The sequence below is a fragment of the Dendrobates tinctorius genome, unplaced genomic scaffold (genome assembly GCF_039654945.1).
Source record: "Dendrobates tinctorius isolate UK_male_01 unplaced genomic scaffold, ASM3965494v1 ptg000022l, whole genome shotgun sequence".
NCBI classification, from domain to species: Eukaryota; Metazoa; Chordata; class Amphibia; order Anura; family Dendrobatidae; genus Dendrobates; species Dendrobates tinctorius.
Genome location: NW_027361690.1, coordinates 75503514 through 75575602, shown reverse-complemented (window position 1 = coordinate 75575602; position 72089 = coordinate 75503514).

Here is a 72089-nt window from a genome sequence, read left to right as displayed (position 1 = left end):
GGTGGCTTTCTGATGATATCTTTGCAAATATAGGTGTTAGCTGTAAGAATGTACCTTTGAGAACACACACACAAAACACATCACACACACACACCACCCACACACACACACCACCCACACACACACACCACCCACACACACACACCACCCACACACACAAAACACATCACACACACACACCACCCACACACACACACCACCCACACACACACACCACCCACATACACACAAACACATACACCACACACACCACCCACACACACCACCCACATACACACAAACACATACACCACACACACACACCACCCACACACACCACCCACATACACACACACCACCCACACACACACCACCCACATACACACAAACACATACACCACACACACACACCACCCACACACCACCCACACACACACACCACCCACACACACACACCACCCACACACACACACCACCCACACACACAAAACACATCACACACACACACCACCCACACACACACACCACCCACACACACACACCACCCACATACACACAAACACATACACCACACACACACCACCCACACACACACACCACCCACATACACACAAACACATACACCACACACACCACCCACACACACCACCCACATACACACAAACACATACACCACACACACACACCACCCACACACACCACCCACATACACACACACCACCCACACACACACCACCCACATACACACAAACACATACACCACACACACACACCACCCACACACCACCCACATACACACACACCACCCACACACACACACACCACCCACACACACACAAACACATACACCACACACACACCACCCACACACATACACACACACCACCCACACACACACACACCACCCACATACACACAAACACATACACCACACACACACACCACACACACACACCACCCACATACACACATACACACACACACACCACCCACACACACACACCACCCACACACACACACACCACCCACATACACACAAACACATACACCACACACACACACCACACACACACACCACCCGCACACACATCACATACACCACCCACACACAAAATACTGACACCCCACCCACACACAACCCCTCCACACACAACACACACCACACACACACACACACAACACACACACACCACCCACACACAAAATACTGACTCCCCACACACAACCCCTCCACACACAACACACACACACCACACTCACACAGAACACAATAAACACACACACAACCCCTCCACACACAACACAACAAACACACACACCACTCACACACAAACCAGCCACACATACACACACACATCACACACACACAGGCACACATACACCACCCACACGCAAAATACTGACACCCCACCCACACACAACCCCTCCACACACACACACACACATGCAGACACCACACACCACCCACCCACACACACACACACCACACATCACCCAGACACACAGACACACAAATACCACACACAATACACACACATACATACACAATGTAGCTTTTGGATTATATGTTTGGAAATAGTGGTGTTAAATGTAAGAATGTACATTTGAAAGCACACACACACACCAAATGACATACACAAACAGACATACACACACAACACACACACATAGACCCACACACCCATATGGATACACACACACATAGATACACACCCAAGTAGATACACACATACATAGATACACACAAAAAAACACACACACACATACACACACTGATACATACATACAAACACACACTTACTTTTAAAAATCTTCCAGCTTTTAAACAGTTAACCCATTGTGCTCATCCTGCAGATAGACTTAGACTTTACTGTACCTGGAAGCAATACTCCAGAAAGACATTATTAACCCATCACCAGTAGAATACTTATAGTGCCCCCCCCCCAAGGAAGCGGCATTTCAGCCGCGAAACGTGCGTTGGGGCTCCAGGCCGGCACTTTCTTTACACCTTGCCATGATGGGTATGTTACTTTAGATTATCTGAGCTTCTTCTCATGGATTTCTAGCACTAGCTTATATTTATTCTCTAGGCATTGTTACCGCTCAAGTTTATCATGAACATTGTCCTCTATTTGATTGTGCTTTGCATGTATTGATTCACTGTGGCTGCAAACTTTTTTGTGTGGCCGTTTTTTGACATGATGGGGTCGCATAGGTCACCAGACGTGTGCACAGTACTTTGGACTTTATCATGCAATTACTAGCCACACTCATTTTTATATAAAGACACACTTCTATTGGACAATGTTTAACAAAGTATATCAATACTGAGGGTTAACTTTGCCACTCTGTTGCATGAAAAGCCTGTTTATGTGGATATATAGAGCTCGTTTTCTATGTCCCTGAATCGGCCATCCTTTTAGACATTTATATTTATGGCAATGCTTCTTTGTAGCTGTTCCTAATTTGATGGAACTTAATATATGCACTTTATTGGGGACTCTATCCCCCGCTTACTAAGTTATAGTGCTTCAATGATAGCATTGAGTTAAAAGAGCTGGGCAACGATTATGTAAGACTCAATTTGGTACTTATATATGCATTGTTTGCTCCCATATATTGGAACAATAATACAGCTTCTGGCCTACTTACATCTTAGTAGGATTGTCTATTTGGATCAATTGACTATTTAATTGTGCTGACCTGGTTTTTCATTGGTTCTGGGTTATTTAGCTATTTGATGCCTCATCCAAATAATTTCTAAATGTGTCATGTTCTCTTTCATGTGCCTTTTTCTTGATATAATAAAAAATTGACTTATTTAAATAGCTTTGGACTCCATTTTTTCTCCTGTGTTTTTTTTTTATTGTACCAGGGCAGACTGGGCTTTCTAAGCCCTGGAATGAAGGTGTCAGAGGAGAGGCAGTGCCAGTGTCAGGGCATTCACACACTGGACTCAGATGGAAATACCCATTGAAAAGTGTCTGAGAAAGATTAATAGGGGATGTCAGGGATGGGGAAGCTCAGATTTGCTCTACATTCCTAACAGCTCCAGATGAATTACTGATGATCCTCCCCATCCCTATCATTAGACACTACATCAACCCCAGCACTTATCTGCAATCTAGAATTCCACATTGCTTAAGAAAACAATATTAGATTGGAGAAGTATTTAGTAGGGATGTAATTGGAGAAGTGTAAGTGAATTACAGTTACTGTGTTAAAACTGCAACCACTAACTCAATTGCCATCTGACAAGTAGCCATCACATGAAGCTCTCTAGCTTCACTCCGCATTGTGTATAATCACACTGCTGGGCTTTTTTAGACATTGAAATTGCACATATTGGATATTCTGCAGACGAGCATCTCTGAATATTTTTATCCCAATGAAATGTCTGACTGACTTCTACAATATGTTCAGGAAACACTTAAACAACTCTACACTATACAAGAAGAAAGCTTCTGTCTGCTGAATGAATCTGATCACAGGGATTATGGATTACTAATCTGTAGTTCTATCATCGGATCTGAGTGCAGCTGGATGCTAAGTGCCATTATGCACCTGAGTTATTTATTAGTGTAGAATTGTCTTTTTTTAGTTTTATGGGCACTATGGTGCTGTCACCTGTGCAGTTTATTGTTAGCTACTTTCTAGAATGCAGACCTATGCCACAGTGTAGTATGTACTTGATGTGGTCTTCTATCCCCTATGTGGCAGACAATCTCATTTCTCTATTGCAAGGATAAAACGTGGAGACCTTTGGCGCAGGTTACGGGCTCATGTTTTTAGGCCAAAATATCAGCTAATACTCCACATTTTTTAATGTGTTTTTGTTTGCACTTTTTATTCAGGGTGCAGTTGGGCCCATTTGGTTTTGTAAACTGCGGTGTCTGTTTACATGCATTTTGATAGCGTTGGGCAGCCCGCCTGAGCTAATAGAAGGGTGTCACTACTAGGCTGGCCTGGATGCTGTGCATGGCCATAGTGCAAACAGCGCCGCATACAAGTTTTTTGCTGTGCATTAATATACCAGGCAACCGCCCCCTCCATGTATTGGTAGGCTGTGAGTGGTTGTTTCATCGGTATTCTTGCACCTGTGTTGCCACCTTAATTATATGGGTCCATTGCATCCTGATAGTGCATTTGTCTGGAGACCTGGACGGGTAAACCTTTTTGCTCTTTTGCTGTTTTCTATTATTGGAGGATTTTTAAGTCCTCTTTCTGTGCTATTTCACTCTATTGCAAGGACTCAAAAAACATCCATGGACAATTTCTTATAAAGCTATTTAGACCTGTAGGGTTAGAAAACAAGAGAACCTGGAGAAAACTTTCAATGTTCACATGGTCGCAGTGCAGCAATGTTAATCTTGGGAATATGCAGGAGAATATCACAGATTACTGGCTTACCATTGAATACAGTACACACTTGTTAATATGAGGAATAGAATATAGTAGCATTATAAATTATAGTATAAGCAGAATAAGATGATAAAACTCATCCACAGCTGTTCAGGCGGAGAGGGTGTGACATTTCTAATAATTTGCCATTTTTCTTTATTTTTTTTTAGGACTGTGATAAGAGTCGCAGAATCCATTTCCAGTTCTCTGGAAGGTACAGTAAACTTTTCCTGAAGTTGGAAAGTGCTATACAATGACTATGCGTATAGGTAATCACTTCCATCGTCTGGAAGCCTAATATGATGGGATATTCGCCATCATTATGACTATCATTGATATTATCCATACAATTTCAGAACAATTAGAAGTGTCCACAGCTTATCACCCAGATCACTCTCTCTGCTGTGTCTTATCCTGTTCTGCTTATCTCATTACTGGTTATTTCTGCTGTTTTCTATCTCTTCCTTACTGATCCATGCTCTGCTATAATCATTATTATCTTTCTTGTTATTTCAGCAAATTTCCTGCCACATGATATGATGATTTGTTTCTCTCTGTGAAGCATTTTCCTACTTCTCTACTTCCTCCACTACCACTCTTTTTTCACTTTTTTTTTCCACTTTCCGTCACTTGATAAAGGAATATCATACAGATGGGTCATGATGTAGTGCCCCATGCAGCGCAACGGCAGCTCCCTGCATTCTTCAGTTCTGGAAAGCCCATTGGGCTGGTTGTTCCTTGCTGCCAGGAGGAGAGATCCGGCTCCACAGATATGACAATCTTCTTTCTTGGTTCATGTAAAAATTCCAAATATCATCCACATCAGTTTAAAGTAATAAAACCACCGACACGTTTCTTGGGCATCAAGCACCTTTAGATATGGTGCTTACGTTAGTGAAGCAGGTATGGCTGTTTTGGTGACACTCATATAATTAAAGATCTTGTCCTGCCAGACCCCTCTCCATATGCCCTATTAGGAAGGGACCCCCTTTTAGGGCGCAGTCATGCGGGCTTATAACACGAACAAGCACATCACCATGCTTGGACTGGCTGGCAGCTCTTCTGATGTGAGCGTTATAAGTTCGCTTCAGTGCTAATAGAGTGACTTTGAAGTGTTTGAATAATATGTTCCAGTCCCCACGGCTGCATGTCTCGCTGCGGTTCGACCGCTGCAACACATAAAGGGATTGGTCTGTTTGGTATGCAATCGCTGCATGTGTTGCCGCTGTCGAGCATCCCACAAAACGTGCCCACGGCATCTCGAACATAGTATTTGTAATGTCACGTGTGACTGGATACACCGCCTCCAGCAGGGCAAATTTCTATAACACCCATGAACCTGGATACACCTCCTCCAGTAAGGCGAATTTAAACAGAGTTAAGGGAAACACCGGGGAAACCATCATAATGGAGGGCCCTGCAATAGGGAATGGGGATGTGGAGACCTCCTGCACTCCCCTGAGTCAGTGTCCCTACTCTCCTGATGATCCATAGGCAGGTTCCGCACCTGACGACGAGCTGGATACCTCAAATCCCTAGCTCACCCTGCACCTTTCTAGTGAACTAGACGGTGCAGAAACTAATCCCACCACTGCACCACTAATACACACACAAGGAAAGTCACAAACAGGGAAAAACACCACTTAGCTTTGCTTTGTTGCTATTGCTCCCAGCAACAGAGTACAACACCAAAGTTCAGCTTCACCCCTGAAGCTCGACACCTGAATTCAGCTTCCGCCTGAAGCTATTACACCAGAGCTCCCCTGAGCTGCCAGGAACTCCTCTCTGTAGTTCCTTCCTTCCCCAGACTTGGTTGGAAATGAGCAATATCACCAACAGTGAGTGAGACCACCTGCTACTCCTTTATAGGTAGAAGCCAGGGAATCACACCTGCTTCATTATCACGTGCAATAACACTAGCGACCACCGGGGGCAACTAAACTAAAGTTACCAGAGTACAATGACCCTAACGGCCACCGGGGACAAAAATAGAACTTAAACAACCACAGTGTAATGACCCTAATGACCACCGGGGGCAAAACTAACTTTAAGCAAACAGCTTAAAGGAAAAAAAAGGTTACTTGTGCAAAATCTGTCATAATCCAACCTGGATCATGGCAGTATTAGAGCACACTGAAGGCGCTCTATCAGCACTTGATCATGCTAACAGATAACAACTTTTCCAAGCATGATCGCTCATCACTAGTGATAACATGCATTTCAGTCCAGCTCGCACGCTCGGGTCAGGAGAGATGCCTGCCAGCCTGGGCATTGTGGTGCGCCTTTATAGGCAGCTTCTGCGACCACTACTTCAGTGTCACTACAAAGCTTTACCCGGTAACTGGGTATGACAATTGATTACTGAGCTAATTTATAATTATCAAGCTAATTTATAATTATGCTTGGCTTCTATAGTGACATCACATTCTGCAGCACTTTATCATCACTGTCCCCATTGGAACTCACAATCTAAATTCCCTATCAGTATGTCTTTGGAGCGTGGGACGAAACCCACACAATCACAGTGAGAACATACAGACTCCTTGCAGATGATGTCCTTGGTGGGATTTGAACCCAGGACCCCAGTGCTGTAAGGCTGCAGTGCTAACCACTGAGCCACCGTACTACCCCGATCAGGTCAGATCAGCTTAGTGATCAGAATTGCTTAACGATATCACACAAACATATTTCCATATGATCAGACCCATTCTCCCATTCTCTACTGGTTTCACTGCTCAAGAGACTGAGAACTCATTGACTGCAGCGATTATGAATTGCGAGACTTTTTAAAAAAAAGTTTTGGCTGGACAAATATTTTTAATTCCTAAAAGGGTGATGTTCCAGTGCGGTCACTAATCAATACTTATCACTGGATAAGAAACAACACAAATTATTACCACTTAATTGCTAGGCAGTTGTAATACAAAGAGGTGAATGTTGCGCTGCCTTTCATTTGCGCCCCTATTTTGTGGTTGCACGGTATATTTCATTTGCCCATGGTAACTGAATTATTACAACAATTATATAATTAATTTTCATATAACATGATAATAATGTGTTACTGTAAATCTATGGTTTCATATATATTATGATATATAATGGTATAAATCTTTGTGTATTTAGATGCAAATTATTCACATCTTTTTATCCTTCATGGCCCAGATCTTTTATATTAAATACGAATCATGCTATAAAATAGAAAAACAACAATGGAAACTCCTTTTTTTTAACTAATAGAAATGCAACATATTTCTGTGGTCTGGGGCTGTAGAAGATTGTATGTAATGATGGATTGTGTGTCTTTAGGTTGGGTGACACTGACTATACATCAATGTATCATTCCTTATCACAACAGATAATATTGTGACATAGCCGATAATGAAGGAGGGGCTTCGAAAATTGGAGGCCCAAGCTTCCTTAACCCTTTAATCAAAATGAGGATCCCAAACCCATCCATTCTGGTGGGTCGCAAGAGGAAAAATGTTCTGCACCCTTGTTACAAAGCAAAGCGCAGATATTGCAGCCCCACGTCATTTGTCTGGGGGTTATCTCCGTGTGAAGGATTAAACTGGAGCTCTGGTTTGAAGTGAGAAGTGATTGCTCTCCAGGCAGAGCAAACACGAAGGGTTAAGATCTGAGTGTGGACAGATGCTTTAAGTCAAACCAACAGCTCGGGACCAGTCAAGATTAATGTTACCTTTAATTTGTTTATAGCGACCTTGCAAACAAATTCCCACTCTGCAATAGTGTATAATAATGCTGGTCATCCTCACATTGTAGTAGTAGAATAGTACTGGGGCGTGAACTGGAGCTAACATACCCTAAGAACAGTAGTTGCCAGTTTTTTACTGTTTTCTATTTAGGTTTCTATCAGAGTTTTTGGATCCACCTTTTCATTCTTTGGCGCCATGTGCATGGCCAAGCTGCACAGAGTGGTAGCACAATATCAACCCTATGAGGCCGCTCTGCACCTCCACATTACTCGGATGTCATACAGTTTGTCTTAGTGACATAATAATTCTGCTGTCATTTTTGCACATGTGAATCGCCACGTTTCTATGTGCGAAAAGGATTGGACAACTGAGAATATTTCCAAAATCTGAGCCTTAGTTAAAAAATACTTTTTGTTAACCAATCCTTTTATTTTCTACAGTTACTCTTGATCTCATCCTTGACTTTAAATAGCTATGATGAAGCTATAATAAATGACTTCAAGTGCATTCACTTTTTACCATAGGCAACCGGCTCATGATAGCTCATGGCATGTGTGAACATATCATTGGTGCAACCTGTTGAGCCGCACATGGGTCCAGGAGGTAAGGGGGCCACTACGAAATCCAAAGAAGGTGGAATTGTGATGAGCTATTGGGCTGCAAAGGACCCATGTATTATTCCTGCACAGAGGCCTTCTGTCTGTGTCCGCCAGTCGAGAACGGATCATATCATTTTACATTATGTGGATAAGGAGCTAGACCCCTGTTCCTTTTTCAAAATTTTTTTCTAGTATGGCAAATGTTACATGCTAGGTGTGTCAATGGGGGGTCCTGTTAAACGCCGAACACGGACTTCTCCTGGAAGTCTGTTGCAGTGGTTAGAGTTCCGGGGTGTGGAGAGAGGTCTTTTCCAGCAAAGTATGGGTCCCAATTGTTTTCATTGGGGTTCGGGTTCTGGTTCAATTTTGGGTAGAGTTCTGGTACCCGAATCGAACTTTGGAATAAAGTTTGGGTCAAGTACCAGAACCTAAACTTCCACGGATCCACTCATTCCTTCCCGGGAGGCAGAAGTGACGCTTCCTTCTAATGACTTATTGCTCATGAAAGTGACAATTATATACCAGATATATATTATATAAACCTCCACTCTATAAACTATAAGATAGTTAAGTATTAAAAATCATTTCTAAGTTTGGTAAGGAGCATATCATGCGTATAAGCTCTCCTCTTGTTTCATACAGGTCATTACCGGTGCAGATGACCCCCATCTTTCCTCATCATGAACAATGAGAGGACTGGACTCCACAAGAGACTTCTCCAATCACCACCGTTTCCAGTAAATATTGTGCACAAGGTAAGCGTGTCTCTGTTTTTCTTCTTAACTCCTGCATTGCCACCATAAACTGCCATAATGGAAATAGTGAGAGATATCATTGTGCCATGGTATAACTACTGATTAACCATCGCTGTCTGTGTGCCTACCAGGAGGCTCAGTGACACAAGATTCTCTGGACAAAGAAGAGAACTTGTGCCTCTGAGGGCCTCCTTTTACTGACTGCGTTTGATTTATACGGGCAGCAATTGGATTCGGCAGCTACTAAGCTAAAAAGGAATGTCCTGTACACAGAGTTCAGACAGCTGTGTCAGATTGATAAAGATGTAATTAGCGTGTGGCTGGATTTGGTATTATTTTTGAATAAAGAAAATATTAAGGTGGGGAGCGAGAGAGAAACGCCCGTCATAGTCCCGAGTGTAACAGTTGTGGGGGCCTAAAACACAAAGACAAAAAAAGTAGTATATTTATGGAGACAATCCAGCAACCATAGAAATCTACATTGTCATGGTGTACTTCCATAAGCCTACAATTGCATTCAGAGGCATACAGCTTTCCAAAAAGATTGTCATGATCTATTACTGTATTATGGGGATATTTTTCCTGTAAATAATTGCTTATAGTGGAGAATATCCATGTAATACCACTTAGCTATACACAATGCCTACTGTATGCCTCTGTGCACATGCGTCACGTGCATGAAAGCTTTACTACACTGTATGAACACATAGTTAGGGGAGTTGGGCCTTGTTTGCCTAAAATACAACTGGATAATTGGGGAAATGAAAATGCACCAATGGTTTTACTGTTCTACCAATATATAAAAAGTTTCCAGTACTGATTCTATAAAACCCCATAGGTAGTAGAACAAAAGAGGTGCATCCGATGTTAAAATGCTTTTTAATGAAATTTGGGCAAAAAAGGCGAGGGCCCTGAGAATAGAAATCACTATGTGACACAGTAAATCAATTTATCAAGTTTATTTGGTTTCTTCTCTAAGGAGGCACAAACTTGAACATTAGGAAATCTGCATACAGTTTAGCTGAAAGAATAACAGTCTCTCAGGGGTCTCTCTCTCTCCTTTTTAGTCACGCTTACGCAGGCAACTCATTGTTCGCTTGGTTCCTTACAGGTTCATCTAGGCGTTCTTGGACTTTACCACTCTACTGACTGCAGCCGGGTCATGCTCTTGTACTCTTTCCTGCATCACTCATGTAGCGGATGTGTAACACCAACAGAATGCTTGCTCCCTCAGACCAGTTTTTGCTGGGTCGTGTAGGTTCACTCAAGTTCAGTCCCTCATGCCTTGTAGATTCAGAGACTTCACTCATCTCACAGACCCTCATGGGCGTGACATTTCTGGTCAATGACTCCTTCGCATAGTGGCTTTTTCTGTTAATACCTCATACATAGGACTTTTTCCGGTCACATGGAGAAGAAGAGATTTCAGCCCATTACAAGGTTGGCATATCAAACCTTCTGGGATCAGAGTACCAGCTGCGCTTTTCCATTTACATGCTACATAATAGAATTGTGCCTATCCATAGCACAATCTATGAAGAGGAGCAATCTGGGTAATAGTCTTTTTACCTTTTGCAGCACCTGTACTTCTCCTTCTTTTCCACTACATATCCACTCTGTGACGTGCTCTACCACTCTTCCACCACTCTCCAACCTTTGTGGTTCTCACTCTGCCTTTTCTTTCTGTCACAGAATGGTGTTCCTTCCACACTCACTGACAGCTGGACTTTCTCACTCAGGACAGTCAGAGAATGTTTCCTCTACAGTGATGTAACCTGATGTGGCACACCATAGCTGCTAATGTGTTTTTCCCCACCTACAAGTCATAAGATATTCAGTATGAATGACAGGAAACAAAGGCCCTAATACCTCATAAAACAACGTTAGCATTCTGATGCTTCTCAAAAAAAAAAAGAAGCTGCTTCACTTCTCTGACACAGGTATGTAAATTGCCTCTTCAGAGACTTATAAGCCTCCTTACACTGGAATGCTAGGCATGACACTCTCCACAAGGAGAAACATTACCCCTTAGATCTCTGACACATGTGCCACACTCAGTACCACACAAAAAAACTACTACAACTTCCATGGGTATTACTTTTTACATTCACAGAGCCAGAAAGAGTGCCCAAAGCCACATTGCTGAGCAGTATCCCTGTACACTCCTCAGCTAGGGACGAGCGGACCTGTGGAAGTTTACGTTCCAGTATCAGACCCGAACTTAAGAGTTCGGAATGGCCCAATAATAAGGGTTTAAATTGTTTCTTGGAAGAGGGTTTTAAAACAATCTCAACCCTAATGCAACTGCTTAATCAACCACCAAAAAGGGACGCTACAAGAAAAATTGCTGACTTTATGGTTGTAACACAACAAACGTTGTTTGTCTTTGCCTCCCATAGCAACCAATCATAGCATCCATTTTATAGGAACTACTTATAAATTAAAGGCTAAGCTTTGACTAGTTGCTATGGGCAATAAAGACACTGTTTTTCTTTTAGACAATTTTGATAAATGAGGCCCACAGTGTTTCAGAAGAGAAATTTTCGCATCATTACCTCTTGCTGTGCAGGTAGGTTTAGTGTTGTTCATGGACAGGACATTTTGCTTGTAAAATGACAGCACACCTATATTTTTCACTATCATGATGCACACTGTGAGATATCTATTCAACTAGATAATAATTTTAATACTTACATTCATTACTTTTAAAGATTGATTATATATCCCTAGGATATGCCATGAATGGCTGATCTGTGGGGGGTGTGACTGCTGGGACCACGATTGATCACAAGAAGAAAGGCTGCAATGCCATGCTCCTTCATTCTTGTGATTGGGAGTCCCGGAGAGTAGGCATGTAATTGCACATATGTCATCAGTTTTTAAATATATACAACCCCTTTAATCATTTATGTTCACCAGATAAAATATTATACCTTAAAAGAGTTGTCCACTACTCGAACAACCCCTTCTGAATCCCTATGTTTCCTCCCCAGTAAAACAATAACACCTATACTCACATCTGGTGCCTGCGCCGTTCCAGCGATGTTGGCACTGGCTGTCCTTGTGATTACGTTAAGGCCCCGTTACACTAAACGATGCACCAGTGATCCCGACAACGATATGATCTTGTCAGGATCGCTGGTGCATCGCTACAGGATCGCTGGTGAGCTGCCAAACAGGCAGCTTCACCAGCGATCAGCACCAGCGAGGACGCTGGTCTCTAAGGTAAATATCGGGTTACTAACCGGCCTGCGTCAATTAGTTACCCGATGTTTACCTTAGAAACCTGCGTGCTCGTGCCGGGAGCTGCCAGCACGCAGGTTTCTAAGGTACACATCCGGTAACTAAGTGACACGCGCTGCTTAGCAACCCGATATTTACCTTAGAGACCAGCTCCTAGCGCCTGCTTAGAGCGCTGGGGGCCTCGCTGATCGTTGGCTCCCGCTGCCACATGCAGCAATGCGCGCTGGCCAGCGGGAGACCAGCGATCAAAAAATGGTCAGCGATACCCGGGAGAGGTGGTCGCTAATCCCCGTCATTCACAGCGATCTCGCAGATGAGATCGCTGTGGCGTCACAAAATCAGTGATCTCGCTAGCGAGATTGCTGTATGCGAGGGGGCCTTTACATTGTGTCATGCAATCACTGTGGCAAATCAGCGTTGGCTTCACTCTTCCCTCCTTCAAACAAATCAAGACATCTTGAGGAAGTGAGAGAGCAATTACATCTGCAGGAGAGGAGAGTGAAGCCAGCGCTGATTGGCTGCAGGGATAACATGACATAACAATGCCACGCAATCACAGGAAAAGCCAGTGCCAAAACCGCCTAGACGACGCAAGCACCGGTGGTAAGAATAGGTTTTATTATTTTACTGGGGGTAAACATAGGGGTTCAGAAGAGGTTACCTGAGTTTAAAATGGCTGTCCGAGTAGTGGACAAACTATTTAAATTGTAGTTGACAGGAACTGTAACCTGCATTTGTTTTTCTATTTGTTATGGATTCTAAGCAGTTTGCAGCAATCTAAGAGGACAAACACGCAAGTGAAAATTGAAAATAGCTTCCTATAAGAAAAACCACAAGACATTTTTCTTGATGTGTTGTATCCTAACAAAGATTTCATAGGAAGCAATGTTAGGAACATATATTTTTTGCTGAATTGCACTGAACAGTATTTTTATGTGGTGATCCCTCAGGCCTTGTTCCCATATACCCGGCCATTTAGCTAGATATGAGTATGGATCTGCTAATTTGCTATGGCATTGTTCACATTCATCCGGTGAATCAGCTATTTGTGAGGTTTTTTGAACCAAATTACCAGTTTTGAAATAGAAAGTAGTAAAACAGTTAGGATGCATTCACGTTGCATCCCGTTCGATGGCCTGGTCCGGTTTTTGCTGGAGGTTCAGACGTAAGCCCCGACGGGGCCACCGAATGTGTGCCGGAAGGCAATGTGAAAACACCCTTAGCTGACAACATAATTTTCTGAAAAAACATGTTTTTTTTAAGAAGATTTTTATCATTATAAATATTTAAAAGTTATTGTAAATCTATCATTACGTCTCAGGTATACAAGTAATATTTATGTGAAATAAGGCGGGCAGATGATGAGACTAGATGCCCCATGCTCTTTGTTGCATCGGCTCTCATAGATTATTATGAAGAGCACTTCTAGGAGCTGATAATATGAACCTTTACTGCTTTTTTCTGTTAGCATGTAGTTGTTTCCAGCTCTTTGAAGCGTACATGAGGATACAAGCTTAAAACGAGAAGGTATCATCTACCATTCCTTAGATAACATCTTGGAATATGATGCCTATACTTGGGTATCAGCTGTAAACTTCTACAACAGCACGCTGAGAAGGAACCACGTTTTGGTTTAGGATTTTCTACACATAATTAATTTATATTATATTCATTTACATTATATTTCTATTTATACAGTGACCATACATGCATAGAAGCTGTTGAATGAACTATTTCTGCTGATTCCACAACCATGCTTATAAACGCCTCTTCCCTCTGGCAGCTGATTGCCTTCTGCAGGTCCAAAACATTGGGCAGGCTAAAATCCAACATGCCCAATCTCCTTTCTTTCTCCAACATGTGCCATCACGGGGCAGTTGGCAGGCCACCTTTATTTAAGCTGATACTGTTAGTAGGGTCAGACAACTTATCTATGGCCACGAATTGTATGTAAAATTGCACATGGCTTTAGGTCCTCAATTTGTTTTAGAAATATGAAATCTTATGAGTCCCAGTGTAGTTCTAGCCTAAAGGTAGCCATACACATTAGATGATCATCGGGAGCACGGTGGCTCACTGTTGCTTGTAGCTCTGGAGTCCCAAATCAAATCCCACCAAGGAGAATTTCTGTAAGGAGTTTGTATGTTCTCCCCGTGTTTGCATGGGTTTCCTTCTGTTTTTTTGGTTTATCCCCACACTCCAAAGACGTAATGAAAGGAAATGTATATCGTGAGCCCCATTGGGGATAGCAATGCTGATGTCTGCGGATCGCCTTATAATTAAAATAAACAGATAAATAAAATTTGCTAACCTGATGATTTTGGCTGGACCTGAGGGCTATCTAATTTGTGTGGTGGTGTCCCTATTATACCCTGATGACAGATTGGCCTTGTTAGAATTTATTATAATTCGTTTTCACATCAGATAAATAACTGCTAGAGGTGTCTGGCCATGAGTTATTTCCATTTTCCCATTAAAAGAACATGCGCACTTAAATAAGTCGAGAGTGCATGTATTTGTGCGAGGGATTCAGCTGACAGCTATATAAGGTGTATGGCTATCTTTAACGCTTTCTGCTTCAAGATCTTATGTGGATAAAATTGCAACTTTACAATTTACATCTTATTAAAAATCATCTAATTTCTCAATAAAGAAGTAATTTTCAATTGGACTGTATAGTTGGATATATACAGTCTAAGAGTGGCCAGGTATCTACATAAGGAACTTGTGCCATTAGCAGGCTCTCTGCTTTCAAGCCTATTCATGACTCTCTGAAGTGGATGGATCGCTGTATCTGACCAGTCTTAGTGCCCCAGGGCTTCTCCCATGCTGTAGAGACAAAGATGTCTTTGCTATCAGTTGGGCAGAGCGGTCAGTACAGAACAGCAATGAAACCATGCCACTGGTCCAAACAGTCAATGTTCAGAAGCGACTTGACAGTAAGCCGCTTATCACAGGACGGGGTGTGGTCGGACCTGGTCTCATGTGCTGCTGTAGTCAAGAAGTGATTACCTCCTAGTGATAAAACCTTCATTACAAGTAAAAAACAGGACACAGCCAAAAAACTGCCACATCTTTGAATTCAGTGTCTCAGTTGCAACCTACTGCTGTCATCAGATTACATAACAAAAACCTGCTGACAGATTCCCTTTAAGACCCCTTTAACTGTAAGGCTTTTACAATACTTCCGTCTTAGGATGCCTTTCTGTCTACTTCGGTAAAACGGTATTTTATTATTTGGTATTCATACTTTTGGTGTAGGATAGATTGTATTACTAAATACAATCACTAAATATTGGTATAATTATGTAGACAGTCTTTTTTTTTTTTCATTTTATTTAAAGAAGTTGTCCACTACTTGGACAACCCCTTCTCATTCACCACACTTGGCCCCGCTAAAATAAAAACGCTTATGCTCTCCTCCAGTGCTGGTGCTGTTCCCGCGGCTTCGGCACTCTCTCTCCTGGAGCTCTCGTGCAGTTGCTGTGATTGTGACACATGGTGCCCGGCATCCAATCAGCGTTGGCGTCACTGTCCCTGCCTCCTGCCAAATTGAAAATGAAGAGGAAGTCCGAGATCAGCTGCTACAATGACTTCCTCTTCATGTTCGATTTGAGAAAAGGCAGGGACAGTGACACCAACGTTGATTGGATGCAGGGCACCACATTTCATGACAACCAAACGAGAGCTCCGGGGACCGGCAGTGCTGAAACTGCTGAAATGGTGCTGGTACAGGAGGCGAGTATAGGTTTTTATATTTTATCGGGGCTGAACATTTAAATCAAGAAGGGGTTGTCCCAGTAGTGGACAACACCTTTAAGGTTTGGAATTTATTTAGGATTTTTATTGTTATTTTTGTCTGTGATACTCTAGAATCAGAAAGAACAATGCAAATACAGAACTGCTCAGCACAGTCAGTCATTCCTACTCAAATATTTGCCATAACACAAGCAACAGATGAATGGAGCAATATGTCTGCCGAGAGCCCACGGGAAACTGGACCACAGTTATTGAAGCGGTTGAGTTATCGTAGTCAGGTACGAGTAGGGTTTTAATGAATGAAGTCTCTGCTTTGTATCTTTTTAAAGAAGTTTTCTGTGAATTACTTTCACTATAGTTTATTCTCACGGAGATATGTGTCTTCTTTTCCTTTCTAGGTTTCTCGAACTGATGGCGCAAATACCACAGAGGCACAAATATGTAACGAACATATTGTAGGAGATGTAACCGTAAGTTAAAAACAGTGAAACATTGTGCAATTCTTTTATTTTACTGGCTCTGCTTAATGTTAGTATGGACTTTACTATAGAGATAAACTTGTCTGCAGAGCTTGCAATCTAGATGTACAGTTGTGGCCAAAAGTATTGATACCTCTGCAGTTCTGTCAGATAATATTCAGTTTCTTCCTGAAAATGATTCAAACACAAATTCTTTGGCATTATTATCTTCATTTAATTTGTCTTAAATGAAAAAACACAAAAGAGAATGAAGCAAAAAGCAAAGCATTGATCATTTCACACAAAACTCCAAAAATGGGCCAGACAAAAGTATTGGCACCCTCAGCCTAATACTTGGTTGCACAACCTTTAGCCAAAATAACTGCGACCAACCGCTTCCGGTAACCATCAATGAGTTTCTTACAATGCTCTGCTGGAATTTTAGACCATTCTTCTTTGGCAAACTGCTCCAGGTCCCTGATATTTGAAGGGTGCCTTCTCCAAACTGCCATTTTTAGATCTCTCCACAGGTGTTCTATGGGATTCAGGTCTGGACTCATTGCTGGCCACCTTAGAAGTCTCCAGTGCTTTCTCTCAAACCATTTTCTAGTGCTTTTTGAAGTGTGTTTTGGGTCATTGTCCTGCTGGAAGACCCATGACCTCTGAGGGAGACCCACCTTTCTCACACTGGGCCCTACATTATGCTGCAAAATTCGTTGGTAGTCTTCTGATTTCATAATGCCATGCACACGGTCAAGCAGTCCAGTGCCAGAGGCAGCAAAGCAACCCCAAAACACCAGGGAACCTTCGTCATGTTTGACTGATGGGACCGTGTTCTTTTCTTTGAATGCCTCTTTTTTTCTCCTGTAAGCTCTATGTTGATGCCTTTGCCCAAAAAGCTCTACTTTTGTCTCATCTGACCAGAGAACATTCTTCCAAAACGTTTTAGGCTTTTTCAGGTAAGTTTTGGCAAACTCCAGCCTGGCTTTTTATGTCTCGGGGTAAGAAGTGGGGTCTTCCTGGGTCTCCTACCATACAGTCCCTTTTCAATCAGACGCCGACGGATAGTACGGGTTGACACTGTTGCACCCTCAGACTGCAGGGCAGCTTGAACTTGTTTGGATGTTAGTCGAGGTTCTTTATCCAACATCCGCACAATCTTGCGTTGAAATCTCTTGTCAATTTTTCTTTTCCGTCCACATCTAGGGAGGTTAGCCACAGTGCCATGGGCTTTAAACTTCTTGATGACACTGTGCACGGTAGACACAGGAACATTCTGGTCTTTGGAGATGGACTTGTAGCCTTGAGATTGCTCATGCTTCCTCACAATTTGGTTTCTCAAGTCCTCAGACAGTTCTTTGGTCTTCTTTCTTTTCTCCATGCTCAATGTGGTACACACAAGGACACAGGACAGAGGTTGAGTCAACTTTAATCCATGTCAACTGGCTGCAAGTGTGATTTAGGTATTGCCAAAACCTGTTAGGTGCCACAGGTAAGTTACAGGTGCTGTCAATTACACAAATTAGAGAAGCATCACATGATTTTTCAAACAGTGCCAATACTTTTGTCCACCCTCTTTTTTATGTTTGGTGTGGAATTATATCCAATTTGGCTTTAGGACAATTCTTTTTGTGTTTTTTCATTTAAGACAAATTAAATGAAGATAATAATACCAAAGAATTTGTGTTTGCAATCATTTTCAGGAAGAAACTGAGTATTATCTGACAGAATTGCAGGGGTGTCAATACTTTTGGCCACGACTGTAGCATGATGAAAAGACATGGGATGCTCAGAGTGGAGTGGAGGTATCTTCATAAGGCAGAGGACATTATTAAATGTTCTCGGTATCCCACTGTAAATTGCACACTAATAATGGCCATATGAACGACTATTGTGTATATTCAAGAGGAACAAGAATCTCACACTCTAGTTTACAGATAACAAAATGTTACGTACATTGAATACACATCAGTCAGAAATCGGGGGCCATTTACTTAAGAAACATGCTCAATGCACAAAGGTAAATCCAATCCCTAACGCAATTTCATTAATCTAATAACCACAGAGGGTCTCGATCTAATTGTTGCCCTTAGGTCATGTTCACACAGTGCATTTGTTAAAGAAGTGTTTTTGCCAAGAGTAAGTCCTAAAAAAAGGGAAAATATGAATGAATATTAATTTATCGCCTCTTTTCATGTCTCCTCTTTATGGAAAATAAATGCAACAAAATATAATAAATGCAACAAAAACTGCATTGTGTCAGCCGGACAACCGATAAAAGCACGGAAGAAGATGAAAGATGCTAGTGTTCCACCTAATACATAGACAGACCAACCAGAGTGGAAAAGTTTTACGAGGGAAAATCAATATTCAGTGTACAAGAAGAAAATCTCTGGCCTTAAAAAAAATAAATATTAAAACTACACTAATATGATGGACTTTGTTATTTCAAGTAAAGAAATAAGAGGATACTGACATCTCTCCATTTCTGGTGGCCATCTTCTCTGTCTGTGCATTGGGTTACAATTCTGTAGATGTAGGTCTCAGCGGTGAAATCTTTGTGTATCCTGCCAATATACCATAAATATCCAAGATGGGAACAACCCTTAAAGGTTATGTTCAAACTGCATTACCAGTGCATGCTTGGTGTGTGCACTAGAAAGCTCCAGATGCAATTATCAAAAGGGTCCATGGGCCCCTAGTCATCTTCCAGAGGCTGGAACCTTGCCATTCTAGTTACCATCTGATTACTATATGTCAGTATGTCCATCTTAAGGCTTGCTCACACGAGCGTACACATTGGACGAGTGCTTTCCCATATTTTATCAGATAGGACTCTGACCAATGTTTTTCTATGGACAGTGCAGATTCAGCATGCTGCAGAAAATTGCAGCATGCTGCGAGTTACTGCTCAGATTGAAATGCATTCATCCATACAAGTCTATGGGAGAGTGGAAATCATTGGACTGCACTCGGATCTCATCTGAGTACAATCCGATTTCTGCAGAGTCACACAATTTAGAAGATGGAGAAATCTTGTTCTCCATATTCTCCTTATCTGTGCTACAAAAATTGGATCACACTAAGCTGACACTCGGCTCAAACTCTGATCAGAATATGATCTGAGCGTCATTTACATAATTCATCTTATTCTCTCACATGAGAAAATCAACGCTCGTGTGAACGAGACCTTAACTGAAAAGTGCAGTTGACTTCTTTACTAGGCAAAGTCATTCCACAAAAAATGTACATACATGTTTTTAAGCATGAATGTGTTACGGGGTTACTGCGACAGTGTGGAGCCAGAAGACTGCAGCGTCTGATTGCTCTTACTCCGGTGCTGAGAAGAAGCACTTCTCCTTCATTTTAATGGTATTTATTCCTTCTGGCAGAACAAGGGTTAATCTGCCATGTTGGAAATCCCTGTGCTCACAGCTGAGTTCTGTTTCCCCTTTATAATCAGGGCTTTGATACAAATCCTTGTCAGAGCTAGCTTTTGCTGCATGGCTTCCAGAGGGAGATGTGTTCATATGAGAAGTAGAGTTGGAGGTGTTATCTGTGACTGTTGCTTTGTTTGTATGTGTGGTAATTCCTTATCCTTCTCTACTTTGGTTTATTCCCCTACCTCCTCTCCTCAGTGGATTCCTCTGTATTATGTGAGTGAATATTTTGTATGTCTGGAGTTTTCTGTTAACCCTTGTTTGTGTTGGTGAGCGCCGCTGATCACGGCCGGGTGTCAGCTGATTATCACAGCTGACACCCGGCACTATGTGTCAGGGGCGGTCACGGACCGCCCCCGACATGTTAACCCCTGGCACACTGCGATCAAACATGATCGCAGTGTACCAGGGGTTTAGGGAAGCATCGGCAGGGAGGGGGCTCCCTCCGTGCTTCCCTGAGACCCCCGCAGCAGTGCAATGTGCAGCACTGCTGTGGGGGTCTCCTTCCCTGCAGGTCCCCAGATCCTTCGGGGGCCTGCAGGGAGGCGGCTTCCTCATGCCTGCAAAGCGCCGGCATGAGGATGCTTGCAGCACTGCCTGTGACAGATCGCTGAGGTTAGGGTTGGAGTTAGAATTGGGGGGTTTCCACTGTTTGGGCACATCAGGTGCTCTCCAAACGCAACATGGCGTCCGATCTCTATTCCGCCAATTCTGCGTTGAAAAAGTCAAACGGTGCTCCTTCCCTTCCAAGTTCTGCTATGCACCCAAACAGTGTTTACCCCCACATATGGGGTATCAGCCTACTCATGACAAATTGCAAAACAACTTTTGGGGTCCAATTTCTCCTGTTACCCTTAGGAAAATAAAAAATTGGGGGCAAAAACATAATTTTTGTGGAAAAAAAAATGATTTTTTTATTTTCTCGCCCGGGTGTTATAAACTTCTGTGAAGCCCTTGGGGGTTCAAAGGGCTCACCACACATCTAGATAAGATCCTTAGGGGGTCTAGTTTCCAAAATAGGGTAGCTTGTGGGGGGTTTCCACTGTTTAGGTACATCAGGGGCTCTCCAAAGGCAACATGACAACCGCAGATTATTCCATCAAAGTCTGCATTCCAAAACGTCACTACTTCCCTTTTGAGCCCCGACGTGTGCCCATACGGTAGTTTTCTCCTACATATGGGTTATCAGCATACTCAGGACAAATTGGACAACAACTTTTGGGGTCCAATTTCTCCTGTTACCCTTGGGAAAATAAAAAAATTGGGGACTAAAAGATCATGTTTGTGGAAAAAATATGATTTTTTTTTATTTTCACACCCGGGCGTTATAAACTTCTGTGAAGCCCTTGGGGGTTCAAAGTGCTCACCACACATCTAGATAAGTTCCTTGGGGGTCTAGTTTCCAAAATGGTGTCATTTGTGAGGGGTTTCCACTGTTTAGGCACATCAGGGGCTTTCCAAACGCGGCATGGCATCCAATCCCAATTCCAGCCAAAAAAGTCAAATGGCGCTGCTTCCCTTCCGTGCTCTGCCATGCGCCCAAATAGTGGTTTACCCCCACATGTGGGGTATCAGCGTACTCAGGACAAATTGCACAATAACTTTTAGGGTCCTGTTACCCTTGGGAAAATAAAAATTGGGGGTGAAAAGATCATTTTTGTGGAAAAAAATGTGATTTTTTAATTTTACGACTGTACGTTATAAACGTCTATGAAGCCCTTGTGGGTTCAAAGTTCTCACCACACATCTAGATAAGTTCCTTGGGGGGTCTAGCTTCCAAATTGGTGTCATTTGTGGGGGGTTTCCACTGTTTAGGCACATCAGGGGCTTTCCAAACACGACATGGTGTCCGATCTGAATTCCAGCCAATTTTGCATTGAAAAAGTCAAATGGTGCTCCTTCCCTTCTGAGCTCTGCCATGCGCCGAAACAGTCGTTCCCCCCCACATATCAGGTATCAGCGTGCTCAGGAGAAATTGCACAATAACTTTCGCAGTCCAATTTCTCCTGTTACCCTTGGTAAAATAAAAAAAATTGGACCTGAAGTAATTTTTTTGTGAAAAAAAGTTAAATGTTCATTCAAAAAATTCCTGTGAAGCACCTAAGGGGTTAATAAACTTCTTGAATGTGGTTTTGAACACCTTGAGGGGTGCAGTTTTTAGAATGGTGTCACTTTTGGACATTTTCTATCATATGGACCCCTCAAAGTGACTTCAAATGTGATGTGGTCCGTAAAAATAAAATGGTGTTGCAAAAATGAGAAATCACTGGTCAACTTTTAACCCTTATAACTTCCTAACGAATACAAATTTTGGTTCCAAAATTGTGCTGATGTAAATTAAACATATGTGAAATGTTACTTATTAAGTTTTTTGTGTGCCATATCTCTGTAATTTAAGGGCATAAAAATTCAAAGTTGGAAAATTGCAAAATTCTCAAAATTTTCGCCAAATTTCCGTTTTTTTCACAAATAAACACAAGTTATTTGAATGAAATGTTACCACTAACATGAAGTACAATATGTCATGAGAAAACAATGTCAGAATCACCGGGATCCATGGAAGCGTTTCAGAGTTATTACCTCATAAAGGGACAGTGGTCAGAATTGTAAAAATTGGCCCGGTCATGAACGTGCAAACCACCCTTGGTGGTTAAGGGGTTAAATACCCAGGTAATTTTGATGTAATGTTTTATTTCAATAAATAATTGATATTGACTGAACAACCAAGTAAACTTCTCTGGCTGTAAGAGAAGCTGGTTATCACAACTAAGTATAAGGGCCCCGTTACACATAGCGACGCACCAGCGATCCCGACAACGATATGACCTTGTCAGGATCGCTGGTGTGTCGCTACATGATCGCTGGTGAGCTGCCAAACAGGCAGCTTCACCACCGATCAGCAACAGCGACAGGCGGGTAACAAGCGACGCACGTCGCTTAGTTACCCACTGTGTACCTTAGTTACCAGCACGCTGGTTCAGGGAGCTGGTAACCAAAGTACACATCGGGTTTCTAAGCGGCGCGCGGCACTTAGAACCCCGATGTGTACCTTGGTTACCAGCTCCCTGCACCAGCATGCTGGTATCTAAGGTACACATCGGGTTTCTAAGCGCTGCGCGCCGCTTAGAAACCCGATGTGTACCTTAGTTACCAGCGCCAGCTTGCTGATCGCTGGTCTCCCGCCTGTCACACGCAGCGATACGTGCTGGCCAGCGGAGACCATTGATCAAAAAAATGTCCCGGCCATTCCAGGACGATTAGCGATACCCGGCAGGGGGGCGGTCTCTGAGAAGTGTCACACACAGCGATCTCGCTGGTGAGATTGCTGTTGCGTCACAAGACTTGTGACTCGGCAGCGATCTCGCTAGCGAGATCGCTGTGTGTGACAGGGACTTATCTGTCAGGTAAAAACCCCCAGGAAACAGTTCCTTATCCCATTATCCACTATTTTAAATGGGTTATCTGGACTTTGGGCAAAAATCTGCAGTCACTCTATGTTACCACATACTGCTGAATCGTGAGAGCGTGTGCTGCAAGGCCGGACTGGCCATCTGGCAATTCTGGCAAATGCCAGAAGGGCCTGTCTGGTTGTGGGCCGCCTTGTCTGCTATGTAGTTAACAGAATCAGTGTTCTCAAGGCACCCATACTGTTAAGAGTTGAGACGGAGCACAAAGTCGCTGACTCTGTCACTTACCCCAGCAGGCCACAGGTATCATTAGAAATATTGGTCTGGTAGTAAATCTTGCTTTCCTCCATCCATGGTAATATTAGTAATATATCCCATCTGGTGCTCGGGGACAGGGACAGCATGGGCCTGTGTGATTTCAAATGCCAGGGCTAAATTTCAGCCCCAGCCCGTACCTGGTGTGCTGTCTCCAGTTTTCCCCATGCAGGCGCCGATCACGTGACCACATGTATATGGTTTGCATTTAGATAAACATATTAGATCACTGATGGCCAAACTATCTCTTTCCACAGTATGGCTGAGTGTTCATGAGTTTTCAATGTGAAGAAAGACTCTGTCGGACAGCTCTTGGGGCAGGTTATCTATAAGAAAATAAAAGGATTAGTCATTTCAATTTAAACTACCCGACCCTTTTCTCCCCCCAATATCATCTTTTGCTTTCACAATGCATTCAGTATACACATTTTGGCCCTGTTGAGGCTTATGTCACGCCCCCCCCCCTGCAAAACGGACCGGTACTCTGGTTTCCTCCAACACTCCAAAAACATATTGATAGGGAATCTAGATTATGATCCCCAATGGGGACAGCAATGACAGTGTCTGTAAAGCGCTGTGGAATTAATGGCGCTATATAAGTGACTAAAATAAATAAATAAATATGTGGACAGTCCATTCAATAGGAACCTTGTAATGCTCCTTTCTTCCTGTGGTGGCACTGCAGGGGAATTAAACAGTGGGTTCTCCTACATAGAATAGCTGAACAGTGAAGTCAGATTTAAGTTACGAATTTGTGATCTTAGAACCCCCCACCACTCATTCATTGCTGCAGGTAATATTAAAGAGATACATTTATTTGCTCTCAAAAAAGTAGGACTGGATGATGGTAGACTTCTACCTGCTGAGGAATAAAATATATTTCCCAAATTCCGTGAGAAATTGAAAATGTAGCCATCACCTCCAGGCAGTGCTCCTTATGTTTGATGCAGCTATGCTGCAGATGGCATGCAATGATAGGGTTAACGTACAATGGAAGACAAGAGCCTCGTATCTTTTCTCCACTGTCCTGTCCGCACCATAATCAGTTTCGCTGTAGTCATGTCTTGTCCTCTGTGGCCCCTACGGGGAAAAGGTTATATTTGTGCAGCAGAAAAGTCAGTGCCTATAGAAGAAAGCTGCCTTCAGTAAATGACCTGGACTTGGTGGAAACCTCTCTTCTCTTGGCACAAAGAATGATTTATCAATCTCACCACCGACACTTTCTCTGAATCGCTGGATTAGCCATCACTACACTTACCCACCTACTGGGTTTTCACTTACAAGCCGAAAAAACCGCTCGTCTGGCCAACAAAGTTTAGTTTGCCAAATATAATGTACAATTACAGCATGAACGTAATAGATGAATTTTAATGTACCACACAAAAGTAACTCAACACCCCTCTTGGCTCAAACTCTTGTGCTACAGCTGAAGCCCAAGCTACTACCTCAGACTTTCGTTTCAGAAAATGTACAATTGGATAAAAGCATAAATCGGGATAAAAAACTGTTCCGTAATTTCTGGCCCCTGAGCTCCTGAAATAAACTACGAAGAAAATGTATCAGCATTGCTAAGCTAAGCATTCCACTGTTTTATTCCATGCCAAAGTCACCAAAGTTATAAGCTGTATCATGACTTGGCATGCCGAATGATTGCCAAATATCAATGTTCTCAAAATACATATTTCTACTCTAATCTTCTAATATCGAGGTGTAAACATAATTAGTATGATTTAAAAAAATATAATATATTAATTTTATATAGCTGTTCCAAATTATGTCTATTTCCTAATATAAAGCGCCTGATCTGCATTCACTTACATGTGGCAGAAGAGAGGTGCTGATTCACTAAGGTGTCATGAGGCCAGCATTGGACTGTCTTGGTAAAGGACCACCAGTAACATTGACTCTCAGGGACCACTGTTCAACTAAAAATAAATAACCTGACCCCAGCACACAAATGTATTTTTACTTCTATATAATGTTAATTTTGCTAGCTTGTTTAATGAATGATTAGATAGCTTTTTCTGCCAATTGTGTATCAAGTGTAATAGCACTACTTATTAGCAGTCCTTCAAAGGGGCCTACCGGAGGATTCTCCTGTTCTCCTGTGGGCCAGTCCGAGCCTGTATGAGGCGCGCTCACATAGGCTCTTACTTTATAGTTCTTAAAGCTAGTTGTCTCTGTTCACTGACATGTGTTTCATTCTGTCCTTTTTACACAGAGATAATTGAGGTAAAGAAACATTTCAATCAACCTCAACACTGATTTGTACAGTATTTTAGCCTCTGTTATTTTTTTGTCTTTCAGTCTATAAGATTTTTGCCTTGTTCTTGCCACATAAATGTCTGAAAACCCTGTAAATAGTAAAACATCCCTGCTGTTGGTACAGTTTATAGAGCCTAATGCTGGGTTTAAATGGCACAATTCTGGCCCATAAATGATCTGGAGTTGCCTTTGAGGTAGCTGATTGGTGGTCATTTAATAGTCTACTTAGATCGACCACAATTCTGTGGACACAGAATGATAATGAAGTGAATATTCTCAAGTATGAAAGTTATACCCTATCCATTGGATTGGAGATAGTTTGATGATCACTGGGGATCCCAGTGATCTTATGAATTGGGGCTCTCAAGAGGCCCATGTGAATGAAACGGAGGTTGCCCTGGGCAATATTCATTCTTACTTCATTCTTAATTGGACCATTGGCATTGTGCTTTGCTGGTCTTCAGCCATCTTATAAGAATGACTTGAGCAACAGTGCATATGATCGACCTCCGCTCCATTCCCAGAGGGAACCCTGGATCTACGGAACTTTGGGGGTCCCAATGTTAGAGACAGGTGATAACTTTCATATTTGAGAATCCTCCTTTAATGCAATCATTCTGTGTTCATAAAATATGTCATTGGCAACAAATACCCTGCCTACACAAGATGATGTGTTGCGAAGAACAATTTAGATTTTTAAGCAGGTTTATGAATCAACGCACTCAGTTAAACAGCATTTTGCTTGTTTGTTGTGTGATTGCTATTTAGATTGGCTAAAAGTCAGGAATAGGCTTCCCTATGAAGAAATAGAACTGGATCAAATGAATAAGAGTGGATCTGCAGTACCTGGCAGTGACCACTAGAAAGTTGACAGAGCTGTGCTGTTCAGCTTCACAATTGCTAATATCCTGCTTCCACCGACCATGAGATCAGCTGATCAGTTGGGGTGTCGAGAGTTACACTGCCATTCAAAATTTTGGAGTCACCGAGACAATTTTGTGTTTTCCATGAAAACTCACACTTTTATTAATCAAATGAATTGCAAAATGAATTTAAAATCTAGTCCAGACATTGACAAGGTTTGAAAAAAAGATTTTATTTGAAATAATAATTTTCTCCTTCAAACTTTGCTTTCGTCAAAGAATGCTCCCTTTGCAGCAATCACAGCATTGCAGACCTTTGGCATTCCAGCAGTTAATTTGCTGAGGTAATCTGGAGAAATTTCACCCCAAGTTTCCAGAAGCCCCTCCCACAAGTTGGTTTGGCTGGATGGCACTTTTTGCGTACCATACGGACAAGCTGCTCCCACAGCAGCTCAATGGGGTTGAGATCTGATGACTGCGCTGGCCACGCCATTACAGATAGAATACCAGCTGTCTGCTTCTTCCCTAAATAGTTCTTGCATAATTTGGAGGTGTGCTTTGGGTCAATGTCCTGTTGTAGGATGAAATCGGCTTCTATCAAGCGCTGTCCACAGGGTATGGCATGGCGTTGCAAAATGGAATGATAGCCTTCCTTATTCAAAATCCCTTTTACCTTGTACAAATTGCCCATTTTACCAGCACCAAAGCAACCCCAGACCATCACACTACCTCCACCATGCTTGACAGATGGCATCAGGCACTCTTCCAGCTTCTTTTAACATGTTTTGTGTCTCACAAATGTTCTTCTGAGTGATCCAAACACCTCAAACTTGGATTCGTCTGTCCATAAGACTTTTTCCAATCTTCCTCTGCCCAATGTCTGTGTTCTTTTGCCCATATTAATCTTTTCCTTTTATTAGCCAGTCTCAGATATGGCTTTTTCTTTGCCACACTGCCCTGAAGGCTAGCATCCTGGAGTTGCCTCTTCACTGTAGACGTTGACACTGGCGTTTTGCGTGTACTATTTAATGAAGCTGCCAGTTGAGGACCTGTGAGGCGTCGATTTCTCAAACTACAGACTCTAATGTACTTGTCTTGTTGCTCAGTTGTGCAGCGGGGCCTCCCACTTCTCTTTCTACTCTGGTTAGAGCCTGTTTGTGCTGTCCTCTGAAGGGAGTAGTATACAGCGTTATAGGAAATCTTCAGTTTCTTGGCAATTTCTCGCATGGAATAGCTTTCATTTCTAAGAAGAAGAATAGACTGTTGAGTTTCACTTGAAAGTTCTTTTTTTCTGGCCATTTTGAGAGTTTAATGGAACCAACAAATGTAATGCTTCAGATTCTCAACTAGCTCAAAGGAAGGCCAGGTTTATAGCTTCTATAATCAGCCACACTGTTTTCAGCTGTGCTAACATACTTGCACAAGGGTTTTCAAGGGTATTCTAACCATCCATTAGCCTTCTTACACAGTTAGCAAACACAAAGTACCATAAGAACACTGGAGTAATGGTTGTTGGAAATGGGCCTCTATACACCTATGAAGATATTGCATTACAAACCAGACATTTGCAGCTAGAATAGTCATTTACAACATTAACAATGTATGGAGTGTATTTCTGAATCATTTAATGTTAGCTTCATTGGAAAAAACTGTGCTTTTCGTTCAAAAATAAGGAAATTTCTAAGTGACCCTAAACTTTTGAACAGTAGTGTAGATCCCCACTGATCTGATATTGATGAACTATCCAGAGGATAGGTCATCAATTCAAACTTAGTGAAACAACCCTTGAGCTCTCCATGTGTGTCAGTACCTGGTAAATCTTGGGAATACTGTTTCTCCTTGTGGAGACCACCAGCTGGCATATGGAGACTTCTAGGCCAAGCAATTTTCCCTGGTGAAAGGGTATGCAAATTAGCTATCCTATTTAGAGTTAGTTACTGGAGGTAATCCTATAGCTCAATGTCTGACCCTTTTACAAGCTGCTTCACATGACCAAAGTCTTCTTTGAATATAGTATTGAAGAAGCACTCTTTTATGAATTGGACAATAACAAATGTGTTCACGCAATAAATATTTAGGAAAAAAAAATCTGCGTCACAAAATGTTTATTGTTAAAATAGAAATTTCCTCGAAGCAAAGCCTCCCAGCCACAAATACTGTATTTAGATGTCTTGGGAATGTATAAGATTACTTTTAGAAGAAACAAAACACAAAAATGTAAGCTCATCATTCGCATTAGATGGCTGCTGGCTGGACAATGATTCGGACAATCTTTCGACTGGCAGCCATATCAGCCTGCTCTCCCATACATATGACGGGAGCACTTGCTAGGCCAAGCCTTCCTGCGTTCTCATGAGAGAAATTGGAACTACTTGATAATTCTCTCGACAATAAATTATCTGGGGTCTCCATACACATTAGACTGTCATCCAAATCTTGGCGGGCTTGGCTGACATTAGTCTAATGTGTATGAAAGGGCTATACTATCACAACTAACTACACTAGTTAGAAGTATCCAGGAAAAAAAATAAAAATAAATTGACTAGTCAAATAAAGGTCATCTGAGGACAATATCATCCCAGGGTCTGTAGTACATATCCCCGTATAACATGACATCTGTAGCCATTGAGCCATGTCTTCCAATAATTGTTGCTTTAATCCTATTATGCTCTTATTCCACCATTAGACACCTGTGTGCAAAAAGAATAATACAGTAAAAGTCAGGTGTTATAGGCCGGAAGAAGCTGATGAAATTTGGTCCTCAACTTGGATTAGTGCTGTTAATGTATCCAGTGGGAGTTGGCCGTAAGACAATGTATTAAGAGTGAAAAATATTCTCCAATCTGAAGATTGTGGAACGCTGACTGCTCAAAAATGGACGCTTATCTTCAGAGATGTTTTGCTACGATGTTCAAAGAAACAATTTAGCAAAACGACTCCATAATTTGCTCATAAAAAGGTTTTTATTCCATTCATTAATTTTAAATTTCGACCACATGTACAACTTTGAAGCAGAATATTGACTTCGGATGGTTAGATCACTGAGCTATTGCATATATAAGAAATAAATCACCATTAATAATCCTGGTGGCCTATTATGTGGAAAATAGGCATTTGTGCGCTTTAAGGTTCAACCTCTGCACCTTCTATAGCTACCGCCATTTGTACCCATATATATTCCAACTCCTACTGATTTTCATCGCCGACTTGAGTACTTTCTGTCCTATGAACTATGCCTGTAGGCAACAAAAACTTTATTTTTCCCCTATCCTTGTGAATCACAGTACCTAGTATATTTTATACAAGAGAAGGAGACAAATGCTAAACTGGAAAACATATGCCATGTAACATCACGCAGGCCCCGCAAAACAGGAATTTATTATTTACAATGAGCATTTAACTAGAGGACACAGCATTTAATGGCTAACAGCTGTCTAAGAAATTGCCAAATAATGCACATATGATGTATATAAGACAGCTTGAAATTATAGGACTTAGTTCTGCTTTCGGAAGTGTAAGATGCCGCATTGTGACAACTGCATACTGGAGGAATGCATAATTTCCACAAGGTATAATTAAAGTATCAAAGCTTGAGATGGTGGCATTGCTAAGAATGTACATTACTGCCAAGGTCAGGAAACAACTGTTCAGCATGGCAGCTCACATAGACTTGTATGTCTATGAAGAGGTTAATTTTACATTAATTTGGCCCATCTTTCATCGTTTTTAAGAAATCTCAAGATGGAAGAGGCCAGGAGCCATTTGGTGAGCTGCATTTCTTGCTACATGTTCACAGATTTACCAGTGGAAAAGCCAAACTTCACATGCCACAAATGCAAGCTTGTGTCCCTGTTGGAGGAAAAGTTGCAAAATCTCGAAGAGAGGTTAGCTACGTTGAAGATCATTAAGGAAGGTGAAGAGTTCTTGGACAGAGCAGAATTATCTCTTCATGTTACAGAAAGAGAAGAAATTCGAAGTGCACCTGAAGAAACAAAGGAATGGAGACATGTGACCCAGAGAAGCAGGAGGATCAGGAGGCAGTCAGCACCCATACTGCTCAGGAACCAGTACCAGGCTCTCACGCAGGAAAACGATGAAGAAATACATCAGGATAAGACTTTGCCAACAAACAGCAACCTTGTACGCCCTCAGAGTCCTCCTGGATGGAGAAAGAAAAATGTTGTGAAGAAGAAACGGAGAGTGGTGGTCATGGGGGATTCCCTGCTGAGAGGAACAGAGGCCGCTATCTGCAGACCGGATATAACTACAAGAGAAATGTGCTGTCTTCCAGGTGCAAAAATTAAAGATGTGTCTGACAGGATATCAGGACTCTTCAGACCTACAGATGACTACCCATTCCTGCTACTACATGTGGGGACAAATGACACCGCAAGAAACGACCTGGAAATTATCTGCAGAGACTTTGAAGACTTAGGCAAGAAAGTGAAAGAACTGGGAGCGCAGGTGGTCTTCTCTTCCATCCTCCCAGTGGATGGCCATGGAACAAGGAGGTGGAATAAGATTCTGCAGGTGAACAACTGGCTACGTCGATGGTGCCGTCAGCAACGATTTGGATTTCTGGATCACGGAGTGAACTACTTATACGATGGACTACTTGCTAGAGATGGGGTGCACCTTACGAAGACTGGAAAGCATGTATTTGGAAGTCGCCTTGCTACACTTGTAAGGAGAGCTTTAAACTAGAACAACATGGGAAGGGAAGCAAAAGACCAGAAAAAGCCATACACCTGACAAATGCTATTGAGAACTCTGCTATTAGAAGTGGAAAGGAAGAACAAAGACGAAAGAATCTAATTAATAAAAATAATGGAGAAAGAGAAACCAATCACAAACTAAAATGTTTCTATACTAATGCACAAAGCATGGGCAACAAACAAGGAGAATTGGAACTACTAACACAGGAACAGAAATATGATGTAATTGGAATCACTGAAACTTGGTGGGACAATACACATGATTGGAATACAAGACTAGAAGGATACAACTTATTTGCAAGAAATAGACTTGATAAACGAGGAGGGGGTGTCGCATTGTATGTTCGAAACGCGTATATCTGCACAGAGATTGAAGCTTCAGAGACTGGGAGTTCTGTGGAAACTGTTTGGGTAAGAATACAAGGACAGAACAATGGAAAGGACACCATTGTAGGCATTTACTACAGGCCGCCTGTGCAAGCCGAAGATATAGATGAACTCTTTATGCATCAGATGGCCAAGTTCTCCAAAAAATATGACATAGTTGTCATGGGAGATTTCAACTATCCAGACATTTGTTGGGAATCTCTCTCAGGCAAAACTAACAGGTCAAGGAAATTCTTATCCTCTCTTGCTGACAACTTTATCTTCCAAAAGGTAAGGGAGAAAACAAGGGGAACTGCTACCTTGGATCTAATCCTTATAAACAGGGAGGAAATGGTTGAGGAGGTAAAAGTGGCTGGGACCCTAGGAGGTAGCGACCATGCTATTTTACAATTTTGGATTACTAGAGGTGGAAGACCTGTGAAGACTCAGACGTCAAGGTTAGATTTCAGAAAGGCAGATTTTAAGGGATTCAGAAAGAGAATTGGAGGGATCCAATGGCTGGATATCCTTAAAGACAAAAATGTCCAGGAAGGATGGGAAATCTTGAAAAATGAAATTCTCAAAGCACAGTTGTTAACAATTCCGAAAAGAGGGAAGAATAGGAAGCATTTAAGGAAACCAGGATGGATGAACACAGAACTTAAGCACATGCTAAAAAGGAAGAAAAAAATGTTTATAAAATGGAAAGAGGGAGGCATATCTAAAGAAGAATATAATGCTGTCTGCAGAACCTGCAGGGCACAAATCAGATTAGCTAAAGCTGAAAATGAACTGAGGCTTGCAAGAGATGTCAAAAGCAATAATAAAGGATTTTGGGGATATGTCAAAAGTAAAAGAAAAGTCAAAGATGCTATAGGATTTTTACAGGATGAAAATGATGAAATGGTAAGACAGGATGTTGAGAAGGCTGAACTTTTAAATTCCTATTTTGCATCTGTTTTCTCTCAGAAAGGAAATGCAACATCAACTGTTATTCACTGTCCTATTAAGGGAATAGAAGAATCCAGGATATCTATAAACAGAAAGATAGTGAGGAAACACTTAGCTAACCTAAATGAATTCAAGTCTCCAGGTCCAGATGAATTACACCCCAGAGTACTGAAGGAGATAGCAGAAGAAATTTTTGAACCCCTCTCCATAATCTTTGAAAATTCTTGGAGAACAGGAGAAGTGCCAGAAGACTGGAGAAGAGCAAATGTTGTTCCTATCTTCAAAAAGGGGAAGAAGGTGGACCCAGGCAACTATAGGCCGGTGAGTCTGACTTCTATACCAGGAAAGATCTTTGAACAAATTATTAAACAACATGTATGTCAATACCTGGATAAGAATGAAGTGATTAAACAGAGTCAGCATGGGTTTGTAACTAATAAGTCATGTCAGACTAACTTAATTTCCTTCTATGACGGTATCACTGATTGGGTGGATCAAGGAAATGCTGTAGATATAGTATATCTTGACTTCAGCAAAGCATTTGACAAAGTCTCTCATACAATCCTTATTGAAAAAATGACTAAGTATGGAATGGACAAGGCAACTGTTAGGTGGATTCATAACTGGCTTAGTGATCGGACCCAAAGAGTGGTCGTAAATGGCTGCACATCCAGTTGGAAGAATGTCTCAAGTGGGGTACCACAGGGCTCTGTCCTGGGCCCTGTATTGTTCAACATCTTTATCAACGATTTAGATGAAGGAATTGAGGGTAAACTGATTAAATTTGCTGATGACACAAAGCTAGGAGGGATAGCTAATACTAGAGAAGAGAGAGAGAGGATTCAAAAAGATTTAAATAAACTGGAGAAGTGGGCAGCAACTAACAGAATGGTTTTTAACAGGGAGAAATGCAAAGTACTACATCTGGGCAATAAAAATGAAAAAAGCATATATAGAATGGGAGGAATAGGGCTAAGTGACAGCACATGTGAAAAAGACTTGGGTATACTAATAGATCACAGACTGAATATGAGTCAACAGTGTGATGCAGCAGCAAAAAAGGCAAATGCAATTCTAGGATGTATTAACAGAAGCATACAGTCTAGATCACGTGAAGTCATTATTTCCCTCTACTCCTCTTTGGTCAGACCTCATCTGGAATATTGTGTCCAGTTTTGGGCACCACATTTTAAAAAAGACATCAACAAACTGGAGCAAGTTCAGAAAAGAGCGACCAGAATGGTGACCGGTCTGCAAACCCTGTCTTATGAGGAAAGGTTGCAGGATTTGGGAATGTTTAGTTTGCAAAAGAGAAGACTGAGAGGAGACTTAATAGCTGTCTACAAATATCTAAAGGGATGTCACATTGTAGAAGGATCAACTTTATTCTCATTTGCACAAGGAAAGACTAGAAGCAATGGGATGAAACTGAATGGGAAGAGACACAGATTAGATATTAGAAAAAACTTTTTGACAGTTAGAGTGATCAATGAGTGGAACAGGCTGCCACGAGAAGTGGTGAGTTCTCCTTCAATGGAAGTCTTCAAACAGAGGCTGGACAGACATCTGACTGGGATGATTTAGCGAATCCTGCTTTGAGCAGGGGGTTGGACCAGATGGCCCAGGAGGTCCCTTCCAACTCTACGATTCTATGATTCTACATACTGTACAAATCAACCCCAGAGAGAACACATAGGAAACATCAGGCATTATAATAAATATTCCCATAATAAATAATACAAAAGGTGGAAGATTAATATTGGGAAAGTAATCATGCAACTAATGCTCTATAATTGATTAACAGACGAAAACTTTATTGAAGAAGCACTCCTCCCATCAAAATGTGATCATCTTAATAAATTGCAATCATCATATTATACAGCACATTGCACTTACTATTGCTCATTTTGCTTTTCTACTCAGTTAATTCCTCTGTTTTTCATTAGGTCTATGACATCATGCAATTAAAAACTTACTAGCTGAATCCTTCTAAGCGCTATTTAGAAACAGGAGGTCAATTTTCCCTGTATGAGTCATGAGTCACTGCAAGAATCCCTGGCAGGGAGAGGAGGGAGCAGCTGGATCAAAAGTTGATGAAGGGGAATGATAAATGCAGGGACAAGAGACTTCCTGTTTCTACATAGAGTAGAGAAAAGAGAAGAATTAGCTGGGTAAAAAGGCAAAATGAGCAACTGTAAGTACACACTGCTATATAATATGATTGTAATATATTAGGAGCATAAAAACTTTGACTGGAAGAGTGCTTCTTTAAAGGGAACCTGTCATCCATTTTGGTCAATATGAAGTAAGGCCACCATTTTTTAGGGCTGATATACAGCATTCTATAATCCTATATATCGCCCTCAACCCTACCGGTAAGAGAAGAAAAACAACTTTTATTATACTCACCTGTAGGGTGGTTTGGTCCAAGGGGTATCGCAGGTCTTGGTCTGGTGCCTCCCATCTTCTTGTGGCTATCCTCTATCTTGGTATTTGTGGATTATGTGTTCCTGCGTCATCCACAGTGTCTCCTCAGCATCGCACTCCTGTGCAAGCGTACTTCTCTGCCCTATTGAGGGCAAAGCAAGGTACTGCAGCTCGCATGCGCCAGGACTCTTTGACCTTTCCCAGCGCCTGCGCACTGCAGTACTTTGCGCTGCCCTCAACAGGTCAGAGAACCACGCCTGCGCAGGAGCACGATGTCGGGGAGATTGTGTGGATGATGTAGGGAAATGTGTCATCCACATGAAGCAAGCAAGAGGATGGCGATCGTAAAAGGATGGGAGGTGACTGACCAAGAAGAGCAACACCCCCCGGACTGGACTGCCCTGCAGGCGAGTATAATAAAAGTTATTTTTCTTCTCTTACAGGTTGGGCTAGGAGCAGATATACAGCATTGTAAAAAGCTGTATATCAGACCTGAAAGGTGATGGCTGTAACTCATATCAGCCAAAACTGATGACAGGTTCCCTTTAAAGGATAATACATTTTTAGATCTTATATTCCCTACTTAGTGGTGTTGATCTTGGAGGTCCTTGTTTTTAGATATCTAGTGATTGCTCAAACCAAGTCTGTCTAGTTTTGACCAAAATGGACTGAAAAAATGAGGGAAAGTACAGGAGGTAAAGTAACACAGAAGGAGGGGATAGTGTATTTCTCTGATAAGATAAATTACATGACTTCTTATATTTGCTTGTTTTACCAATGTTTTTATCAAAGTTTATTGAAAGGAGAGCATCTATTTCAAATGCCCTCAAAATTTGTTTTATGCTTGCATGAGTTCTTCTAGGTTTCCTGATTGCTTCCCACACTCTAAAATCATCCTGATAGATTAATTGACTTCTTATGAAATTGGCTATGATATGGGATAACTTGGTAATCACTGGTGGTCCAACTCCTGGGATCTCAGCAATCCCAAGATCAGGTCTCTTGAGCCCCTTTCTGAATGGAGCACATGCTCAGCCTCCCCTTGGCCAATGGGACTGTGTGAGAAATCCAAGTACAGCAACCCGCTTTCTTCAGCAATCCCATAGACAATGAAGGAAGTGAAGGCCGATCAAATGCTCCTGTGCTCCATTCATGACGGGGCTGCAGAGCCTTGTTCTCGTGATACGACGGATAGAGGATGACTTGCTTTGTTTAAAATAATCCTTTAAAAGGAACCTGTCAGTCTATTCACGCTGCCCAAACCATGGATTATTCAGAGCCTTGCGGCATGATTGTAGCCAGGTATACTTTACTCTGAAAAACTCCAGTGTTTCAGAGAAAACATAGTTTGAAAAGCCATGAGCTGTTAAGGTAGTCTCATCTCTTTTTATGGTCCTTGGCTGGCTTTTCCCCATGCTGCTCGAGGTGATTGACAGGTATCTACTGTCTGTGTACTAAGTGAGAGACCTGTCAATCACCTGGAACAGGACTTGTCTGAGAAGTCGGGGAGAAGTTGGGTTGGAGGTTGTGTAATAAAGTGAAGGAGAAGAGTATGTCACTATGGAACAGACGGACCAACAGTTAAAGGGAGGTTTATTTAGGCTACGTTCACACTAACGTTGTGCGACGGCCGTCACCCTGCCTCGGGGCGACGTACCGTCGCACCTTGTGAAAGGCGTGCACAACGGGGGCAGCGGTTGCAGTTTTTCATCGCATCCGCTGCCCCATTGTCATGTCCGGGGCGGAGGTGGCGGAGTTTTGGCCGCGCATGCGCGGTCGAAAATGGCGTAGACGACACACAAAAAAAACGTTACATGGAACGTTTTTTTGTGCGTCGCAGCCGCCAAAACACGACGCATCCATCGCACGATGGATACGACGTGTGCCCAAACGTCGCAATGCGTCGCTAATGTTAGTCTATGGAGAAAAAACGCATCCTGCGGGCAACTTTGCAGGATGCGTTTTTTCTCCAAAACGACGCATTGCGACGTGCGTCGCACGACGCTAGTGTGAAAGTAGCCTAACAGGGAATAACACTGGCAGAATTAGCAGTGTAGATATGAATATAATATGAAAACAAGTTAGGCAAGCAGCCAAAAAACATGAACAGTATTGAACAGCAATAAGGTAATTTTCTTATGGGAAACTTATCAGTCTGCAGGGGTCTTGATTGAAGGGGTCACTCTTCTCCAATGTTGGTGCCGAATCACCAGCAGTGCTTGTATTCTGAAATACTCTATATCCTGTGCCTTTAACAATGTCCAGCCGAAATATGTGGGGTTACTGCGGGAGCCAGAGGGGCATGGGACAAACAATATCCCCTATGCTCCAAGTCCTTCTTTCCAACTCCACAGCGGTGCTTTCCCACCGGAATCAGGGGCTCTGCATTAACACAAGGGTCACTGGAACTTTGTACATGGTATAGTCTCTCTAAGCATGTCACAGCCCTGTCAGTGGGCGCAGTCTCTTTGTAGGGATAAGTCTTAGCGCAGCACACAGTCTCTTTGCAGGGAAGCGTCTTGTCACAGCAGACAGTCTCTTTCCAGGGAAACGTCTTATCACTGAGGTGAGCACGCAACCTTCCTGTCACTGCAGTACCCGGCTTCACGTACTCATGGTCCGCAGTCTTTGCACACGGTCCCTCTGACTCTGGCTGTTGTACCAGAGATCTCTGTCTCTTCCGGCCTGTGTCAGCATCCTCCCCTCTCTGCTGTCTGCGCCGCTCTGAGGAAAGCGCACGCTGTTTTACCGCTCTCTGCTCTCCTCCCTTCCTGTTCCTGGCTGCTGAACAGGCTGCTTTTGTCTCCCCCGGGGAACCTGCTGCCCTGCTCAATGGTTCCAGGCATGGAGCAGAAAAGGCAACTCCCCCTCGGCTCTTCCTGTACTTCACCCCCTTACAGCTGTGCCGGACTAGTCCGATCTCTGACTATTGTCCCTGGCTGACTGTTCCTACTATGATTTCTTTGAAATGCCGGAATGTTTCTGAGAAAGACATACTTGGCTGCAGTCGTTCAGTCTTGCTGTGATTCATGCTGCCTGTGGTTTGGAAAGCATGAATCGATTAACAAGTTCCCTTTAAATAGCTTGGACAAAGCAAGGCCTTATGTCGTTATCTTAACTGCAGAACTGTAACGGAAATAATATATAGCAATTAAAAAAATATTCTAACACAGAAAGCTGAATAATAATCATAATTTATCAATTTGGTAGGGCAAAGGAAAGTACTTGTATTGCTTGTATCCAATGTTGGGAACTGTTCAGTTTTGGCCATGTAAGAAGTGATAATAGTCAATATATATATATATATCTTTACTTATTTATTATTAATTATTATATAGCGCAGTGTTGGACAAGCCATCCTTTGGTCTGGCAGATAAGTCGTTGAGGTCTCACATTTCAGCCACACAAAAGTGTATATCTATTGTAATTGTAGCCTAAACTCTGGTGTTGTATACCTAGTAATATTATCAGTAAGGTCCACTAATAACTTAAAAATCAAGAAGTTCAGGAGAAAAATTACTTTATATTGTAGAATCATAATATTACCTTAGATTAATACTTTATTTACTTTTTTCCACAGGTTTAAAATTGGATATCTGGAGATAAGCCGAAAATGCAACATCGTTGGGCAAGTTATTTAAAGGCCCAACGTGTGAATAATATCTGGAATGAGTAACCTGGATCATAGGTGAATATAACAATATGAATCAGCAAAATTTTCTGTTGGCAGTGGATTACTCAGGATACTCTCCAAGCGTGTGACAACAGAGCTTCTTTATTCAGGAACAAACACAAACAATATCTGATAAGCTTAATAGATCAGGAATAAATCATTTGTGTGTCTCTATCTGTGCAGCATCTACAGCAGGCTGCTTCTCTCATACACAGACACAGGAAAACAGGAAATACAGTCACTTGCTCTCCCTGTGTGAGCCTCTGGGAGTTTTTTTTGTTCTAACTTTATGAACAGCATACAAATCTAGCAGATAAACACTCATTGACAGGAATTAAGTTGTTGCACCAAACATATTCCAACACTTTCACTGTAAATACTCAACACAGGGACATATAGAAACTGATGGTTCTGGGTTGGCAAGTAATGCAAAAGGGATACATAGTGATATAGTGGATATTTGGTATACTACAAGATCATAATGCAAAATATATAACTGGCTATGCATGGCCAAGATTTGTTATTGTGCATTTCCACAGAATAATCATTATTGAGATGAGCAAATCGCTTTGTAAGGAGTAAAGATCACCTTGGATTTCACAAAAAAAAAAAAGATTTTTTTGCAATTTGGTCATCGTGAATCCAGCACATGACAACAAGAAAGCCGGCATTTTGCTTGATTCAAAAAGACCAGGAGGGGCTAAAAAAATAATAAAGAATCAATACTCAACCTTCCCTCACCTGCCCCCTTTCTTCCATTCACCAGTGTGATTTTCTCTCTGACATTTTTGGTATCTTCTGGTAATCAAGATAGTTGGAGCTTCCTGCACTGACTAGGTTACAATGTCATGATATCATGCAATTTATTTAACCCTTAATAACTATAGGATTAGTAATGGATAGGTGTCTTATTGACAACTCCCATTAATAAGCCAGGCTTATTGACACCTTACAATGCAAAGGTGACATTAACCCCTTATTGCCCCGTATGCCACTGTTACAGGGCAGTGGGAAGAGGGAGGCTGAGTGCCGGAATTGGCGTCATTTCTGTGGGCAGATGTTTGTAGCCGGGGGGGCAATAACCATGGTCCCTTCCTAGGCTATGAATATCTGCCCCCCGTCGCCAGCTTTCCCTCTCTGGCACAGAAAATTGCATGGGAGCCAACGCCATTTTTTCCACTTTTTTTCAAAATTAAACATATTGTTCACTAATAAACATCGGCCTTGGTATTATATAGATATCTATCTATATCTATATATCTATCTATATAACTATCCATAGATATAGCCATAGATCTATCTATAGATAGCTCTATGAATGGAAAAAAATCAGGCAGCACTCGAGTTCATGGAAAAATTGTGGCCTTTAATCCAGCACCAATGCAATGTTCGACCTCACAGCACGGTCTTTGCTTGACCGTGCTCCAGTCCACAATTTTTCCTTGAACTGGAGTGCTGCCTGATTTTTTTCCATTTATATTTTGCGTTGGACAACCGCATTACTCAGGAAGTATTGCACCCAAAATCTGCTCAAGTTTGTGCTGCTGTCTGTTTTTTCTATTTATAGATATATCTATGGATAGATAGCTATATCTATAGATAAAAAATAGAGAGCAACAGCACAGGAAAAAGTAGGGTGCAAAGCCTCACAGGTACATACCAGTCCTTGTAAATAGAAAGTCAAAAAAGACACAGGCAGCACACCATATGGAATTTAGAAAAAAGTGCTTTTTAATGGGCTATTAAAAAGCACTTTTTTCTAAATTCCATATGGTATGCTGCCTTTATCTTTTCTGACTTTTTATATCTATAGATAGATAGATATATCTATGGATGGATAGATATATGGATAGATAGATAGATAATCTATAGATAGATAAATATATCTATGGATAGATAGATAGATAGATATATGGATAGATAGATATATGGATAGATAGATATATCTATAGATAGATAGATATATCTATGGATATGTGTAAAAAATAGGAACAGCACAAAATACCTTAGAGCAGTGCACGCTTCTCCAGACACCTCAATGTCCTTAGATAATAGCAAAAAAAAAAAAAATAGAAAAAGCGGCACCAAAATAGTAGTGGTGTGAACTGCTTAATAGCCTAGTGGCGTGGCGACGTTTCGGATGTGGCTTGAGAAAGGATTGCCATGTCTGAAACGACGCCACGCCACTAGGCTATTAAACAGTTCACACCACTACTATTTTGGTGCTGCTTTTTTTTTTGGCTATATCTATGGATAGATAGATATATAGATAGATAGATATATCTATAGATAGATGGGCAATTAAACTGCATTTGAATTGACTTTATTATGGTGTGCTGCTTTCATCGTCGAAGAAGTATTTGTGAGGTCTGGTACATACCTGGAAGGCCTGCACTAAGATGATTTTTTTGTGCTGCTTTCTCACTTTTTTCTCTTTATATATATATATATATATATAGATAGATAGATAGATAGATATATCTATAGATAGATATACTGTATCTATATACAGTATATATATATATCTATCTATATCTATGGATAGCTCTATCTATGGATAGATAGATCTATATCTATAGATCTGTCTATCTATAATAATAATCTTTATTTATATAGCGCCAACATATTCCGCAGCGCTTTACAGTTTAACCATTTCAAAACACAAGTCATAAGTAACAACATTAACAATACAATAATGAAAGCAAAATAAGACGACCCTGCTCGTGAGAGCTTACAATCTACAATGAGGTGGGGAAGATACAAAGTACAGGTGTGTATTTACAATGGTGCATTTACAATGATGGTCCAGCCATCTTGAGGGAGTGAGGGATGGATGGAGATAGTGAATGGGCTACACACGCACACTTACACATAGAATGACTTTGATTAGTGAACGTGATCGGCCGCTCTGAACAAATGTGTTTTGAGGCAGCGCCTGAAGCTATGCAAATTGTGGATAGTCCTAATTTCTTGGGGTAGAGCATTCCAGAGGATTGGCGCAGTGTGGGAGAAGTCTTGGAGTCGGGAGTGGGAGGTACAGATTAGTGCAGAGGTTAGTCAAAAGTCGTTTGCAGGGCACGGCGGTCGGTTAGGCCGATAGACAGAAATGAGGGAGGAGATGTAGGGGGGTGCTGCACTGTGGAGAGCTTTGTGGGTGAGAGCAAGTACTTTGAATTGGATCCTATAATGAATGGGCAGCCAATGTAAGGACTGGCGAAGATCGGACATGTCTGAGTTCCGATTCGCCAGATTGATGACCCTGGCTGCTGCATTAAGTATGGACTGGAGAGGGGATAGTTGAGTAACGGGGAGGCCAATTAATAGAGCATTGCAGTAATCCAGGTAGGAGTGGATCAATGCTACAGTGAGGGTTTTTGTTGTTTCCATGGTGAGAAAAGGGCAGATTCTAGAGATGTTCTTTAGGTGTAAGGGGCAAGAGCGGGCAAGAGATTGTATATGGGATATGAAGGAGAGATTGGTGTCAAACATAATACCCAGACAGCGTGCCTGCTGCTGGGGTGTTATTGTGGTGTCACCCACGGAGAGGGAAATGTCAGATTTAGGGAGGTTAGTAGACGGCGGGAGCAGAAGAAGTTCAGTTATGGAGAGGTTGAGTTTCCGATAGAGAGCGGATATGATGTTGGAGACTGTGGACAGACAGTCACTGGCATTCTGTAGTACAGCGGGGGTAAGGTTGGGGGATGACGTATATAGTTGTGTGTCATCAGCATAAAGATGGTACTGAAAGCCAAATCTGCTGATGGTCTGTCCAATTAGGGATGTGTAGAGAGAGAAGAGAAGGGGGCCAAGGACTGAGCCCTGAGGTACCCCGACAGCGAGAGGAAGAGGATATGACGTGGAGCCAGAGAACAAAACACTGAAGTAGCGGTCAGAAAGATAGGAAGAGAACCAGGAGAGAGCAGTGTCCTTAATGCCTAGTGACTGGCACCTAGAGAGTAGGAGAGGGTGGTCAACAGTGGCGAAAGCTGCCGATAGGTCAAGAAGAATGAGCAGAGAGTGGTCACCATTACGATTTGCTGTCAGAAGGTCATTGGTCACTTTGATGAGTGCAGTTTCAGTTGAATGTAGGGGACGGAAGCCAGAGTGTGAAGGGTCTAGAAGGGAGTGAGTGGAGAGGTAACGGGTAAGGCGAGAGTAACCTAGGCGCTCCAAAAGTTTAGAGATGAAGGGGAGATTGGAGACTGGTCTATAGTTGTTCGTACAGGATGAAGCGATAGCGGGTTTCTTTAGTAATGGAGTAACGGTGGCGTGTTTGAAGGAGGATGGGAAAATGCCCGAGGAGAGGGAGAGATTAAAGATTGCAGTTAGGTGAGTTATGATGACTGGAGAGAGAGACTGGAGGAGAAGGGAGGGAATGGGGTCAGTAGTGCATGTAGTCAGATGAGAGGAAGAGAGGAGTCTGGAGACTTCTTCTTCTGTGATGGGATCAAATGTGGAAAGTGAGCAAGGGGAGATCCAGGAAGGGATGGGAGTCACAGCACTTGGTGGTTGGGAACAGATTTCCTGATGGATATTATCTATTTTTTCTGTAAAGTGGGAGGCCAGGTCATCAGCACAAATGTCTGTGATAGGGGCTTGTGCTTTTGGCCTGAGGAGGGAGTGAAAAGTGTCAAAAAGTTTCTTGGGGTTGTTGGCTAGTGAGGAGATCAGGGTGGTGAAGTAGGTCTGTTTGGCGAGGTGAAGGGCAGCGTTATAGGTTCTTAACATAAATTTGAAGTGGATGAAGTCTTCTGGTGTGCGGGTTTTTCTCCATAGGCATTCAGCACTCCTAGAGCATCACTGGAGAAGTTGAGTTTGTGATGTGAGCCATGGCTGTTTTACTCTGTGCTTGGAGGTTCTGAGGGTGAGGGGAGCTACTTGGTCAAGGGTGCTTCTATGAGTGTCATTTTAGTGATGAACAGCCAGATCAGGACAGGAAAAAGAGTAGATTGGGGACAGTGATGAGTATAGGGAGTCTGAAAGTGTCTGAGGGTTAATGGCTTGTAGATTTCTGAATGTGTGGTAGGTAGGAGTGAGCTGCGGTGGGCGAGGATTTGTGAGCGTGAAGGAGAGAATGTTGTGGTCAGAGAGTGGAAGCGGGGAGTTATTTAGGTGGGAGATTGAACAGAGCCGGACAAAGACCAGATCAAGGGTGTTACCATCCTTGTGTATCTCAGAGGTTGAAAGCTGCGAGAGGCCTAGAGAGGTGGTTAGTGATAGAAGCTGGGATGCAGATGTGTAAGTAGGGCTGTTAATGGGGATGTTGAATTCTCCTAGTTTAAGAGTTGGTAGTTCTGAGGACATGAAGTGCGGCAGCCAGGCTAAAAAGTGGTCAAGGAAGTGGGTGGGTGAGCTTGGGGGCCGGTATATGAGTGCTACTCTGAGGAAGAGGGGAAGGAAGAGCCTGGTGGTGTGGACTTCAAAAGAAGGGAATGAGAGTGATGGAACTGGGGGGATGACCTGGAAAGTGCATTGTGGGGGCAGGAGTATGCCGACTCCACCACCATGTCTGTGGGTCTTGGGGAATGAGAGAATTGTAAGCCACCATAGGAAATGGCAGCAGGAGAGACAGTATCAGAATCCTGAATCCAGGTTTCAGTGAGGGCCAACAGATTCAGAGAGTTGTTCAGAAAGTAGTTGTGCAGGAAAGGAAGCTTGTTACAAACAGACCATGGATACCAGAGGGCACAATTAAAAGATGTAGAGGAGAGAGTGTAAGTAATAGTAACAAGATTATTATGGTCTCGATATGAGGTAGGGTAGGGGTTGAGGTTGGGGGATGGTGGACTAGGGTTGGGGGAGATGTCACCTGCAATCAGTAGGAGTAGGAAGATAAAGAGCAAATAGTTGGTGGAATTGTAAGTAGTTTTTTTCTGCGATGTGTTTGGGCAAGATGGGCTGAGGTTTCACAGGAAGGTGAGGAGTGCATGGGAGCTGTACATGGGAGAGGGAAGTATAGAGGGGCTGATGTGTATGAGTCTTGATGGAGGGGGGATGGGGCGGTGAATGTGGATGGCAAGGGATGACAGGAGGATAGAAATAAAGCACATGATTAAAGGGGAAAGCAAAGTGTGGGGTACCTGACTCCTGCCCTGATTAACTGCCATGGATAACTGCCGTTTACTTGATGCTTAGCTTCTGTGATGCTTTGCTTATGTGATGCTTGCTTGATGTACCCCACACTGCGTGCTTCCCCTTAGGAACTACTAAATATGTAGGCCACACTACATGGTCAGGAGAGAGGTATTGTGGGAGCTATTTGGGGATAATTTGCCAGCTGGGGCCAGCACACCAGGGGGTGGTTAGATTATCAAAGGCACTCAACTAGGCAGCATCTATACGCTATAGCACCTTCCACCTGATAAGATGTAGAGAGGCCCCAGTCACGGATCTATCTATCTATCTATCTATCTATCTATCTATCTATCTATTTATCTCAGGGCTGCCACTAGGAATTTCGGGGCCCCATACTGGCAAAATTTTCAGGGCCCACTTTAGACTCTGCACAGGCTCCACCCCAGCCCCGCCTCCACTCCTCAAACTGTCCACAGTCCCACCGCTCTCTTGGAAAAACTCCACTTCTCACCAATCACACATTACCAGTTCCCATCACAAGATCACACATATAGCCGGCAGCTTTTGATTTGGCCAAAAGATTTTTTAAGCCGCCATCACAACACTGTAGACACTTTTGGCCGAGCCCTACTCTACTGTAACCTATTAAATATTTGTTGAAATATGCAATACAATTTAGGTACAGTATATTTTTATTTATTTTTCAATTTTTAAAATGACCTATAATAAAACATATAAGGAACAAATACCACCACACCATGACCAGACCACATATTACTACCATAGTGACCAAATAATATCACATACAAGGAACAAATACCACTGCACCATGGCCAGACCACATATTACCACCACAAAGTGACCAAATAATAGCACATACAAGGGACAAATACCACAACACCATGTCCAGACCACATATTACCACCACATAGTGACTGAATACTACAATGCTGATCAGTAATAAAAAAAACCACAATACCATCACCATAAGTGCCATTATACACAGGAGATCTATACTTAGTATGCAGTGTCTGTGTACAGGTAATACAGTGATCAATGACATTATACACAGGAGCTCTGTATATAATGTACAGGTAATACAGTGATCACTGGTGACATTATACACAGGACCTCTGTATATAGTATACAGTATATAGTGTCAGTGTATAGGTAACACACTAACTCACCAGAGATGTATCTAGGTGAAGTCCTTCATCTTTGCTTTTCATCTTTCATCCAGCACAGACCGCCATCACGTCTTCCAGTCAGGATTCGTCTCTGCAGGAAATAACACAGTTATCTAGAGCTCCGCTTACAGAACACAATACTTATTTTTTCCCAACTTCTACATTACATCACATGAAGAAAAAAAGGCGACATAGTGTCACTCTACAGAGTAACAGGACCATCCCCAATTTAAAGCAGTATACTCAAAAAATAAAATAAAGACATCACTGCAGTAATAATATCCCTTAATTAGCCTCTATGGTAATAATATTCCCCATCCTGGCTCCTGTTGGTCTCATTCCTGGCTTCAGCTATATCTTCTCCCATCCCACCCTCATGAGTATCCGTTGTGCCCCATATGATCTCCCCATCTGTCTCCATTGTATCCATCCTGCCCCATGATCCTGCACCCTCCTGTGTCTCACATTCTGCCCCTTCCTGTGTCTTACTGCCACATTCTGCCCCCTCCTGTGTCTTACTGTCACATTCTGCCCCAGTGTCTCACATTCTGCCACCTCCTGTGTCTCACTGTCACATTCTGCCCCGTGTCCATTCTGCCCCCTCCTGTGTCTCACTGTCACATTCTGCCCCCATCATGTCTTGCATTCTGCCCCCATGTCTGCATTCTGCCCCCATCATGTCCAGCATTCTGCCCCCATCATGTCCAGCAATCTTCCCCATCATGTCCAGCAATTTGCCCCCATTATGTCCAGCATTCTGCCCCCATTATGTCAGCATTCTGCCATCATGTCCAGCAATCTGACCCATCATGTCCAGCATTCTGCCCCATCATGTCCAGCAATCTGCCCCATCATGTCCAGCATTCTGCCCCCATTATGTCTAGCATTCTGCCCCCATTATGTCCAGCATTCTGCTATCATGTCCAGCAATCTGCCCCATCATGTCCAGCATTCTGCCCCATCATGTCCAGTAATCTGCCCCATCATGTCCAGCATTCTGTCTCCATTATGTCTAGCATTCTGCTATCATGTCCAGCAATCTACCCCATCATGTCCAGAATTCTGCCCCATCATGTCCAGCAATCTGCCCCATCATGTTCAGCAATCTGCCCCCATCATGTCTAGTATTTTGCCCCATCATGTCCAGCAATCTGCCCCATCATGTCCAGCATTCTGCCCCATCATGTCCAGCAATCTACCCCCATCATGTCCACCATTCTGCCCCATCATGTCCAGGAATCTGCCCCCATCATGTCCAGCATTCTGCCCCATCATGTCCAGCAATCTGCCCCATCATGTCCAGCAATCTGCCCCCATCATGTTCAGCAATCTACCCGCATCATGTCCAGCAATCTTTCCCCATTATGTCCAGCATTCTGCCCCCATCATGTCCAGCAATCTGCCCCATCATGTCCAGCATTCTGCCCCATCATATCCAGCAATCTGCCCCCATTAAGTCCAGCATTCTGCCCCCATTATGTCCAGCATTCTGCCCACATTATGTCTGCATTCTGCCCCGGGCCCCCCGGATCGCCGCTTTCAATTAAAAAAAGAAAAAAAAGTTCTTCCTTACCTAGCCGCGCTCCAGCGGCGACGCTCGCGCTCCCTCCAGTCCACGCTGCTGAAGCGCGCACTCGCCGGCGACTGACAGTGACGTCAGATGCCGGCGATGGGCGCGCTGCAGCTGACATCAGCTGACAGCTTCCAATTGGCTGGCGGCTGTTAACTATTGACATGCGGGCCGACGGGCCCGCATGTCAATAGCGTTCAGCTGCCGCAGCGCCGCTAAGGGCCCGGTTTAGCATGCCAGTAGGGGCCCGGTGAGCAGATGAGACGGGGCCCGATGTGGGCCCCCTCTGCCCACCGGGCCCCATACGCCAGTCAGGGCAGTAATGCCCTGATGGCGGCCCTGATCTATCTATCTATCTGTGTGTAATGGAGTATGCAAAATAAGAGGTTGGAAAAAAAATGACATCACAGCTCTTGTTTTTTGTTAAATAATAGTTCTTTATTTAGCTTACAAAAACACATACAAATCCGCATGGAAAAAATGCATCAAAAACGCGTGGATTTTTACCTGCGTTTTCTGCCAAGAGATGCAGATTCTGTTCAGAAAATTCTGCAGGCAAATCTGCAACGTGTGCACATACCCTTAAGTTTTGAAAATATAAAAATAAAAATGAAATAAAACAAAAAAGCAAAAACAAAAGAAAGAAAATACTAAACCTAAAATTTTGAAATAGTTAAAAACAAATGCAAAAATGCTGACTTCATTGCCTGTCTCAGATTAAGCCATTCAATTAACAAGTGCAAACACATGCTTAAGGCTATGTGCACACGCTGCGGGTTTTGCTGCGGTTCTGCTGTGGTTTTGGCCGCAGCAGAACTGCAGCAGAACTGCAGCAGTTCCGCATGAAAGTGAATAGTAGAATGTAAGTCTACGTGACTTACAATCTGCTGTGCACATGCTGTGGATTTTTAACTGCGGAAAAGCTGCGGTTTTGAATCCACAGAAAGAATTGACATGTCAATTGTTTTTGCGGATTCTGCTGCGGTTTGCCACCTATTCCATTGTCCAGGTGGCAAACCGCAGGCCAATCCGCAGGTAAAACCGCAGGTCATTTTACCTGCGGTTTTACTTGCGGTTCCGCAGATAACAATCCGCAGTGTGTGCACATAGTCTTATAGTTTCACCAAAACGGACCTGTAAAGAGTAGGAAATACCAGTAATATGTGTCACCTTATAGCATTTAGTAACAATTTCTGAGATTGTGCCGGAGTCTAGTCTTTACCCAGATTATTAATTTCTCTATCGTCATTTCACAATTAACCCCCCTAAACCCATACAGACCTGGATCACTCAAATTCTCCCCTAAATAATATCCAATAAATCTGTTCGATAAAGCATCTAGAGGACTTTTTTGTATCCTTGATTGCATTTGCAGCAATATACAGCACATGTTGACATCTAGAAGGCATAAAAAGTTTTCGGAAATTGCAAGAGTTTGTGACGTATATGCAAAAATATATCATTTCCTTTCACAATTTTTAATCTTGTAACCAAAGAAAATATGAAAAATCTTTTTAAGAAAATTCAATGAATTTCAATCAGCTATTCAGATAATATTCCCTTAACCCCTTGAGGATATGTTCACACAGTGTTTTTCGACTTGGATTTTTCAGGTTAAAATATTTACATTGAAAATTGTAAAAAAAAATATTTTTTTTGATAAAGACTTTGATGCACATTTTCGTATAGGGATTATTTATTTCTTGCAGTTTATTCAGTGGCCACATTTTGAGCTGTTTTTCAGGCAGAAATGCCTCAAGAGTTGACTTGCTCTTTGCATTAATTTTGATGCTGAAATGAATGCTTACTGTACGGCCATTTTCCATTTGAAATCAAAATCTATGTGGAATACTCAATGTTAGGCCAGGGTCAGACTTGCGAGAAACTCGGATGAGTCTTGCACGTCAATACCCGCCACTCGGATCGGAGCGTTCAGAAGCATATGTAATAAATGCAGCTGAACGCTCCGATCCGAGTGCCGGCGGCAGTGTCGGATATTGACGTGCGAAACGGGCGCCAATTCTGATTATTAGGCCCAGTGAGATGTCTTCATTGTGGTGTAACCCTTGCATGATGTTATGTTGGGTCTGCTAATCAGAAGCACTGGTAATGTTGACTACTTGGAGGAGTTTAGAAAAACTCTGGTTTGGCAGCCAAGAACTAATGAATTGGCCACTGGTCTAAGGTTCAAATTTTTTTTTGCTCAATTCTAGTATTTTGCCAAAAATAGTACTGTATATTTTTGAGTTGAGACCAGAAGAGCCTCTTTCATTATTCATTATGTTTCCCTCACACATTTCCCCATCCGACTTCATCTGTTTCGAATGGATTAAGGCAAACTTCTCAGTGCCTAGTCAGGCCATAGGTCCAGGATGTTGCAGGAAAATCCAAAGGAAATTTGGCATGACCTCGTGCTGCCAGAACAATATGTACTCCATGTGCCTTCATCCCACTGCACTTTGAACTTGCTCTTCACACGAACCTCACACTTACTGTACCCTACTAAATAAGGAAGTAGTTCAACTTTTAACTGAGATTTCGCCCTCCCATCTTGGGAAGATCTCAAACATTTAACTATATCATACACTGTTCCTATCACTTATACACTAATAAGCCCACCACTATCTATCTTGCGCTATCTGTCACTGCTCTGGTCCCTAAACCCTGACCTATATTTAATCCTATACTTTCTCTTCACCTGAGCTGAGTGTACCAGAGTTACCTTTGGCGTTACCTTACAGCACCCACACAGCAGCATCAGTACTTATATCACTATATATTAGTCACATTATACTCTACACATTTCACATTACGCAATAAAATGCAATAAAACACATGTCAATATTCACATAACGCAAACTGCTGTCTTCAGGGGCAGGTACACGACAGTCTCTGTCACACCATTACAATTTCAGACATTGCACTTATAAAGGAAAAATAGTATCCAAATGTATCTTGTGACACCCAATATATTTTCATGGATCTATTTTATTCAAAAGAATGTTTTTGGAATATGTTTAAAGGTTAACACCAGAATAGTTTTTTCCAAAAAGCAAAGTTTAGCATACTAATCAGTATTGCAAAAATCATGTAAATTAAAGGGGTTCTGTTATGTCTACAGAAAACCCATCATTAGTGATGATTGCATTTGCCGAGAGTCTAATTCCCCAATGAGTGTGGATTTTACAGAGAAATTTGGTTTAAGCAAAGTTATTCTCTGTGTATTAATTGTTCCCTATAATGCTCTGGGGTCGCTGTAGGCCCCAGAGCATAATAAGAGTATAGATATGCTGTCACTTGGGTGACTTGTGTCATAACATCGTGGCTTCATGACGTGTGCCACAATGACCCAGCATTCAGTGACGTCTAAGATCCGGTCAAGTCGTAAAGCCTGGAGGGAAGACTCTGAAGAGAATGTGGGACAGGGGAAGCAGAAAAGAAGAATTTCATAAGTCCAGAAGGCAGGCTACGGGGGGGGGGGGGGGGGGGTGGCAGGACACTTAAGTGGTGAGTATTATTACTTGTTTTCAACCATTTTCCTGGCGCTCTATGGTTCAGCATAATGACAGCTGTAGTTGGCTGCCATTTTCCTGAAATAGTGCAAACTGAATTATAAAAAATCAACATTCTGGAGAATACAAATTTTTGTAAAATTCAAGTAGAATTCAATTCCACTCAAATAAATTCACTCATTCCTTAGGTATCACTTTATGATTAGTGGAAATCTGACCTGTAGGACCCCAATTAATCCAGAGAATGAAAGAGACACAGGGATGTTGTATTGCCTTTACATTTTACCTGTACACCAGGATCCCTGACTGCCTGGCTGGGCAAGGGAATGCATCTCATCCTAATAAAGGGAATCAATCAGTGGGATCAACCCTGCTAAGCTGTCTATATGGACATGTAGGTCATAGGAAGCTGAATAAAATGATACCTTGATATCGAGAAATCCGTGTATTTATAATATGCAAATCTGTATGAAAATCTGCCACCAAAGCTTATTTTAAATTAAAGAGAGCATTGCCAGTGTGAGACATGTAATGACTGACAGTCTGCTCTACTTATCTCACTGCAGAGCTGTGTGTGATTATACCTGACACATCTGCAGGTTCCTCTCAGCTTAAGTCTCCATCTCACAGAGAACCAGTGTTGCAATTTTAGTACAATGCAGCAGAGCTGTGAGAGCTGCAGCAAGCGTGTTTATGAGGAGACAAAGTTCAGTTCTATTGTTCCGTGTTAGTTACATGTCTCACACTGGTAACGCTCCCTTTTATTTAGGATGAGCACTGAGGGAAGATTCTCAGGAAGATCAGTGTCCGGCCCATAGTTCTTAACAGTTCATTTACATATAAGAAAAAAGTGGAATTCATTGGACAAAAGGGGGCTTTACACATAGCAATATCGCTAGCGATATCGCTAAAGCGTCACCGATTTTGTGACGCAGCAGCGATATCGCTACATGTGATACTTACCTCCGACTGGCTCCCCCGCTGGCTATCGCTGATCGCGCGAGATCGTCCACGTCCATTTCTCGTCGTCGTCTTGCTGCTGGTGCCGACGAGCGAGCTATGGATGCGGGCGGAAGACGGAGGTCATCGCTTCGTCTGAAAGGTAAGTACGACCGCCGAGCATCGCTACATCGCTGGTGAGATCTGCCTGTGTAGCAGCTCACTAGTGACCATTTAGCAATGCACCAGCAATCCTGACCGGGTCGTATCGTGGTCGGGATTGCTGGTGCATCGCTAAATGTAAAGGGGCCTTAAGACATTGGATTACAGATATGAAGATATCACTTTTTTCAGCTTCCTATGATCTGCATGCCCATATACAGTAGAAGGCTTAGAAGGGTTGAATTGAATTGAACATCAATGTTTGAATTGATATGTAAATGAGGCTGTAGATCCGAAGCCTCTGTTAGCCCAGATCTATTCCTCACCCAGCAGGTGGAGGCGGCTCTGGGGAGGGAATAGAGTTGGAGTGACAGAAGCTTCAGATCTACATTCTCATTTGCATGTCAATTAAAATGCTGATTTCTCAGTAAGAGAGCAATGTACTGTCTAGCTAAAGTTATTTTTGGAGCAAAAGGTAATACTTGTCTCTGAAAGAGCTTCATGCACTAATCAATAGTTTGGGTGGACGAGGGGTGAAACCATGCTGACAGATTCCCTTTAAAAATGGCTGTATTATTATTATTATTATTATGATTATTATTACTCCCTTACTGCAAATTGTAAATTTGCTAAGGAAAACCAATGCTTTATGTAGCAAATGTATATTCAGTCAGTGCAAAAATGATATAAGGTATTTGTGGTGCTACTAGATGAGAAGGTTTTCTACATCTGTTCCGTAACAGCGACCTTATGAATGAGTTGTACAATATGGAATGCTTGCTAACAACTCATGAATTTATCCTAATTGTTTCCAGATTCAAGATCATGTCGCTTCCTCTGTGAAAGATCTAATTTTTTCCATGTCACAAGCCTATGTATAGTGCCGTGTTGGTTGAATGTTGTTCTATGCAACTTTTTCTGTAAAGTGGGTATTTAACGCATCATTTAAAGCCCCTAACCCCAGAAAAAAATAATAGTACTTAGATTTTTGACCTTTTTTTTCTAGTGAAAGGATGAGTTAGAAAATTGTTGTTACAGAGAACACTGTCATTCTGGGCAAGCCGTAAATATTCTGCTCTTTTTTTTAATACAATTAATTAATTTTTAAAAGTTAAGATTTTTTAAAGACGTCTACGTCTTCTTGTTTGTGTTTTATGTAAATATTTGTAACTTTTTAGCTCCTAATGGGGTGAAGAGATCTAATGATTTCCATCTGAAGCAGTGCAATTCTCCCAGAACATTTTGCTTTTTTTTGCTTTTTGTTTTATATTAGCTTGTAGGGAATAAGTCATAGAGCTAGTCTAAGGTAAAAAATCACAGCAAACTGGGCAGATGTCATTACAGGCAAAAATAATAATTCTACTCTTAATGCATGAGAGATCTAAAACTAGTGTTAGTAATAAATACATAATCTGAATTTGCATATACAGAAAATTTCTTAAAGGGATATTTCTATAGCTGACATTTAGGAAATATCTTCCCTCTCTGGAACTGGGAGAACAGAGATTCCATGAATCAACACACATATTTACATTGTCCTTCACCATGTGTCTTATTAAAGAGATTCTGTTAGAAGGATTAACCCTCCTAAGCCATCTGTATGGGCAGGCAGACACTAGAAAGTTGAAAAAAATGATATATTGACATCTTTGATCCGTTGTTCTATTCTAGAAAAATCCACGTTTTCTCATATCTAAATGAGCTGTTAAGATCTATGGGACAGACATAGATCTCCCTGAGAATCTGCCTCCAGAGCTTCTTTTAAACGAAAGAGGGCATTACCAATGTAAGACATGTAGATGAAGAGAACAGGCTGTCAGTCATTACATGTCTCACATTGGTAACTCCCTTTTCATTTACAATAAGCTCTGGAGGCAGATTTTCATTTAGATCTGTGTCCCGCCCATAGATCCTAATAGCTCATTTACAAAGAAGAACATAGATTTTTCTGGAAAAAGACATCGGATCACAGATATCAAGGTAACATTTTATTCAGCTTCCTATGACCTACATGCCCATAAAGACAGCTGAGGAGGGTTAATCCTTCCTACAGATTCCTTTTAATACACTTTTCCACAGATGCCTTTATCAAAATGTTGTGCTTTATTTTACAGTACCTCCATCAATTGAATGGTCGGACAAATGGGAGTATCTTTGATGAGACGGCAATGAAATATGAACATAGATAAAGGTATTTGCTCAATGTTCTCAAAAATTCACAGTTTTAACCCATGATTGTGTTCATCATAGTAAAGCTCCACAAACACTGAAAGACTAAACTTGACTATAGCCAATAGCTTTTTTTCTAGATTGCAATGATAGACCATCATTGTGGTTTGTCCTGATGAAGAGGTGTGATTACCTCCAAACGTGTTGACAAATAAAAACGCATCCATACCCCATCTGGTCTCCTCCCGTATATTGGATCCTCGGCAGCGAGGGTTTACATCACTTTCATCTCCAATTTTGTATACTATCTGTTTGGTGGATCTGCAGCAGCCTCTTTCTTACAAGTTAATAAAGGGGTTGTGACTGTTAAGACTGTTACAACCCCTCCAGTTGAGCAAAGCCCGTTTTACTCCTCCCTTTCTAATCCTTATTAGACCCCAGTCCGCCTACCGTCATTCCAGTTTTATCTACACACGTGCCCTCTTTGTCGAGCCGCTCGCACTACAAACATTTTTATTATGGTAAGTCATAAATGACTGATTACTGGGGTCCTACCTCTGTGACTTCTGGTGTTTACTAGATGGAGGGTCCTGATCACTTATTTTTCTTCCAGCAAGATGGTCTGCGAATTTCATAACATTTGGCTCAAATTCAATTTTCATTGAATCAATTAGATCATCTCTATTCCCTATACTTTTAGATACATGACTCTTTTATGTGGGTTAGAAAGTCTATGAGCTTATCATATGTGCTAGCATGTCAGGATAGTTATATCCCCTTCCAGGCTTATTTCATGGTATTTTAACCTAAAATATACAGTGTTAGTAACTGTTATTTGATTTCCAAGGTCTTGGCTGAGGTCCATGTAACAGAAGATCAGGGAATCAGAAGTGAATATTATTTTATTTTAGTATTAACTCCCAGAATATCAGCAAAGTCCACTTTTTTGTAGGTGGTCATAGCATAGACTACCCGTAGTTAGAGAACCCACCAGTAATGAGTCCCCATGGACCAAATCAATTAGGCCTTATTTTAGTGTTGTTTAGTTTTTTTTCTATGAAATGATTTACAAATAATTTATTAGAACTTATTATTTATACCCCCATACTAGGACACTGCACCTTCAACTTTATAAACTTTCTCCTAATTCTGGGACTCAGAAACCAAAACGTATTCCTTATTTGTATATCTCATTTTTATTTTATAGTGTTCAGAAGAACATTGAGTCCAGTTAGGAAAAACATTATACCTAAAGGTATTCATGATACAAGATAGCAGAAATGGATGAAATGGTGGAAAGAAGAATTCATAAAAAAGAGTAGGTATGCAAAGTGACAAGTTTCTAGACCACCAATTTTAAACAGATAAGTCAATGATAGAGTTGAGCGAAACGGGTCGAAAAATTTCAAAAGTCGCCGACTTTTGGCAAAGTCGGGTTTCATGAAACGAAACCCGACCCTAGGATGAGGTCGGCCACGAGGTCGGCGACTTACGCGCCAAAGTCGCGTTTCAAAAGTTTGTTTTGCGCTCTTTTTCAGCCAATCAGGATCCACGGACACTGTGGGCAACGTGATGACATAGGCAGGGGTCACCACCATCTTTCAGAAGGGCATGCAAGTGATTGGCTTGCTTTGGTGGGCGTCACAGGGGTTATAAAAGGGCATGCACGCCGACCGCCATCTTACTTCTGCCGATCTTAGCATAGGGAGAGGTTGCTGCTGCTGATTCTGTAGGGAGAGCGTTAGGCAGGGAAGAAGAAAAAAAAACTGCTTCTGCTGCTAGCGATTTTGCCTGTACAACACACCAGTCACTGTGTGTGCAGTGCAAGGGGAGGCTATATTGTGGTGGATCAGCGGTGTTGGTTGTTGGGCTGCCTTCTAAGGCTTCCTGACAGCTGCATTGCTGTTTACCCACTGCTCTGCAAACTGCTTTTTTAAAAGCAATCCCAATTTTTTTTTTTGTCCTGCTGAGGTACTGAGCGTGCATTTTTTCACACCATACAGCGGTGTACGCTCCTCACACAGTACCGTGTAACGGCTGTTATCATGGCCACAGTGAAGCTATCTGTGTGTCACTCTGTGAGAATAAGTCGAGGACATGTTCCGTTCTTACAGACCTGCACCTACTAGTTTTGTCTAGCTTTCAAACAGTTAAATATATTTGCTGTTTGATCACATTAAAAGCTATAGAGAGACAGCGTGTGTCAGTCCGTATACTTAAAAAACACGGAGGTTGACAATTTTACGTACACCGGACAGCCGTGTACGTGCACGCTCCTCTCAGTACCGTGTAACGGCTGTTATCACGGCCACAGTGAAGCTATCTGTGTGTCACTGTGGAAGGATAAGTGGAGGACTTGTTCCATTCTTACAGACCTACACTCTAGGGAGATTCCTATTCTGCCCAATTCTACATACACCTTGTAGTTTGTGATACACTAGCTAATTTCTGCCTGTGACATAGCGCTCTGATATTCAGTGGGCCTCACACAATCCAAAAGTGTCCAGTGTCCACTAGTGTGTGCAGAAATTCAAAATCTCCCTTATCCTGTAGTCATTTTTTTCACACCTGTGCCATCGAGCCTGTGACATAGCGCTCTGATATTCAGTGGGCCTCACACAATCCAAAAGTGTCCAGCGTCCACTAGTGTGTGCAGAAATTCAAAATCTCCCTTATCCTGTAGTCACTTTTTTCACACCTGTGCCATCGAGCCTGTGACATAGCGCTCTGATATTCAGTGGGCCTCACACAATCCATAAGTGTCCAGTGTCCACAAGTGTGTGCAGAAATTCAAAATCTCCACTGTCCTATAGACACCTTGTACCTTGTTTTACATTACTATATAGTTTGTTGGATTTTGTCTACATTTCTACAAAAAATGAGGAAGGCTGGTGGAAGAGGCCGTGGAATTGGGCGGGGGTTGGCAGCTGGTAATGATGGTGTTGGTGGTGGATCTGATGGTAGTGGCAAGAGCAAAATAGGACCGAATGCAGGAGGTGTTGAGCCTGCGTCATCGTCTGGCTCCATAAGGCTTCGAAGGCTTAGTTTTCTAGGAGTTGGCAAACCGCTTTTAAAGCCAGAGCATCAGGAAAAAGTTTTGTCTTACATTGCTGACTCAGCCTCCAGCTCTATCGCCTCCTCTTCTGAAGTTGTAAAAAGTAAAAGCACTGAGTCGTCATTGGAGGCTCATGTTCATGAACCACACCTTTCCTTGTGTCCTTCACCCCAACCAAGATTGAAGGATGACGCAGGCCATACTACTGATTACTCCATGGAGCTGTTTTCACATACCTTGCCTGGATTATCAAGTGAAATAGTGAATTACCCAGGCCAAGATGAATCTGACATGGAGTGCACTGATGCACAGCCGCTGATAGATGATTCTGCTGGAACATTCACTCAGAGCACTACATTGTCCTCGCAGTGTACAGAGCCAGATTCTGACCCTGATGAGACTCAGGTGCCCCTTCCCATATACAGTTCCATCTTACACGGTGACAAAGAGGAAGCTGCAGATGAAAGTGCAGGTTCGGCCCACCCGCCATCAGACACACCACCGTACTATCAGGGGCCCTGTGCCAGTGCCGTCACCAACGAGTGGGCCCCCCCTGCTTGCTCAGGATCACAGCACTTGCAAGGTTGAAATACTGTGCAGTGAGATGGAAGATGGGGACGACGAGGAGTCCAGACTAGTACAGGGATTCCCTAGCGAGGAGACTTATTTCATTGTTTTCAATGTTGGGACAGCAATTTTTGGGGAGCACTATACTCTGGAGAATGATAGATGGGGCCCACCATACACTGGAACATTCCAAAGGTGGACATCAGACACTGGAGCAGCATTTACAGGGCCCATTATACACTAGAGCATTAGAAATGGGGCCCATTATGTTTGGAGCATTATTTGGGCCCATAAGACAGTGGAGCTTCATCCATGGGGACCAACATATACTGTAGCATTATGTGGAGCTCATCATATACTGTTTCAAACATTATATGGGACCAATGATTCTGTATGGAGAAATAGATGGGCCTCGTCATGAGATGTAAAAAGTGAAGTATTTTTCATTGTACTATACCACTATTTCTCTGCCGTATCGGAGCATGATGAGTTGTGGTATGTGTTAAAGGGGCGATCTTTCGCCCAGGGCACATGAAAACCTGGAGCCAGCCCTACCCCCCCACAACTTTAGCCAAATAACCCCCATTTTTCAGTGCGTAACTTGTATTATGAAGTTAATTAAGGTTGACAAGCTTAAGTAAGAAGAATTGATGCTTTTGGCATTCAAATGGGCACTGTAGGTGTGTTTCCTGTCCTCCTCTCACTGCCGACTTTTATTCCCCATTGACTTACATTGGGTTTCGTGTTTCGGGACGACCCCGACTTTTCCCTATAATCGGCCGATCTTGCTCGACCCGACTTTTGGAAAAGTCGGGTTTCACGAAACGAAACTCGACCCTAAAAAACCAAAAGTCGCTCAACTCTAGTCAATGACATTTAGTGTCCCAAGTGGATAAGTGTGGTCCATAACTAGTGAAATATGCCTGGCTGGATGGAGGAGAAATAAGCAGCCAAACAGTGTAGGCCGATATCTGGATAACTGCACCCAACTGTATTTCTTAGCATGCGAACATGCACAACAACTCAATTTATTTTGGTGATATTAGAAAATATGTCATAACTGCTCAGAAATGTCATATACTATGTTTTACAGAATATGGGGATCTAGCAAAGTAAGACATCCTCACTTACTGTTTGGCCGGTTTCACATGTCCTGATATTTCCGGTACCAGAAAAAACAGTACCGGAGATATCAGTGTCCGTGTGTCCATGTGTGTACAACGTGCGGCACACGTGTGGCAACTGAGTGCCACCTGTGTGCTGCATCAGTACCACACGGACGGCCGCCGGGGAAGAAGCGCTACTGTAAGCGCTACTTCCCCGGCAGCCGTCCGTGCACACGGAGGACAGTGTGCACTGTTCTCCGCATGCTTGTGTGCAGCATTTTTTGTGGCCCGTGTGTCCGGGTGAAAACGGACATGTCTGCGTGTTTTGCACATGGACACACGGTCCGTGAAAACATGCTGACATGTGCATAGATCATTCATTTGAATAGGTCTACATGTGTCAGTGTCTCCGGTACATGAGAAAACTGTCACCACACGTACCGGAGACACTGACGTGTGAAAGGGGCCTTACATCGAGTTCTGCTGTGATTTTTTTCGTTCCTAACCTGTCATAGATCACAGGTTATTCTGGTCAAAATACTCTATGTAACAATGGAGCAAATTAATTTTCTGGTGTCACTGTCTCCGCCTTCAGACAAACTGAACATGAGGAGGAAGCCGGGGCTGCAGTTCATCCCGGACTTCCTCTTCATGTTCAGATCTGAATTAGGAGACGGTGACACCAGCGCTGATTGGGCACTGGGCATCACGTGTCACAACACCACATCACAGCCCCGAGACCACGAATGCTGACACAGTTGGAATGGCACTAACACGGGAGGGGAATATAGGCTTTATTAGTATATTGGGGCCGAACATTTAGTTTAAGAAGGGGTTGTCCTAGTAATGGAAAACCCCTTTAAATATCATAGGGCAGTCTGCGCTGATCGGAGAAGTACTGTATCAAGCAGGATAAAACAAACATCCCAGCAAAAGTCCCTGAGCGCAAGACAAAGAATAATATAAATATAACGGGACTTCTAGACCCTGTAGGCTCAACTATTCAGTTCTCAATTATTCACAAGTTTCCCTTCTGGGGTGTACATGTTCTTCAGAAAACTAAGGTGAGGTCACAATATAAGGTATTGTAGGAGGACCAATCCAGTGTGCGTCTTCTGTTAGACCTGAATCTTGGTGGTGCATGTAAATAGAACTGTAATGAGCGCCGATCATCTTGCGATTTCATCAATCGGGACTTTTTGGGGAAGATTATCAGCCCATGTTAATGAGTACAATCTATTGTTTATATCAAACACCTTTTTTAAAGACCTCAAAAATGAATTTCCTATGGAGAACACAGGCTTAAAGACGTACTGTTGAATATTTCAAGATCAGAAATGGAACAATTTAATATATTAAAGTATGGACAATACAGGAAAAGCCTTACACTGGTCATTATATGGGTTTATATCCAAAATGCACCAAAAGGAAAGCAATTTCATCGGTCTAATTGCCTAAATGTGCAGGAAAGAACTTAATATGTTATTCTATTAGGAGTTTTTTTTTACTTAATCACAAATAAGGACTGTGGCTCCCCAGGGAGGGCGGTATTCTCATTTACAATTGAACCACAGATCAGGGCAATCAATCTTGAGTAACACTTTTACAGTGTAATTGCAGCAACATGACAGAGGAACACTCATTGCCAGACTTGGACTGGAGTAGGAGACGCTCACCATCCTCTGCGAGAGTGCAGGAATGTAACAGAGACACTGTATCTATGAATATGCAATGAGAGCTTATTAGCGGCCCACTGTTGGAACCGTGATGAATGACATTATCTCCAGACTGGTACATCCGAAACATGAATTCTATAATGACCCATTTTTCATGAGTTGTCAGTGGTTCTTGTGATGGTGCGCACTCTTTAAGTAGCACATTGATTTCCTCATACTCAGACACTTATATTACTCTTCTTATGTGGACAAAGACATCTCCTCATATGTCTTTAGGTTGTGCTGAGAAAAGATAAAGTGCAGTTGTACCCGCTGTGAAAACATTATATATTAAACTCCCCTGTGTATAATGTTCTGGTATTTTCTTCTTTAATTGTGAGATCAAGCACCATAGCGATAATCATACAGTAAGGGGAGAACATCCCAGAGGTAAATGTGAGTATGGACACACAGTGACAACCATTAAAGGGGAGTATGGAGACAGTGACAACCATTAAAGGGGAGTATGGAGACACAAAAACCATTAAATGGGAGTATGGAGACAGTTACAACCATTAAAGGGGAGTATGGAGACACGAAAACCATTAAAGGGGAGTATGGAGACAGTGACAACCATTAAAGGGGAGTATGGAGACACGAAAACCATTAAAGGGGAGTATGAAGACAGTGACAACCATTAAAGGGGAGTATGGAGACACGAAAACCATTAAAGGGGAGTATGGAGATAGTGACAACCATTATAATGGAGTATGGAGACACGACCACCATTATAGAGGCGTATGGAGATAGTGACAACCATTATAATGGAGTATGGAGACACGACCACTATTATAGAGGCATATGGAGACAGTGACAGCCATTAAAGGGGAGAATGGAGACATGACAACCATTAAATGGGAGTACGGAGACATGAAAACCATTAAAGGGGAGTATGGAGACACGAAAACCATTAAATGGGAGTATGAAGACAGTGACAACCATTAAAGGAGAGTATGGAAACAGTGAAAACTATTAAAGGGGAGTATGGAAACACGACAACCATTATAGAGGAGTATGGAGACAGTGACAACCATTAAAGGGGAGTATGGAGACACGACAACCATTAAAGGGGAGTATGGAGACAGTGACGACCATTATAATGGAGTATGGCGACACGAAAACCATTAAAGGGGAGTATGGAGACAGTGACAACCATTATAATGGAGTATGGAGACACGACCACCATTATAGAGGAGTATGGAGACAGTGACAACCATTAAAGTGGAGTATGGAGACACAACAACCATTAAAGGGGAGTATGGAGACAGTGACAACCATTAAAGGGGAGTATAGAGACAGTGACAACCATTATAATGGAGTATGGAGACACGACCACAATTATAGAGGAGTATGGAGACAGTGACAACCATTAAATGGGAGTATGGAGACACGACAACCATTAAAGGGGAGTATGTAGATAGTGACAACCATTAAAGGGGAGTATGGAGACAGTGACAACCATTATAATGGAGTATGGAGACACGACCACCATTATAGAGGAGTATGGAGACAGTGACAACCATTGTAGGGGAGTATGGAGACACGACAACCATTAAAGCAGAGTATGGAGACAGTGACAACTATTAAAGGAGAGTATGGAGACAGTGACAACCATGAACCCCTTCACCAACTTGTGTTATTCCATTTTTGATCTTCTATTTTTTGCACCCCTTCTTCCCAGAGCCATAACATGTGAGGGCTTATTTTTTGTGGGGCGAATTGTACTTTTGAATGATACCATTAGTTTTGTCATGTAATGTACTGGAAAAGGGGAAAAATATTCAAAGTGGGGTGAAATTGCAAAAAAAGTGCAATTCCACATTGTTTTTTTGACCATGTTCACTAAATGCTAAAACAGACCTGCCATTATGATTCTCCAGGTCATTACGAGTTCATAGACACCAAACATGTTTAGGTTCTTTTTTATTTAAGTGGTGGAAAAAATCCAAAGTTTCTAAAACACACAAAAAAGTCGCCATTTTCTGAGACCCGTAGCGTCTCCATTGTTTGTGATGTGGGGCTGGGTGAGGGCTTATTTTTTGTGCACCGAGCTACTGTTTCTAATGATACCATTTTGGTGTAGATGCGATTTTTTGATCACCCATTATTGCATTTGAATACAATGTTGCGGCGACAAAAAAAAATGTAATTCTGGAGTTTTGATTTTTTTCTCTCGTTATGCCGTTTACTGATCGGATAAATTCTTTTTATATATTGCTAGATCGGGCAATTCTGACCTCAGCAAAACCAAATATGTGTACATTTATGTTTTTTACTGTTTTATTTTGAACTCGGCAAATGTACTTTTATATATATATTTTTTTAAATATTTTTAAAAACATTTTTTTTTACTTTTTATTGCTTCAATAGTCTCCATGGGAGACTAGAAGTTGCGATCATCTGATCGCTTGTGCTACACAGAGGAGGCCTTCAACCATTAAAGGGGAGTATGGAGACGCGATGACAACCATTAAAGGAGAATATGGAGACATATTGACAATCAATCCAGAATGGTATGGAGACAGTGACAACCGATAAAAGAGACACAATAACAGCTATGAAAGGAGAGTATGGAGACACATTGACAACTTTTAAAGAAGAGCATGGAGACAACGAGACAACAGGAAATAATTGGAACAACACAAAAGACATAATTTCACACAAACCCACCAAAATGTGCAGGACAAAATTGTTGGCACCTTTCCAAAAATGTGGGTAAACAACTTTACTTCAAGCATGTGATGCTCATTCAAACTCACCTGTGGCAAGTAACAGGGGTGGGAAATATGAAAATCATACCTGAAAAAGATGATGAGTCAATCTTTGCATTGTGCTTCTGTGTGTGCCACACTAAGCATGGAGAACAGAAAGAAAAGAACAGAACTGTCTGAGGACTTGAAACAAAAATTGTTGAAAAATATCAACAATCTCAAGGTTACAAGTCCATCTTGTATGGGCTGGCTGGTGGAACCACTGTTAAGGAGCCCAAGAAAGACCTGGAGGGGCGTGACTAGGAGCCTCACCCAATCTGACCATGGATACATAGCAGTGTACGACACCGAGATCCGAGGAGAGACAAGGGAGGTAGTCCAGGTGCTACTCCATGACTGACCTTGAGTACATGGCACCTGGCCCTTAGCTGGGGCAGCCTGGGGGAATGTCTAATAGATGCAGTCAGGCAAAGTAGGACGATAGGTACTATGGATGCAGACAGGACCAGGTGATGAGAAGATATGCACTGGCAGGTAAAGGCTGAGATAGTGGATAGGCAGGCTGGTGGGCACAGTTGGTAGAAAGGCTGGCAGTCATGGCTGATAGACAGGCTGGTATTCAGGAGTATGGATGCTGGGACCTGAGAACTAAAAGGGATATGGAGAACACACTTACAACATTACACAAGCAAATCCCACCTGATGGAGGTGCCATAAATTACAAGTGTTCTCCAGCCATTGGCTGCAGACACTTTAGAACGGCACGCTGTCCTGTTGCACTGTGCCTGGGGATCTGTGAGCAGCTGCAGGAGAACGAGGACCGTGGCAGTGAGTATGTCAGTTCCTCTGCTGGGGGAGGGAAGCAGAGAGCAGAGGTGCTGGAGACAAGGCAGGAAGTGGAGCGGGATGTGCATGGCTGTGGTGGTGAGAGCATCGGTGTTTCTGCCGGGGAAGGGAATGCAGAGACACTGGTGTTACACATCTCTAGAGATCTTGATGTTCATTTGTCCATGGAGCACAACATAATAAAGAAGTTTACAATCCATAGCACTGCAACTAATTTAACTGGACGTGGACAGCAGAGAAAAATTGATGAAAGTTTTCAACGCAGGATAGTCCGGATGGTGGATAAACAGCCCCAATTAAGTCCCAAGGAAATCAAACTGTCCGGCAGGCTCAGGGCGCATCCCTGTCAGTGCAAACTATCCATCGACATTTGAAGGAAAGTAAACACAGGAGTCCCAGGAGGACCCCACTGTTTACACCGAGACATAAAAAAGCTAAACTGCAGTTTGCCAAAATGTATGTGAGTAAGCCAAAATCCTTCTGGAAAAGTGACTTGTGAACAGATGAGACCAACATAGAGCTTTAGAGTGTTTTGGTAAAGCAAGTCATTCTGCTGTTTACTGAAAACAGAATGAAGCCTACAAATAAAAGAACACAGCACCTACAGTCAAATATGGTGGAGGTTCAAAGATATTTTTAGATTGTTTTGCTGCCTCTAGCATTTGGTGCCTTGACTGTGTGCAAGGCATCGTGAAAGCTGAAAATTACCAAAGGATTTTCGGTCGCAATGTAGTGCCAAGTGACAGAAAGCTGGGTTTGCGTCATAGGTTATGGGTCTTCCAGCAGGACAATTACCTCAAACATACTTCAAGAAGCACCAGAAATGGATGGAAACAAAGCACTGGAGTGTTATGAAGAGTCTGGATGTAAATCCCATTGAACACCTGTGGAGAGATCTTAAAATTGCTGTTCGGAGAAGGCACCTTCAAATGTGAGAAACCTTGGGAAGTTTGCAAAGGAAGAATGGTCCAGTCCAAAATTCCAGTTGAGCGGTGTAAGAAGCTTGTTGATGGTTATAGGAAGCAATTGATTGCAGTTATTTATTCCAAAGGGTGTGCAATCAAATTTTAAGATGAGGATGCCAACAATTTTGTCAGGCCCATTTTGGGGGTTAAGGGTATGTGCACACGTTGCGGATTCGTCTGCGGATCCGCAGCGATTTGGCCCTGCAGATCCACAGCAGTTAACCAAGGGATGTACAGTACCATGTTATCCTATGAAAGACAAAATCCGCTGTGCACATGCTTCAGAAAATTCTGGACAGAAATGCAGTGATTTATTTTCCGCAACATGTCAATTCCTTTTGCGGATTCTGCAGCGTTTTTACACCTATTCGATTCTAGGAATCCGCAGGTGTAAAAACGCATGCGAAATCCGCACTAAATCCGCAGTAAATCCGCCGGTAAAATGCAGGCATTTTGACCTGTGGATTCTGCAGATTCCGCGCGGAAATATCTATACACGAATCCGCAACGTGCGCACATACCCTTAGGCTGTGTTCACACGTCGTGGTTTTTTCGTGTTTTTGCTACGGTTTTTAGCGCGCAATTTTGCCGCAAAAACACAAATAAAAGCATCCCATGCAATCCTATGGGATTCCGCAATGCTGTGCTAATGCTGCGGATTTTCCAGCGGCGGAACCGCGTCGCGGAAAAATACGCAGCATGCTCATTATTTTGCAGAATCGCGGTGATTCCGTCCACATAGGAATGCATTGTTCTGCTTACTTTCCGCATGTGACTGTGCCCACCATGCGAAAAGGAGACTGTCCTCCGGGTTCTGGGTACCATATCCCTGTAAAAAATAGAATTAAAATAAAAAATCAGGTTATACTCACCTTCCGGCGTCCCGCGCAGCCTTCCGATGCTCCCGCCAACTCCCTTTCCCAGTAATGTCTTACGGCAAGGACCTGTGATGACATAGCAGTCTTGCGAGACCGCTATAGTATCACGAGACTGCGACATCATCAAAGGTCTCGCAAGGCATTACTGGGAACGGGAGCATCGCGATGATTGGGAACGCTGCGCGGGACGTCGGAAGGTGAGAATAAGGCTGGTTTCACATTTGCGTTTTTTAGCGCTGGAAAAAAACGCATACCTGCGCATGCGGTTTTTCCCCTATATTTAACATGGGTGCGCATACCTGCGCGCTGGTAAGCGCATGTATGCGATTTTCATGCGCTGCGTTTTTTTGGGGTGTGCGTTGGTATTTTCCAGACGCAGCATGTTGCATTTTTTGGCCCTGCAAAAAAGCGCATGCGCACATATGCGCACGTTTTGCGCTAAAAATGGCCATTATAGCCTATGGATGCGCATATGTGCGCACTGGCATGCTCATGTATGCGTTTTTTTGCATATGCGTTTTTTTTTTTTAACCATGGAATTTAGGGGTTTGGGTTAGAGTTAGGGTTAGTTAAGGGGGTTTAGGGTTAGGGTTAGGGTCAGGGTCAGGGTTAGGGTTGGGGTTTGGGTCAGGGTTAGGGTTAAGTATGGTTTGGTTAAGGGTTAGGGTCAGGGTTAGGGTCAGGATTAGGGTTAAGTATGGTTTTGTTAAGGGTTAGGGTCAGGGTTAGGGTTAGGGTTAGGGTTAGGGTCAGGGTTAGGGTTAGGGTTGGGGTCAGGGTTAGGGTCAGGGTTAGGGTTAAGTATGGTTTTGTTAAGGATTAGGGTCAGGGTTAGGGTCAGGATTAGGGTTAAGTATGGTTTTGTTAAGGGTTAGGGTTAGGGTTAGGGTCAGGGTTAGGGTTAGGGTCAGGGTTAGGGTTAAGTATGGTTTTGTTAAGGATTAGGGTCAGGGTTAGGGTCAGGATTAGGGTTAAGCATGGTTTTGTTAAGGGTTAGGGTCAGGGTTAGGGTTAGGGTTAGGGTCAGGGTTAGGGTTAGGGTTAGGGTTAGGGTCAGGGTTAGGGTTAGGGTCAGGGTCAGGGTTAGGGTTGGGGTTTGGGTCAGGGTTAGGGTTAAGTATGGTTTGGTTAAGGGTTAGGGTCAGGGTTAGGGTCAGGATTAGGGTTAAGTATGGTTTTGTTAAGGGTTAGGGTCAGGGTCAGGGTTAGGGTTAGGGTTAGGGTCAGGGTTAGGGTTAGTAAAGTCATGGTTTGGGTAGTGTGAGGGGCCACCTAAAAATGTTGGAAAAAAACGCAAACGCGGTAAAAACGCACTAAAAACGCATACAAACGCATAAAAACGCTGCGTTTTTTTCATGCATGCTCATAAAAATGCTTGAAAAAAACGCAGCAGTTGTATGCTTATGTATGCGTTTTTTCAATGCGTTTTTTTGCGGGAAAAACGCGCTGCAAAAAAAGCAAGTGTGAAACTAGCCTAACACGATTTTTTATTTTTTAATTATTTTTATAATTATATCTTTTTACTTTTGAGGCTGCATAGGCAGCCTCAAAAGTAAAAAGTTGGTCACACTCGTCAAACACTATGTTTGACGAGTGTGACCAACCTGCCAATCAGTTCTCCAAGCGATGCTACAGATCGCTTGGAAAACGCTGGCATTCTGCAAGCTAATTATGCTTGCAAATGGCTAGTTTTTCCACGCAAATTTAAAATGCGGTTTTCCCACGGAATGAAATTCCGGAATTCCCGTGGTAACTTCCGCAGGAGATCCGCAACGTGTGCACATAGCCTTACTGTGAAGTTATGTCCAATTTGCCTTATTTTCTGTTTTTTTGTTGTATTGTTCCAATACACACCAAGGAAATAAACATGTGTAATTGCAATAATTTTCTGGGGAGGAATTCTTCATTTCAAGAACAATTTGAAGCGTGCCAACACTTTCAGCCATGACAATATAATATTTGTGACTGAAATCAGTGCATGGTATGGGCTAATACGAAGGATAAATTCTCTGCATGGCACAGACTGGTGTATGCTGAACAAATTATATATTTTTGTTAATGCATATTTTACTATGTGCTGCTCCTGGTGCAGTGCGGTGCGGCGCAAATAGAGGACAGTCCGCAAAAATTGAGCACTTTTTTTCCCTGTCCATAAAAAAATTGAGGTGTCCATGATTTTTATTGAAACTTGTGTGCAAATTATTGTAATTGCAAATTTTATCATTTTACAGTGTACAGGAATTGATACTAATGTTTTCATACGAGAAAACCAAAAACAAAACACAAAACAAATATCCTGGAATAAAAAAGTAAAAAATATATTGCAAAAATTGCATGAAGGTAGTAATAATAGTAATAATAAGGGTATTTAGTTAACATAATTTTGATCAAAATAATGTAGAAGCCATCCCGCCACGTCAAGGCAACCCCTGTGGGACAGTCCTATTACTACCTTCATGCAATTTTTGCAATATATCTTTTACTTTTTTATTCCAGGATATTTGTTTTGTGTTTTGTTTTTGGTTTTCTCTGTGTAAAGGTCATGTGTTCATATGCAATTACATTTGCATGCACATTAATTTACTTTTTCTGCTCAGACCCAGTTTCTCATTTGTTTCATTGTGCATTCTGTGCATATAAGGGTGTGACCGCCCTGTTTCTGAGTTGGAAAATCCATCCTGTCTGGCCTCTACTATTACTGGTGGTTCAGTCCCTCAGTCCTTGTTCACATTTACGTCACTTGACAAGTGGAAAGGTTTTAAATACAAGAGTTAGGACTGTCCCACGGGGGTTGCCGTGACGTGGCGGGATGGCTTCTACATTATTTTGATCAAAATTATGTTAATTAAATACCCTTATTATTACTATTATTACTACCTTCATGCAATTTTTGCAATATATTTTTTACTTTTTTATTCCAGGATATTTGTTTTGTGCTTTGTTTTTGGTTTTCTCTGTGTAAAGGTCATGTGTTCATATGCAATTACATTTTGCATGCACATTAATTTACTTTTTCTGGTCAGACCCAGTTTCTCTAATGTTTTCATATGAGTATTATAGGCTGTTGAATGTTTTAATGAATGATTGTGTTTTTACAAATGTGTCTTTAAGCATTGGCTGTCCATTATTTTTGGACAAGTTGTCCAGAGAAAAATAAAAAATGAATTCGCAACCAATGTCAAACAAGTTCTATAGACTTTTTTACCTCCTAAGGCTATATTCACACGTTGTGTTTTTGCTGCGTTTTTTTTCCGCAGACAAAACCTGCTCTCGCGGTGGTAAAGAAGCTGCTTAGGCTATGTGCACACGTAGATTTTGGTCCTGCGGATTAGCCTGCGGTTTACCCCTGCGGTTTCGCACCTCTACAATGGAGAAGGTGTGAAACCGCAGCGGAATCCGCACAAAGAATTGACATGCTGCGGATTTGAACCCGCAGCAAATCCGCTCGGAAAAATCCGCAGCATGTGCACAGCGTTTTTCAGTTTACCAATGAAAACAATGGTACTGTACAGTGCACCTAAATCTGCTGTGGACCCGAAGAGCCGGAAACGCTGCGGATCCGCAGCAGAATCCGCACCGTGTGCACATAGCCTTACAAAAAGCGGGATTTGCTGAGTTGTTTCTGCATTTTTGCTGTGTTTTATTGCTGCATTTTTGTTGTCTCTTGTGCATGTTGATAAAGTTTAGTGGCCCAAAAAAGCCTGATTTAACTCCCTTGAGGTTTTTGCACAAAAAAACGCAGCAAGAACCGATACCTGAGGCTTTGTTGCGTTTTTGCACTCACTCATTGCTTTCAATAAGTGAAAAAGCATTCAGAAGACATGCTGCAGTTTTCAAAAACGCCGCAGTTTTCCCAATCAGTCACTAAAAAAAATAATGTGTGTACATGAGATTTCTGAAATCTCATAGACTTTACTGGTAGCTGAAAATTTGCATGAAAAAAAAAAAACCACACAGCAAAAACGCTACGTGTGACCAAAGACTAAATATGACTTTGCATTTACGCTTTTTTAGCAGGTAACAACAAGTTACTCTTATTGGTGGAGGCTGTATCTTGTATCCCTAATAAACAGCAGACAACTCTACATGGAATCAGTTGTATATGTCACAGTTTCCTTTTATCTGTATTCTAAGTAAAAGTGAACTCTGAAAATACAAACTGTTAAATTGTGTGCCCAAATAGCAGAAAAATCCTAATTATTTGCCAATTTTCAGGATAATCTACACTGAAAAATCTGCAATTAAAGTACAATAGTGAATCCTATTTATAAAAACTCCAAACAAATGCTTTATAAAAACATCTGCTCAAATGTGAGGATTTTCAAATTGGATACATGTCTTATCTTGCGCAGATTTTTTTCTGAATTTTCCACAGATATCATCCATCCATCCATCATATCATCCATCCAAGTTGTAAACTGATGAATTATTATGGACACAACACAGATATGCTCCGTTTCAGTTCTGGGCTCTTGTCTATGATTTTTAAGCAGTGCCTTGCGCCAGGTTTTTGCTACTCATCTGAGAGCAGCATGATGTAGGGGTAGAGATGCTGATTCCTGTTATGTATCACTTGCTGGGCCGCTTGCTGTAGCTTTGATAATATCACTGTTTAATCTGTTGCAGATCCACCAGTTCTCTGAATGCTGAGCTCTGTATATCCCCGCACCCATCACTGATTGACAGCTTTCTGTGTACACTGTGCATAGGCATAAAGATACCAATCAGTGGTGGAGGTGGGATTATACAGAGCTCATAAATATGGAGGACTACATTGCAGTAGGTTTAACCCTCTAGTGATTATATCCTGTTGATAAAACTGAGATTTTATCAAAACTACAGCAAGTAGCTCAGTAAGAGACACATTTCTAGAATCAGGGTCTCTGTCTCTACATCATGCTGCTCTTAGATTAGGCTAGGGTCACACCTAGTGTTTTTGCTGCATTTTTTTCTGCATACAAAACCTGCAGTAAAGAAGCTTCTTAGAAAAACATTTTTGTTGCGTTTTTTTGCTGCAAGTTTGCTGCATTTTTGTTGTCTCTTGTGCATGCTGATAAAGTTTAGTGGCCCCCCAAAAAATCATGATGCGACTTCCTCAGGTATTGGCACCAAAAATGCAGCAAACTCGGATACTTGCTGCATTTTTGCACTTATCCATTGCTTCCTATGGGTGAAAAATCGCTGCAAAACTGCTGAAAGTGACATGCTGCAGTCAGCAAAAGTTTTCCAATTCAGTTAGTAAACAAACCCAATGTGTGTGCATGAGATTTCTGAAATCTCATAGCTTTTGCTGGTACTGTAAA